General features: G+C 40.9%; 2 protein-coding genes across 2 annotated transcripts; both read right to left on the bottom strand.

The window, feature by feature from the left end:
- Positions 1–14,021: 14,021 nt before the first annotated feature.
- Positions 14,022–33,441, bottom strand: LOC310856132 (uncharacterized protein; the record flags this gene model as incomplete). Its single annotated transcript, XM_083761371.1, has 4 exons — positions 33,380–33,441; positions 29,501–29,602; positions 21,524–22,656; positions 14,022–14,132 (listed from the first exon to the last, which is right to left on the bottom strand). Exons 2-4 carry the CDS (start codon positions 29,568–29,570, stop codon positions 14,022–14,024), a joined length of 1,314 nt encoding a protein of 437 aa, XP_083617497.1. The 5' UTR covers positions 29,571–29,602; positions 33,380–33,441.
- Positions 33,442–37,064: 3,623 nt separating this feature from the next.
- Positions 37,065–71,268, bottom strand: LOC310855586 (uncharacterized protein). The gene is made up of 5 exons (XM_083760652.1): positions 71,160–71,268; positions 67,717–67,866; positions 63,108–63,472; positions 38,589–38,688; positions 37,065–37,867 (listed from the first exon to the last, which is right to left on the bottom strand). The coding sequence occupies exons 2-5, from the start codon at positions 67,847–67,849 to the stop codon at positions 37,233–37,235; spliced, it is 1,233 nt and encodes a 410-aa protein (XP_083616778.1). The 5' UTR covers positions 67,850–67,866; positions 71,160–71,268; the 3' UTR covers positions 37,065–37,232.
- Positions 71,269–72,089: the final 821 nt, after the last annotated feature.

Below are 72,089 nucleotides of genomic sequence, written 5' to 3'. Positions count from 1 at the left end.
TTTTTCAAATCCTCAAAAATGATGAAAAACGGCGTGCTATAGTATGCCCTACGGTAGGGGCTATAGCCCATGTTCAAAAATGATGAAAAAAGAGGTTAAAAAAAAAATCAAAATTTCAAAAAACGATGGGCTATAACCCATGTTTTTTGAAATTTTGAATTTTTTTCAAATCCTCAAAAATGATGAAAAACGGCGTGCTATAGTATGCCCTACGGTAGGGGCTATAGCCCATGTTCAAAAATGATGAAAAACGAGGTTACATTTTTTTTCAAAATTTCAAAAAATGATGGGCTATAACCCATGTTTTTTTTAAATTTTTAATTTTTTTCAAATCCTCAAAAATGATGAAAAACGGCATGCTATAGTATGCCCTACGGTAGGGGCTATAGCCCATGTTCAAAAATGATGAAAAACGAGGTTATTTTTTTTTTTCAAAATTTCAAAAAACGATGGGCTATAACCCATGTTTTTTGAAATTTTGAATTTTTTTCAAATCCTCAAAAATGATGAAAAACGGCGTGCTATAGTATGCCCTACGGTAGGGGCTATAGCCCATGTTCAAAAATGATGAAAAACGAGGATTCTTTTTTTTTTCAAATTTTCAAAAAACGATGGGCTATAACCCATGTTTTTTTGAAATTTTGATTTTTTTTCAAATCCTCAAAAATGATGAAAAACGGCGTGCTATAGTATGCCCTATGGTAGGGGCTATAGCCCATGTTCAAAAATGATGAAAAACGAGGTTAATTTTTTTTTCAAAATTTCAAAAAACGATGGGCTATAACCCATGTTTTTTTAAATTTTGATTTTTTTCAAATCCTCAAAAATGATGAAAAACGGCGTGCTATAGTATGCCCTACGGTAGGGGCTATAGCCCATGTTCAAAAATGATGAAAAACGAGGTTAATTTTTTTTTCAAAATTTCAAAAATGATGGGCTATAACCCATGTTTTTTGAATTTTTGAATTTTTTTCAAATCCTCAAAAATGATGAAAAACGGCGTGCTATAGTATGCCCTACGGTAGGGGCTATAGCCCATGTTCAAAAATGATGAAAAACGAGGTTAATTTCTTTTTCAAAATTTCAAAAAACGATGGACTATAACCCATGTTTTTTTTTAATTTTTCAAAATTTTTCAAATCCTCAAAAATGATGAAAAACGGCGTGCTATAGTATGCCCTACGGTAGGGGCTATAGCCCATGTTCAAAAATGATGAAAAACGAGGATTTTTTTTTTTTTCAAATTTTCAAAAAACGATGGGCTATAACCCATGTTTTTTGAAATTTTGATTTTTTTTCAAATCCTCAAAAATGATGAAAAACGGCGTGCTATAGTATGCCCTATGGTAGGGGCTATAGCCCATGTTCAAAAATGATGAAAAACGAGGTTAATTTTTTTTTCAAAATTTCAAAAAACGATGGGCTATAACCCATGTTTTTTTAAATTTTGATTTTTTTCAAATCCTCAAAAATGATGAAAAACGGCGTGCTATAGTATGCCCTACGGTAGGGGCTATAGCCCATGTTCAAAAATGATGAAAAACGAGGTTAATTTTTTTTTCAAAATTTCAAAAATGATGGGCTATAACCCATGTTTTTTGAATTTTTGAATTTTTTTCAAATCCTCAAAAATGATGAAAAACGGCGTGCTATAGTATGCCCTACGGTAGGGGCTATAGCCCATGTTCAAAAATGATGAAAAACGAGGTTAATTTCTTTTTCAAAATTTCAAAAAACGATGGACTATAACCCATGTTTTTTTTTAATTTTTCAAAATTTTTCAAATCCTCAAAAATGATGAAAAACGGCGTGCTATAGTATGCCCTACGGTAGGGGCTATAGCCCATGTTCAAAAATGATGAAAAACGAGGTATTTTTTTTTTCAAAATGTCAAAAAACAATGGGCTATAACCCATGTTTTTGAAATTTTGAATTATTTTCAAATCCTCAAAAATGATGAAAAACGGCGTGCTATAGTATGCCCTACGGTAGGTGCTATAGCCCATGTTCAAAAATGATGAAAAAAGAGGTTAAAAAAAAAATCAAAATTTCAAAAAACGATGGGCTATAACCCATGTTTTTTGAAAATTTGAATTTTTTTCAAATCCTCAAAAATGATGAAAAACGGCGTGCTATAGTATGCCCTACGGTAGGGGCTATAGCCCATGTTCAAAAATGATGAAAAACGAGGTTACATTTTTTTTCAAAATTTCAAAAAATGATGGGCTATAACCCATGTTTTTTTTAATTTTGAATTTTTTTCAAATCCTCAAAAATGATGAAAAACGGCATGCTATAGTATGCCCTACGGTAGGGGCTATAGCCCATGTTCAAAAATGATGAAAAACGAGGTTATTTTTTTTTTTCAAAATTTCAAAAAACGATGGGCTATAACCCATGTTTTTGAAATTTTGATTTTTTTTCAAATCCTCAAAAATGATGAAAAACGGCGTGCTATAGTATGCCCTAGGGTAGGGGCTATAGCCCATGTTCAAAAATGATGAAAAACGAGGTTATTTTTTTTTTCAAAATTTCAAAAAACGATGGGCTATAACCCATGTTTTTTGAAATTTTGAATTTTTTTCAAATCCTCAAAAATGATGAAAAACGGCGTGCTATAGTATGCCCTACGGTAGGGGCTATAGCCCATGTTCAAAAATGATGAAAAACGAGGTTATTTTTTTTTTTTCAAATTTTCAAAAAACGATGGGCTATAACCCATGTTTTTGAAATTTTGATTTTTTTTCAAATCCTCAAAAATGATGAAAAACGGCGTGCTATAGTATGCCCTATGGTAGGGGCTATAGCCCATGTTCAAAAATGATGAAAAACGAGGTTAATTTTTTTTTCAAAATTTCAAAAAACGATGGGCTATAACCCATGTTTTTTTAAATTTTGATTTTTTTCAAATCCTCAAAAATGATGAAAAACGGCGTGCTATAGTATGCCCTACGGTAGGGGCTATAGCCCATGTTCAAAAATGATGAAAAACGAGGTTAATTTTTTTTTCAAAATTTCAAAAATGATGGGCTATAACCCATGTTTTTTGAATTTTTTAATTTTTTTCAAATCCTCAAAAATGATGAAAAACGGCGTGCTATAGTATGCCCTACGGTAGGGGCTATAGCCCATGTTCAAAAATGATGAAAAACGAGGTTAATTTTTTTTTCAAAATTTCAAAAAACGATGGACTATAACCCATGTTTTTTTTTAATTTTTCAAAATTTTTCAAATCCTCAAAAATGATGAAAAACGGCGTGCTATAGTATGCCCTACGGTAGGGGCTATAGCCCATGTTCAAAAATGATGAAAAACGAGGTATTTTTTTTTTCAAAATGTTAAAAAACAATGGGCTATAACCCATGTTTTTGAAATTTTGAATTATTTTCAAATCCTCAAAAATGATGAAAAACGGCGTGCTATAGTATGCCCTACGGTAGGTGCTATAGCCCATGTTCAAAAATGATGAAAAACGAGGTTAATTCTTTTTTCAAAATTTCAAAAAACGATGGGCTATAACCCATGTTTTTTGAAATTTTGAATTTTTTTCAAATCCTCAAAAATGATGAAAAACGGCGTGCTATAGTATGCCCTACGGTAGGGGCTATAGCCCATGTTCAAAAATGATGAAAAACGAGGTTACATTTTTTTTCAAAATTTCAAAAAATGATGGGCTATAACCCATGTTTTTTTTCATTTTGAATTTTTTTCAAATCCTCAAAAATGATGAAAAACGGCGTGCTATAGTATGCCCTACGGTAGGGGCTATAGCCCATGTTCAAAAATGATGAAAAACGAGGTTATTTTTTTTTTTCAAAATTTCAAAAAACGATGGGCTATAACCCATGTTTTTGAAATTTTGATTTTTTTTCAAATCCTCAAAAATGATGAAAAACGGCGTGCTATAGTATGCCCTAGGGTAGGGGCTATAGCCCATGTTCAAAAATGATGAAAAACGAGGTTAATATTTTTTTCAAAATTTCAAAAAACGATGGGCTATAACCCATGTTTTTTGAAATTTCGATTTTTTTTCAAATCCTCAAAAATGATGAAAACCGGCGTGCTATAGTATGCCCTACGGTAGGGGCTATAGCCCATGTTCAAAAATGATGAAAAACGAGGTTACATTTTTTTTCAAAATTTCAAAAAACGATGGGCTATAACCCATGTTTTTTGAAATTTTGAATTTTTTTCAAATCCTCAAAAATGGTAAAAACCGGCGTGCTATAGTATGCCCTATTGTAGGGGCTATAGCCCATGTTTAATGATGAAAAACGAGGTTAATTCTTTTTTTCAAAATTTCAAAAAACGATGGGCTATAACCCATGTTTTTTGAAATTTTGAATTTTTTTCAAATCCTCAAAAATGATGAAAACCGGCGTGCTATAGTATGCCCTACGGTAGGGGCTATAGCCCATGTTCAAAAATGATGAAAAACGAGGTTAAAAAAAATTCAAATTTTCAAAAAACGATGGGCTATAACCCATGTTTTTTGAAATTTTGATTTTTTTTCAAATCCTCAAAAATGATGAAAAACGACGTGCTATAGTATGCCCTACGGTAGGGGCTATAGCCCATGTTCAAAAATGATGAAAAACGAGGTTAATTCTTTTTTCAAAATTTCAAAAAACGATGGGCTATAACCAGAGTTGGGTGTAACGAGTAACGGAAAATCTCGTTACTGTAACGACACTACTTTGGTCGGTAGCGAGTAATATAACGACACTACTCCTCCAAAATTGATAATCACACTACAGTTACTGGTCGCTTTAGTGCTGCAGTTACTCGTTACTTAATTGCGTCATGTGGCTGCTTTCAGCAGTGTTGCTTTGGACTAATGCACACAGTTGAACATGAACAGTAATGGTGCGCTGGAGTCGCGGACTAGAACATGTCAAATTTACGTCGTTTCGGTATTAAAATCTCCGCAAGTCCGCAGTAGCACTGCTCACAGTGAGCCAGTCTCCCACTGTCACAGAGAGACGGAGAAGTTGGGGTGTTGCCATGTCCGCTTATTATAAGCGATTTTGGGCTTGTTTTATAATAGCCTATAGTCAGGCTTCTTTTGGGCTTGTTTTCATAGACATGGCTGCTTGTTTCTCTTACAAAACCTGGCAACACTGCCAGCTGGGAGGGTCTTGTTTGTTGCTCTCAGAGTCACAATCACTAGTTAGTTAATGCAGAGATGAATAAACCAAATATGCCGACATGAAAAACTACATTTAATAAGCATGGAGCAGGGAACTCCACATCATAAAGAAAGGGATCCTAAAGCACTGTGAACATATAGGCTACTGATTTCTCTCAGTCTCATTATTTTTATTTGAATATATTTGATTTGATTGATTGAAGAATTGATTAGAAGTTTGCATAGAAAAAGTTTTACAAGGTCAAGAGAACCACTGCACTAGACCGTTTTGGAAAGGCCCATTTTGTTTTATTCCTCCACAACCTGGTAAAGAGCATAAAGAAAGATGTTGTGTATGTCCTCCTTATTAGGATTATAAAGATTTGTTAAGTGGTAAATTATGTGACAATGCGACATGCGATTTTATGGAGTAACGCAAAAGTAATGTAACGAGTAATGTAACTAGTTACTTTCTCCAGGGAGTAATAAAGTAATGTAAGGCATTACTTTTTTCAAAAGTAATATGTAATATGTAGTGCCTTACTTTTATGAGTAACGGACCCCAACTCTGGCTATAACCCATGTTTTTGAAATTTTGAAATTTTTTCAAATCCTCAAAAATGATGAAAACCGGCGTGCTATAGTATACCCTACGGTAGGGGCTATAGCCCATGTTCAAAAATGATGAAAAACGAGGTTACATTTTTTTTCAAAATTTCAAAAAACGATGGGCTATAACCCATGTTTTTTGAAATTTTGAATTTTTTTCAAATCCTCAAAAATGATGAAAACCGGCGTGCTATAGTATGCCCTACGGTAGGGGCTATAGCCCATGTTCAAAAATGATGAAAAACGAGGTTAAAAAAAATTCAAAATTTCAAAAAACGATGGGCTATAACCCATGTTTTTTGAAATTTTGATTTTTTTTCAAATCCTCAAAAATGATGAAAAACGACGTGCTATAGTATGCCCTACGGTAGGGGCTATAGCCCATGTTCAAAAATGATGAAAAACGAGGTTAATTCTTTTTTCAAAATTTCAAAAAACGATGGGCTATAACCAGAGTTGGGTGTAACGAGTAACGGAAAATCTCGTTACTGTAACGACACTACTTTGGTCGGTAGCGAGTAATATAACGACACTACTCCTCCAAAATTGATAATCACACTACAGTTACTGGTCGCTTTAGTGCTGCAGTTACTCGTTACTTAATTGCGTCATGTGGCTGCTTTCAGCAGTGTTGCTTTGGACTAATGCACACAGTTGAACATGAACAGTAATGGTGCGCTGGAGTCGCGGACTAGAACATGTCAAATTTACGTCGTTTCGGTATTAAAATCTCCGCAAGTCCGCAGTAGCACTGCTCACAGTGAGCCAGTCTCCCACTGTCACAGAGAGACGGAGAAGTTGGGGTGTTGCCATGTCCGCTTATTATAAGCGATTTTGGGCTTGTTTTATAATAGCCTATAGTCAGGCTTCTTTTGGGCTTGTTTTCATAGACATGGCTGCTTGTTTCTCTTACAAAACCTGGCAACACTGCCAGCTGGGAGGGTCTTGTTTGTTGCTCTCAGAGTCACAATCACTAGTTAGTTAATGCAGAGATGAATAAACCAAATATGCCGACATGAAAAACTACATTTAATAAGCATGGAGCAGGGAACTCCACATCATAAAGAAAGGGATCCTAAAGCACTGTGAACATATAGGCTACTGATTTCTCTCAGTCTCATTATTTTTATTTGAATATATTTGATTTGATTGATTGAAGAATTGATTAGAAGTTTGCATAGAAAAAGTTTTACAAGGTCAAGAGAACCACTGCACTAGACCGTTTTGGAAAGGCCCATTTTGTTTTATTCCTCCACAACCTGGTAAAGAGCATAAAGAAAGATGTTGTGTATGTCCTCCTTATTAGGATTATAAAGATTTGTTAAGTGGTAAATTATGTGACAATGCGACATGCGATTTTATGGAGTAACGCAAAAGTAATGTAACGAGTAATGTAACTAGTTACTTTCTCCAGGGAGTAATAAAGTAATGTAAGGCATTACTTTTTTCAAAAGTAATATGTAATATGTAGTGCCTTACTTTTATGAGTAACGGACCCCAACTCTGGCTATAACCCATGTTTTTGAAATTTTGAAATTTTTTCAAATCCTCAAAAATGATGAAAACCGGCGTGCTATAGTATGCCCTACGGTAGGGGCTATAGCCCATGTTCAAAAATGATGAAAAACGAGGTTAATTTTTTTTTCAAAATTTCAAAAACGATGGGCTATAACCCATGTTTTTTGAAATTTTGATTTTTTTTCAAATCCTCAAAAATGATGAAAAACGGCGTTCTATAGTATGCCCTACGGTAGGGGCTATAGCCCATGTTCAAAAATGATGAAAAACGAGGTTAATTTTTTTTTCAAAATTTCAAAAACGATGGGCTATAACCCATGTTTTTTGAAATTTTGATTTTTTTTCAAATCCTCAAAAATGATGAAAAACGGCGTTCTATAGTATGCCCTACGGTAGGGGCTATAGCCCATGTTCAAAAATGATGAAAAACGAGGTTACATTTTTTTTCAAAATTTCAAAAAACGATGGGCTATAACCCATGTTTTTGAAATTTTGAATTTTTTTCAAATCCTCAAAAATGATGAAAACCGGCGTGCTATAGTATGCCCTATTGTAGGGGCTATAGCCCATGTTTAATGATGAAAAACGAGGTTAATTCTTTTTTTCAAAATTTCAAAAAACGATGGGCTATAACCCATGTTTTTTGAAATTTTGAATTTTTTTCAAATCCTCAAAAATGATGAAAAACGGCGTGATATAGTATGCCCTACGGTAGGGGCTATAGCCCATGTTCAAAAATGATGAAAAACGAGGTTAAAAAAAAATCAAAATTTCAAAAAACGATGGGCTATAACCCATGTTTTTTGAAATTTTGAAATTTTTTCAAATCCTCAAAAATGATGAAAAACAACGTGCTATAGTATGCCCTACGGTAGGGGCTATAGCCCATGTTCAAAAATGATGAAAAACGAGGTTAACTTTTTTTTCAAATTTAAAAAAAAACGATGGGCTATAACCCATGTTTTTTTATTTTTTTATTTTTTTTCAAATCCTCAAAAATGATGAAAAACGGCGTGCTATAGTATGCCCTACGATAGGGGCTATAGCCCATGTTCAAAAATGATGAAAAACGAGGTTAAAAAAAAATCAAAATTTCAAAAAACGATGGGCTATAACCCATGTTTTTTGAAATTTTGAATTTTTTTCAAATCCTCAAAAATGATGAAAAACGGCGTGATATAGTATGCCCTACGGTAGGGGCTATAGCCCATGTTCAAAAATGATGAAAAACGAGTTTTTTAACCCATGTTTTTTGAAATTTTGAATTTTTACTTAGGTTTTACTTAGGTTCATCTTAGTTATCTAACTTAAACGCCCAATGCATTCTCTATGGCAATAGCACACACTTTGGCATGCTACTAGTCCTACATACTTACACCTAGCAACCCTATTCTAGCCTACTTAGGTTCATCTTACGGTGGACATGTTTGCCTGAAAAGGAATCGTTGAAATGTTTTAGAAATATAGCGCTTTCAAATTTACAATGGGGCTCAATGGCAGACATTACTTTCACCTAGAAACTCTATTCACACTTTTTATTATTCAGCTTACTGTGGAGACACATGCTCGAAAGTTTTACTTTGAAATGTTTTATAGTTTCTGAGTTATTTAACTTAAACGCCCAATGCATTCTCTATGTCTAAAGGGTCGGCTAAAAATGGGATAAAAAACGTCTAAAATGTAAGTTTTTTAGACGTCTATTCTTAGATTAGACGTTGATTAGCGGTTGATTAGACGTCTATAGTGGTGATAATAAAAGAGTCAGTTGAGTCAGTGTTGCGTTGGTCTTAAAAAAATAATCACGTCATCACTCATTTTTGCAGAAGAAATATACGTGAGAGAACTTTCTCAAACTAAAATAAAGACAGACGCTCTCATATGTGGTCTGGGTCTAGTGAACAGAAATCATATGTAATAAATAGACTTGGTAACCTAACTGTAGGGAGTGTGGTGTATTTTCCACACAACTATGGGGGTTATCATCTATGAAAAGGCAACACAATGAGCAGAAAATTTAAATAAACCATGTAAACACAACAAATTGAGCATAGCACTGCAGGGACTCGAACCCCGTTCTGGTAAACCAGGAGTACCACACCAGTGCCTTGGGTTGTTTTCTTGTAATTTACAGGTCCATTATTTCTCAAATCATGAAAAAACGGCATGCGGTCCGAAACCATGGACTATAGTAGACTATAGTTTTTTTTTTTTTAATCCTCAAATCATGAAAATCAAACATGTGTGAAGTAAGTGGTGCAACTCCGTGTGGGGACCCCCGGGGGGGTCCCGAGGGTTGGGGTCCCCGGAACTTCCAGACCCACAGGAACGCCCCCAGGGTCGAGAAAGGACAGTTTGGGGGTCCCTCTACTGCACTGCACTGTCACACCTGAAATCATCATATGTGACTAAATTTGACTGAGGGACTGCCATTGGATTTCTTTTTTTTATTTTTATTTTTTTCACGTCATATGAAAGCATGGAATCATAGCTTCAAATTGACAATGGTTGTTCAGTTTGACCCACCAGTTTTGGAGATATGTCTTGCAGAAAACAGAGAGTTGAGAAAACAGGCTTGAAAGGTTCACTTCTGTGGTCTAACATTACACCTAGCTAGATGTTTAAGCATTTATTTCATATCATATATGTCAATTTCAGCTCTGACACTTATTTCAGTCATTTGTGCTCAAATCATGAGCTTGTAGATCAGATTTTTTGGCTAAGAACTCATCAATCCTACAATCTTAACAGAACACCAGTGCGTTCACAATATGAAGTCACCTAGGTTCCATCCTGGAGGCCAATCTTTCCGGTGATAAAATAGCCACCAACATAATCAAAAAAGTCAATCAAAGAACAAGATTCCTTTACAGGATCTCCTCACTGGTCAACAAAAACACCTTGAAGACCTTAACAGGAGCCCTCGTACAAGGTTTCTTTGACTATGCATGCACCTCTTACCACAGCACCTCAAAGGCCCTTAAAACAAGGCTCCAGACCTCCCAAAACAAACTGTTCAGGCTCCTACTTGGCCTCACCCCCCGAAACCCACCTCACCCCTGACCACTTTGACAGGCTGGGATGGCTTAGGGTCGACGACAGAGTACAGCATCTTGCAATGGGTCTGGTCCACAAGATTCGATACACCACCAAGATACCCATGTACCCGTCTAAATACTTCCTTAATCTAAACGAAGTCCACACCCACAACACCAGAGGGAGTGCAACAAACCATGTACAACTCAGATTCGGCACAGACAAGGGACTAAATTATTTTCGCTCCTATGCCACCAAAATGTGGAACGCCCTACCAACAGTCATTAAGACATGTGAATCCCATGACTCCTTCAAAACCGCTCTCAAAAGGGCACACCTACGGACGGCTGCAATTCAAAACTGGCCCCCGTAAAATCTGAATCCCCTGAAGCTGGAGTCAAGTCCTCCATTGACTCCCCACTCATCCAATTTGCGTTTGCGATCTGCTTGTCTTAAACTACGACGTTAAACTCACCAACATTGCAGCTGTAGTCTAAGTTTGAATTATCCTCTTTCAATCTGCCGAGCTTGTTTTTCATAAAAATCCACCGTAGACATGTTATGAGCTACTTTCTGTCAAGACATCCTCTGCAGGTGATTATTGTATACATTATTTATAGTATATTATAGTGTTGCAGTTTGGAAGCACTCGTTTCTGTTAATGGGTCACGCTGCTGCCTCCTGCATTATGTGCAAATTAAAAACAGGCGGTACGCAGGGCCGTTCAGTGACTTACGACGAGTGCTTCCAAACTCCAACACTTAGAAAAAGAATCACCTGCACAGAATGTATTGACAAAGTAGCTCATAACATGTCTACGGTGGACTTTAATGAAAAACAAGCTCGGCAGATTGAAAGAGGATAATTCAAGCTTGGACTACAGCTGCAATGTTGGTGAGTTCAACGTCGTTTAAGACAAGCAGATCACAAACGCAAATTGGATGAGTGGGGAGTCAATGGAGGGTATTGCAACTCTAGATTCATCCCATTATTTAAAAAAAATCTAGAGTTGAAGATTGCAGCTAGTCTGTAGGCTACATTTGAGTTTTCCATCCAGCAGAGATAGACATTAATCTTATGTGTAAATGCTACAGTTACAACTTGTGTTACCATTATGTAGCCTACATGAGTAAAAGTAAAGGTATTGGCATCAAAAGGTACTTAAAAATGACCAAATGTACTCATTATGCAGAATGTCCCATTTTAAATGTTTAAAAAATAAATCTACAAGATCTACAAGCTCACAATGTGTTGCATCACAATGCATTGAGAGCTTGTAGAGCAGCTACTTTCAAATGGCCAAAACATGGATGTAGTGGTGGTAAATTGCAATGTAGCCTAAAGGCTATATGTTTTGTAATAATATTCCCAAATCTACAAAGTATCTAGCAATTAAAAGTTTCCAAATACTTGTAGTCAATGTAGTGGAGTATATTTCACCAAATTATACTTCAGTAAATGTAATCATTTACTGTACACCACAGTTTGAACAATGTTTTGCTTGTTAGTTTGCATCATTCTCAAAAAAATGACAAACATTGCTCATATTGTTGTCCATTTACTGCCACAACAAATCACCAACAGTCCTATAAAAGCACAAATGTTTACACGATAAAAGAGTTTGTTCTCAAACAAAACATTACCTTTCAGCAGCCCAAAGTACAAACACTCTGCTGTAACGCCGCATGTGGCTCCATTTTAAATCTAAAAGCCCCGCCTACTGCATCCGGACTGTTGAAACACGTCATTGGAAAGTCCGTCGGTCATTGGTCCTTCAGAGTGAATGGGTCACAGCTGTGTGGATTTACAAGCCGCATGCACACACACACACACACACACACACACACACACACACACAGAGGAGAGTGGTGGAACTTGGAACAGTTGGAACTTGGAACTAAGTCTTCTTCTTATCGTGTCTACATTCAAGGCAGTCAGTTACAACTTACAACACTTGGCTAGATGTGGTTCAGCCACAGCTGAACACATTGCCGTCCCTTCTCATTCATTAAACTCTGCCAAGTCCGATGCTGTGCAGTGCAGGGATGTTCCAGCAGGGGGCATCAGTGAGGAGGTGCTGCATGGTCTGCGGCTCAGTGCCGCCCACAGTCACACAATTCAATTCAATTCAAAGGGCTTTATTGGCATGAGAAAACATACGTTTACATTGCCAAAGCAGAACAATACAATCAAAACGAAAATGATGTACATTTGAAGGTCAGAATCTTCAATAGATCGATAGATGATTGGTATAGATGTACCAAGGTCACTCGGTGCAGGAATATACACAATAATTAGTCTTTAGGGTGGTTGTGTTCCATTTGATATCCTTCTCCTATCACAGCAACTCACAAATCTTGCTGCTGTGTTTTGCACATTGTTGTACTTCGCCGGTTCGCCCAGCAGATATGGGAGACAATGTCCTCGTCATCTGAAAATCCCCATTTTGCGAGAGTGGCTTTTGCTCGCCCAAGTATGCTTGTAACCTGTAACTGAATGCTGACCAATAAATGGAAAGAAGGCCTGCTTGGATCTCCTATTCATTTCAACAGCAACTTTCAAACAAAGGAATTAGGTAGATTAATCCACAGAGCCCTGTAAGAAGGAGTCAAAGACACATCATGAGACATAGTAATAGCCTACACTTTAATATGATGACGCACTGATCGACTGTATATATTTTGTTTATCCTCGTTTGCCTTTTATATATATTCTTCCTGTTGCACCTTGCTTTTCCTTCTCTTCTGTACACTACTGTACTTTTTTATACGTCTTATTCTTACTTGTATGTTCTATGTTGTAACCTTAACTGCTGTGCTGCATGCCTCTGGGCGACTGATGTCCCCTGTGGGATAATAAATCTATCTATCTAAAAACAGGCTAATCTACAAGCTTACAATGTATTACAGCCTGATATATCATGAGTTGCCCGTGTACATCTAAGTATGTGTACATGAACTTGAGATAAGCGACATTTTTCAGATTTTTATTTTTGCTTTAATCCATGTATTCATCAACCATAACCTCCACTGTATGTCCTGCTGTCTATTGGTAAAATGGTAAATGGTGCATTTATATGGTGCCTTTATCCAAGGTGCTTTACAGAGATTGTGCATTACATTCACCCATTCACACACCTTTGACAGATTAAATGTAATCAGCAGGGCGCAGCAGGGAATCGAACCCCATCCCAGTAAACCAGGAGCTCCATGCCTGTGCCAAAGTGCTTAGTTTGCGATGCAACGCAAAAACCTACCTAGGAGTAGGAGCCCTACCCTACCAGCCCTACCCTACCAGCAGCAAAGAATACAAAAACAGATCCTTACCGTGAACCATCACGTTCTTCTGCAGATGACAGGCGGTGTCCACAAGTTAGATGAAATGAGGTGAAATGACGGTGAAATGACGGAACCGGACGAAATCGTGGCAGTCGACGCAAAAGACGCAACGCAAACGAGCGCAACAGCAGGCAGCCCAACGCGACGCGACGCAACCGCAGGAAGCCGGAACGCAAACGAGAGCAACACCATCAGTAACCTGCAGAACCACACCATCAGTACCCTGCAGAACCACACCAGCGACAGCAAAGGACAATAAACAAGAGTTCTACTCACTGCGCAGCAAGCAGCTCTTCACAGCAGCAGCAGCAGCTAGTGTACAGTTCCTACCTCAATGTCTTGTGCAGGGAGGCATCGGACTGGAACACTTCACATGGGCTCCAGGGTGGGGGTCCTCAGGAGACTAAATTGGTGGGGCTGCGGGGCCCACGGAGATGGCTCGTCTCAGGGTCCAGGGCTTGGTGCTGCATGCCTACACCACTGGTCTCGGGACTCTTCTTCATATTCTGGAATTACATAAAGAGAAAAGATAAGTGTCATTAGTGTTATGTAGGCCTACGTCACATTAGAAAACACATGTGGCTGTATAGCCTTGTCAGCCCCCACAACGCACATTTTACAACTTAACATCCCTCCCCAAAGCTTACTTTAATATATAAATCCCCCCCCCCCCCCCCTTCCAACTTTTGAAATACGTTTTCCCTTCAGCTTTGAATTAAGTTTAAGCCCAACATTGTATTGTGCGTTTGTGACAATACCAATTTTAGGTTACAGGTCTGTAACTCTAAGTGTAACATGTTTAATCAAATGGACCCTTACAGCTCTCAGTGTACAAATGGAACCAAATGGACCCTTGGAGCTCTCAGTGTACAAATTGAACCAAATGGACCCTTGGAGCTCTCAGTGTACAAATGAAACCAAATGGACCCTTACAGCTCTCAGAGTGTCTCAAGAGTTAAGAGGAAATCTTGAAATGCAAGTGTTTGAAAGCCATTGTGAAAAAGACACTATATGAGCCATATTGGAACAGTTACCTTAACTCTTGTTATAAAACATAACTCCTCAGTGGCATTCATTCACAGATCAAGTTCCCCAAACAGAAACATTTCAAACAAAGCTAAAGGTTTAAGTTTAACATGTAGTTACCTTCTTGCTACAGACAGACGGTGTGTAACTTCTTGCTACAGACAGACGGTGTGTAACTTCTTGCTACAGACAGACGGTGTGGAACTTCTTCCTACAGACAGACCAAACACACCAGGAAGAATACATCAGAATGCTGCTTCCACACAGCTTTATATAGTTGAGGCCATCACAGGAGCCAATCAGCAGCCTGGCTCCTCCTAAACGTTAATTAGGCCAATCACACGCAGTCACCACACTTTTTTTTCAATTCAAAGGAGCTTTATTGGCATTGAGAAAACATACGTTTACATTGCCAAGGCAAAAAGCACAATACAATACAATACATTTGAATTGAAAGTCAGAATATTCAATAAATCAGTGTCAGTCAGACAGTCAGTCAGTCAGACAGACAGACAGACAGACAGACAGACAGACAGACAGACAGACAGAGACACACACACACACACACACACACACACACACACACACACACACACACACACACACACACACACACACACACACACACACACACACACACACACACACACTTTGCCAAACATCACACACTCTCCTATCCTCCTGGTGGAGACCTGTGCCCAGAATGGCACTTTTTCTAGTTAATTTCTGCATCTCTTAGGGCCCATTTAACCATATAATGCATTTTGGATGGCAAAAATGGCAGATCTGCAAGTTCAGTGTCTTGAATGAGATGTGCTGTGAGTTTGCATATCTGCTATTTTCCAGCATAGGACCGTTGCACAGTGAAGTATGAACAAGCTGCATATCCCATAGGGATATACAGTAGGCTACTCCAGGTGGGCAACTGGCGGCCCGGGGGCCACATGCGGCCCCCACCTTCACTTAATTTGGGCCCTCAGGTTAATGTCAGAATACTGATATATTGGTTTCAGCTGTTTACAATTCCACAACATGCAAACATAAGTAAGTAGCCTTGCCGAGCCATGAGGCCCATAGGGGCAGGAGCCTATCTCCTGTTTCTGTAGCGTGAGGCAGCTTGATGTACAAGTACACCCCCTGGACATGACGCTAGTATGTCGCAGGGACTTACCCCCAATCCAACCCTTGATGCTGAGTGTCAAGCAGGGAGGCACTGGGTCCCATTTTTAGAGTCTTTGGTATGACCCGGCCGGGGATCGAACCCCGACCTCCCAGTCTCAGGGCGGACACTCTAACCACAAGGCCACTGAGCTGGTCATGCAAACATGACCCGCTTTAATTACTTCAGTCTAAATTAGTAGCTCAATGCTCAACACACGTATAATTAAAGGCATTTGAAATTACAAAAGTGTAAATTTTCAGGATTCCAATTCGAATATAGCAAAAAATTGCCGATCTACAAGCTCAAAACGCGTCACAGCGCAACCCATTTTGAGCTTGTAGATTGGCTATTCTTGCTACGACAGTAATATATGGCCCTAGGGAGTGAGTGTGGAAATATAGTGGCTCCTCTCCATCGTCAAAGTTGCCCAGCCCTGCTCCAGATACTCTCCATTGTCGTATTCGTACTACAAGCTCACAATGGTTGAATCGATTCGTGATTCTAATATTTGTTAATAAATCGGCGGCGGCCCAACTGTGCTAATTATTATTAGTTAAATGTCATCAAAAATAAGACGGCTTGTAACTGCCATTTTTTCCTATTTCCAGTCTCCTTTGGCTGTTATTACCTCACAGGTTTGGGAGTGATCCTATCCTACGCAGTACACACAGAAAATGGCAACAGATGGATGTCCAGTCTTTGATCCAGTAATGTGTTATTTATTTATCAGAAGTCAGAAATCATGAACATACCAGTGATGTGAGTGATCCAGTGATGTTATTAGTAGATTATAGGTTATAGGTTAGTCTCTGTGCTGCTGATACTGTGATGCAGTGGCGTGCACAGACATTTAGAGGTGCAGGTGCTCAAGTGGAAAAAAAGGGCACCTTGTGCAGCACATTTTGGGGCGGGAACCCATTTTGGTGCTTTAGCTATTGAAAAATAGCAGATCTACAAGCTCGTAGCGCGCCACCGAGTGGCGCGCTACGAGCTTGTAGGTCTGCTATTTTTTCTTTAATCGAAGAACCACTGACATAGAAACAAAGCTTTAGATTGTGGGGGGCCTAAATAATATAGTAGAAGTGTTTTTTTATCAAGATTTGATCAATGTCACCGCATGGTCCACACACTACAAATTAAGAAAGAAAATGTTTTTTTTTCTCCTTTTTTTAAGAGCACATTGCCAAAAGGGCAGGGGGTGCTCTAGCACCCCCTAGTGTCTATCTGTGCACGCCACTGCTGTGCTGCTGATACTGGTGAGAACGGTTTGCTCCCTGGTTCCCTGTGTCTAGTTCCTTCTCAGTGCCCCTGTGTCACCTTATAAAAGCTGTGTCTCTCAAGCCCGCCACCAGGTGGTCAAAAATAATACTGGTAATAATAATAATAATACAAATAATGCCTCTCTTCTAATGGCTCCTACACCTTGTCGGCTTCATAAAACATTTCAGAATAAAATAAACATGACATAATGTAAAAAGAAACTTAAAAAATAAAGAATGAAAGAAAAAACAGAAACATTTATTTAACATTTAAAATAATCAAATTTTAGTTTAGGATTAAGATCATCAAACAATAAAGAATGAATGATTTATGCAAACAATAGGCCTTTGCTAATATAACCGTGACATTACATATCACTGTATATACAGTAGCCTACATGCAGCAGCATATTTTTTGCAAAAATACAAAATGAAAATGTGAAGATTTGACCCAAAGAAAAATGTTGGATGGGAAATAAAAAATACACCATTTATAAATGTAGCTGTTTACATAAATATCTAATAATATTACATAGATATCTGTTGAAATGTAGGCCTATTGTTAGAAGAGTTGAAAAGATAAATAAATAATAGGATATAGGCCTAAATTTTAACTATAGGCGATACTATAGGCAGCACGGCCCAACACCAGATCTTAATCCATTTAAGTTGGAAGTAGGGAGCCTGCATGCAAAATCGGTCGTGAAAGTAAAGACTCGAGTGGGGTTTGAACCAGTGTTGTTTTCCTCGACTAAAACTAAGACGAAAAATGTTCGACTACCTTTCCCACTGATGAAAACTAAATGGAAACTAAATTAAAACTAAGCTATGGTGACTAAAACTAAGACTAAATATACCGACAATTTCGTCAACAAATAAAAACTAGACTAAAATGTTAGGAAGGGACTAGTGGACAACATATCCAGTATAAGTCATTTTACACTTGGTTGCATGCTGAAAATAGCCGATCTACAAGCTCACAACGCGTCGCGCTGCGACGCGTTGTGAGCTTGTAGATCGGCTATTTTCAGCAAGTGTAAAATAAGTCATTATGACGGCAACAAGGCCCGCAAAAATACATTTTAGTCGACTAAAACACCTGTAGATTTAGCCTGTAGACAAATTATCCTTTCATTGTCATTGGCATGTAAAGACCTGCTGAAATGAAAAATACGTTTGTCACACTTTTAGACCACATCCGGTGCACCTGGTAATCATATGGGCATACCTAACAATGGATGCCAAAAAAATGGGAACATTTTCATTTTTGTGTATTTTTTTATATAAAGAAATCCATAAAATCACATCAATAAATGCCAATACAAATGAAGCTCACCTGTTTTGATTCCCATTGCCGTGTTTCGGCTTCCAAACACAGGTGGTTTTTGATTGATCTTCTCCCTTCTGGCTCCAAAACTGTGGAATGCACTTCCCATTGCAGCATCACTCCCAATCTTCCGCCGTAGTCTGAAAACCCACCTTTTCAGACTCCATCATGGCCCATAGCACTTACCCTACCCCCTTAGATAGCATTTCTGTTGGATTAGATAGCATTTGACACAGACTTATAGCATGTCATGTAGACAGCACTATAATTGTATTGTATATAGTCATAGCACGCCATAGTACTTATGTATAGCATAGTAGTAAATATGTATAGTTTATATGTATAGTTTTTATAGTGTATGTATAGTTTCATTATATAGATATTCCACTGTTACTTTCTTAGCTTACGCATGTTTCATGATAAATGCTTTTATGTGATGTATTCCCATGCTTTTGTTCTTGCTTAAATGTAAATCGCTCTGGATTAAGAGCGTCTGCTAAATGCCTAAATTGTAAAATTGTAAATTGATTACAGAAGCACTCAGTTTTTAATCTCATTCACGATCACATCCAGACGGTGTATTTACTTGTTTTAAACGTAATCATCACGCTAAAATATGTATATAGGTTGTGTATAGGTTAGAGCAGGGGTGGGCAACTGGCGGCCCGGGGGCTAAACGCGGCCCCCACAATCACTTAATGCGGCCCGTATATTATTTATTTCAGCCGTTATTTCAGCCATTTATTTCACCTGCTTTAATTACTTCAGTCTATAGATTAGTAGCCCAGATTAGTAGCTCATAAAGTCAACATAACTGTAACTAAATGCATTTGAAATTATATGAAAAAAGGTTACTTTTCAGGATTTTAATTCAAATATAGCAAAAAATGTGCTGATCTACAAGCTCTACAAACGTGCCGCAGTGCGACGTGTTTTTAGCTTGTAGATCAGCTATTTTTGCTACGACGGTATGCAATGTGGCCCCTCTGGTGTGTGTAAATATAGTGGCCCTCTCCATGGTCAAAGTTGCCCACCCCTGGGTTAGAGTCAAAGAGGAGGGGCTAGCACCCCTCAATAATAATAATTAGAGTCGGGTTCTGCCTGACGTTCCTTCCTAAAGGGGAGTTTTTCGTTACCATTGTCGCAATATTGCTTGCTCTGGGTGGATCTTTGTTGGTTGTAAAGTGTCTTGAGACAACTTGTTGTGATTTGACACTATAATAAAATTTAATTGAATTGAATTAATAATATACTCCAGTGTGTAGGCTATAATAATAGAGAATAGACACTCCCGTTCAGATCAGAATGATTTATTAATTATACATCTGTACTCACATGACATGTTCCTCAATGTCTCTCATAAATGCCATCTGGGACAAGGAATGGGAGATACAGGCGAAGAAACAGAATAGAGTAGATGTGTTTATGGGCACGACAGATCAAGATGTGCGATCTTGTGTTATTGACAATCAAATGCACTATAAAAAAAACGATTGCCGGACATCAACGGCAATGGCGTGGAGCGCAGCATTTATTAATTGGCGTAGATCTACGCGAATGGCATGATAACTTAAGCATCTATTGTGTAGATCTCCCATTTTTGGTGAACTTTTATTTTATTTTTACATTAAAAAAAAAATGAGTGTGAACTGTGTCCTCGCACAGTAACGGATCAAATAAAATGTAGCGAAAGGCAATTCAACCAAATTCTAAAACCTGATCTGTCTTGATTCTGTGATTCTGTTTGTGTCACACCCAGGGGGGCAGTCAGCCAGATATTTCATGAAGCCTCATTTGAAATCGGTAGTTCATATAATGGCCTGTTGTGGCGCTGGACCGGACCCAAAAAGCCCCATAGCTCCATAGAGGCCCATGTATTTTGGCCCAACTTCACCTAGACTGTATTACCTTAATAAACATGGTCATGAATACTTTCTTCTTCCAGTCACTAGTTTAAAGTCTCATTTCTAATGTCATAATATTCTTTTTGGAAAATTATGGTCCCATTAATTAAAAAAATGACCATAAAGAAAAAAAAACATTGCGTATGTTCTGAGGGGCGTGGCTACCATTACAGTCTATGATCGGGATTCCCCTCCCACTCGAGTCAAAATAAAAACCAACGGAGAAGAAGGGGGGAAGTCCCGCCTCGTTGTCTGGGCAGCCAATGACCAGCTGGTATACAAAACGGAGCCAGCCAATGGCCAGCTGGTACCAAAGATGGCGACTTACATCAGGAATTAGCATATTATTACAGGCTTCATTTTACGTTCATGTTAGACCCGGGGAACGCTTTGTCCATATTTTTTACAGTCTATGGTCACACCAGTCACTGTCCACCTCCCTACCAACATACAGGTGTTTAATTTTGATCCTCCCAGTGAGATAATTTATAGTGGAACGTTTGTTTCCCTTGGTGTGAATACACCTGATTTATTGAAACTCTTTGTCACAATGTTTACAGTGGAAAGGTTTTTCCAGTGTGGACATACTGGTGTCTGTGAATGTTACCATAACTCACTGTACATATATGGCCCTGTTTGTCATCTTCTTTGCCTTTATTTTTTTTATGCTTTTCAAAATAGTAACAAAAGAAGTTTAGGGATAAGGGGTAAAGCACCAGCGGAGATAGGTCCCCATAGTGTTTTAGATTTTGCGATATTGAATTTTGTGTTATGTTTATTAATTATAACCAAAAAGCATTGCATGGATGCACCTGGGACGTATCCTCAGTGATGTATCCTGAGGTCAACGGGGTTTCGGGTCTCTCTGTTTATACCCCTCTCCCAGCCGGGAGTGATCAAGTCCCGACTTACGTCCCAGTAGCTAGTAGCTACCCTCAATCAGTCCCACTATGGAAAAACCAGGGGCACACAATCCGTTGGAACTACTCCAGAACTACTCTGCCAGGGCTGGGAGGTACACTTCTGGCACATGGAGGGACTAGGCTCTGTGGGTTGTCTCCTGTCCGGGCCCCTCCTACGTCTCAATTGAATACATAGGACCCAAATGGAAACAAGAACGCATTGTTATCCTTTTAGACCAAGTGTTTGACTGTATTCAATCATTCAAAGTGAAACTCTTGTCACAATGTTTACAGTGGAAAGGTTTGTGTGTCTTTACATTACCTAACACTCTCAAGCTTTTCCCACAATGTGTACAGTGGTAAAGCTTCTCTCCAGCGTGGACACCTTGGTGTTTTGACAGTTTACCTGAGTGTTTGAAACTCTTGTCACAATATTTGCACTGGAACGGTCTTTCTCCAGTGTGGACACGCTGGTGTGTTTTCAGAGAACTTGACAAGGAAAAACATTTGTCACACAGTGTACAACGGAAAGGTTGTTCTCCAGTGTGGGTATGCTGGTGTCTTTTCATTCCAAATGAGTATTTGAAAGTCTTGTCACAATGTTTACAGTGGAAGGGTCTTTCTCCAGTGTGGACACGCTGGTGATTTCTCAGATAGTATTCCATAGTAAAACACTTGTTACATAGTGTACAACTGAAAGGTTTTTCATCAGTATGGGTAAGCTGGTGTGATTTCAGATAAGTTGACGTAGTAAAACACTTGTTACACAGCTTACAACTGAAAGGTTTTTCTCCGGTGTGGACACGCTGGTGTGTCTTCAGTCCAAATGAGTATTTGAAACTCTTGTCACAATGTTTACAGTGGAACGTTTTTGTTACAGTGTGGACACGCTGGTGTGATTTCAGAGAAGTTGACGATGCAAAACATTTGTTACATGTTGTACAACTGAAAGGTTTTTCTCCAGTGTGGGTACGCTGGTGGGTCGTCAGATTATATGCGTCTTTGAAACTCTTGTCACACTGTTTACAGATGTGTTTTTTTCCTGTGACATTGAGCACGTCTATGCACGCTTCTCCTGGCTGAGTTAAAGTCTTGCTAAACTGTTGATGACGCTGAGATCTCGGTTCCTCTGCGTCTCCCTGTCTCTTCCTGCTTATAGAGCTGGTGTTTGAAGCCGACTGACCTCCACTGGTCTCATCCCAATCAAAACTGTCTTCAGTGTCAGATTCAACTTCAACTTCAGAGCAGTGTGAAGAGAAGTCTTCATCCCCATCTTCAATTTTCACTGCTAGTAATGCCAGCATTGATCCAGCAGGCTCCTCTGGTCTTTGGAGTAGCTCCTCCTCTTCCTCTTTAATGTGTGGAGGCTCTGGTTCCTCCTGGAGCAGACTGGGGCTGCTCTCCTGTTTAGGGGAAACCTCCTCTTTACACACAGCCATGTGCAGGACGTCTAGGAGCAGAAACATAGAACATGATAGTCAACACTGGATTAACCCATTCTGACCTGAGATCAGATTCATACGAGGTTTTCCACTGGACACACACTGGTCTGATGAACCCATTCTGACCTGAGATCAGATTCTAAAAATGTCAGTCGTTCTTCGATTTTTTTCAAAAATAGCAGACCTACAAGCTCGTATCGCGCCACTCGGTGGCGCGATATGAGCTTGTAGATCTGCTATTTTTCAATAGCTAAAGCATAACATGATGCCAACACCAAAATGGGTTCACGTTCAGAATGGGTTAAGAATGGGACATCGTTATCATGATGAAAACACTCACACATAATCACATCGCATAGAGATTAAAATGAAATTGTAAAGATCGTCCTCCAATTTAGGCATTTAGCAGACAATTTACAATTTACAATTTAGGCATTTAGCAGACGCTCTTAATCCAGAGCGACTTACATTTAGGCAAGAACAAAAGCATGGGAATACATCACATAAAAGCATTTATCATGAAACATGCGTAAGCTAAGAAGGTAACAGTGGAATATCTATATGATGAAACTATACATACACTATACATAATAAACTATACATATTCACTACTATGCTATACATATGTACTATGGCGTGCTATGACTATATACAATACAATTATAGTGCTGTCTACATAACATGCTATAAGTCTAAGTCAAATGCTATCTAAGCCAACAGAAATTCTATCTAAGGGGTTAGGGTAAGTGCTATGGGCCATGATGGAGTCTGAAAAGGTGGGTTTTCAGGCTACGGCGGAAGATTGGGAGTGATGCTGCAGTTCTGACTGCAATGGGAAGTGCATTCCACAGTTTTGGAGCCAGAAGGTCCTCCGTCACGCAAGAGGAAGAATTGGCTTTTGTCGAGGTGCAAATTCACTTCAGTACCACTTTAACCTAACCTGACTCCGCCAGCTGGTGGCAGCAGAGAGTTCCTCCCCCTGCTCCCAGCTGGTCTCTCTCAGGCAGAGACGACGCGCTCAGAACATAGACTGTAAAAAATATGGACAAAGCGTTCCCCGGGTCTAACATGGACGTAAAATGAAGCCTGTTATTCCTGCACTGTAAGTCGCCATCTTTCTAGATCCGTTTGGGCCCAGCTGGCCATTGGCTGGCTCCGTTTGGGCCCAGCTGGCCATTGGCTGCCCAGACAACGAGGCGGGACTTCCCCCCTTCTTCTCCGTTGGTTTTTATTTTGACTCGAGTGGGTGGGGACTCCCGATCATAGACTGTACCATAGCCACGCCCCCCAGAACATACGCGACTTTATGGTCATTTATTTTATAAATGGGATCATCATTTTCCAAAAAGAATATTATGACATTAGAAATGAGACTTTAAACTAGTGACTGGAAGCAGAAAGTATTCATGACCATGTTTATTAAGGTAATACAGTCTAGGTGAAGTTGGGCCCAAATACATGGACTTCTATGGGGCTATGGGTTTTTTTGGGTCCAGTGACAGCGCCACAACAGGCCATTATATGAACTTTCAGGAGTTTCAGGCTTCACAAAATATCTGTCTGACTGCCCCCCTGGTTAAATATCTGTCTGACTGCCCCCCTGGCTCAGAACAAATGCTGATCGGAGCGATATTCGGCCGTATGCGGCCGCTAGAGGCGGGATCAACGCGAGACTGGTGACGTATTGTAGCCGTGCCACAGCACAAATGTAAAACACAACCTAACAGGACTACAACTCTAATGTAAACACAACCTAACAGGACTACAACTCTAATGTAAACACAACCTAACAGGACTACAACTCTAATGTAAACACAACCTAACAGGACTACAACTCTAATGTAAACACAACCTACCAGGACTACAACTCTAATGTAAACACAACCTAACAGGACTACAACTCTAATGTAAACACAACCTAACAGGACTACAACTCTAATGTAAACACAACCTACCAGGACTACAACTCTAATGTAAACACAACCTAACAGGACTACAACTCTAATGTAAACACAACCTAACAGGACTACAACTCTAATGTAAACACAACCTAACAGGACTACAACTCTAATGTAAACACAACCTACCAGGACTACAACTCTAATGTAAACACAACCTACCAGGACTACAACTCTAATGTAAACACAACCTAACAGGACTACAACTCTAATGTAAACACAACCTAACAGGACTACAACTCTAATGTAAACACAACCTAACAGGACTACAACTCTAATGTAAACACAACCTACCAGGACTACAACTCTAATGTAAACACAACCTAACAGGACTACAACTCTAATGTAAACACAACCTAACAGGACTACAACTCTAATGTAAACACAACCTACCAGGACTACAACTCTAATGTAAACACAACCTAACAGGACTACAACTCTAATGTAAACACAACCTACCAGGACTACAACTCTAATGTAAACACAACCTAACAGGACTACAACTCTAATGTAAACACAACCTAACAGGACTACAACTCTAATGTAAACACAACCTAACAGGACTACAACTCTAATGTAAACACAACCTAACAGGACTACAACTCTAATGTAAACACAACCTAACAGGACTACAACTCTAATGTAAACACAACCTAACAGGACTACAACTCTAATGTAAACACAACCTAACAGGACTACAACTCTAATGTAAACACAACCTAACAGGACTACAACTCTAATGTAAACACAACCTAACAGGACTACAACTCTAATGTAAACACAACCTAACAGGACCACAACTCTAATGTAAACACAACCTAACAGGACTACAACTCTAATGTAAACACAACCTAACAGGACTACAACTCTAATGTAAACACAACCTAACAGGACTACAACTCTAATGTAAACACAACCTAACAGGACTACAACTCTAATGTAAACACAACCTAACAGGACTACAACTCTAATGTAAACACAACCTAACAGGACTACAACTCTAATGTAAACACAACCTAACAGGACTACAACTCTAATGTAAACACAACCTAACAGGACTACAACTCTAATGTAAACACAACCTAACAGGACTACAACTCTAATGTAAACACAACCTAACAGGACTACAACTCTAATGTAAACACAACCTAACAGGACTACAACTCTAATGTAAACACAACCTACCAGGACTACAACTCTAATGTAAACACAACCTAACAGGACTACAACTCTAATGTAAACACAACCTAACAGGACTACAACTCTAATGTAAACACAACCTAACAGGACTACAACTCTGATGTAAACACAACCTAACAGGACTACAACTCTAATGTAAACACAACCTACCAGGACTACAACTCTAATGTAAACACAACCTAACAGGACCACAACTCTAATGTAAACACAACCTAACAGGACTACAACTCTAATGTAAACACAACCTAACAGGACTACAACTCTAATGTAAACACAACCTAACAGGACTACAACTCTAATGTAAACACAACCTAACAGGACTACAACTCTAATGTAAACACAACCTAACAGGACTACAACTCTAATGTAAACACAACCTAACAGGACTACAACTCTAATGTAAACACAACCTACCAGGACTACAACTCTAATGTAAACACAACCTAACAGGACTACAACTCTAATGTAAACACAACCTAACAGGACTACAACTCTAATGTAAACACAACCTAACAGGACTACAACTCTGATGTAAACACAACCTAACAGGACTACAACTCTAATGTAAACACAACCTACCAGGACTACAACTCTAATGTAAACACAACCTAACAGGACCACAACTCTAATGTAAACACAACCTAACAGGACTACAACTCTAATGTAAACACAACCTAACAGGACTACAACTCTAATGTAAACACAACCTAACAGGACTACAACTCTAATGTAAACACAACCTAACAGGACTACAACTCTAATGTAAACACAACCTAACAGGACTACAACTCTAATGTAAACACAACCTAACAGGACTACAACTCTAATGTAAACACAACCTAACAGGACTACAACTCTAATGTAAACACAACCTAACAGGACTACAACTCTAATGTAAACACAACCTAACAGGACTACAACTCTAATGTAAACACAACCTACCAGGACTACAACTCTAATGTAAACACAACCTAACAGGACTACAACTCTAATGTAAACACAACCTAACAGGACTACAACTCTAATGTAAACACAACCTAACAGGACTACAACTCTGATGTAAACACAACCTAACAGGACTACAACTCTAATGTAAACACAACCTACCAGGACTACAACTCTAATGTAAACACAACCTAACAGGACCACAACTCTAATGTAAACACAACCTAACAGGACTACAACTCTAATGTAAACACAACCTAACAGGACTACAACTCTAATGTAAACACAACCTAACAGGACTACAACTCTAATGTAAACACAACCTAACAGGACTACAACTCTAATGTAAACACAACCTAACAGGACTACAACTCTAATGTAAACACAACCTAACAGGACTACAACTCTAATGTAAACACAACCTACCAGGACTACAACTCTAATGTAAACACAACCTAACAGGACTACAACTCTAATGTAAACACAACCTAACAGGACTACAACTCTAATGTAAACACAACCTAACAGGACTACAACTCTGATGTAAACACAACCTAACAGGACTACAACTCTAATGTAAACACAACCTACCAGGACTACAACTCTAATGTAAACACAACCTAACAGGACCACAACTCTAATGTAAACACAACCTAACAGGACTACAACTCTAATGTAAACACAACCTAACAGGACTACAACTCTAATGTAAACACAACCTAACAGGACTACAACTCTAATGTAAACACAACCTAACAGGACTACAACTCTAATGTAAACACAACCTACCAGGACCACAACTCTAATGTAAACACAACCTAACAGGACTACAACTCTAATGTAAACACAACCTAACAGGACTACAACTCTAATGTAAACACAACCTAACAGGACCACAACTCGAAGTATCAGATTTTTGTCCAGCTGCTTCCGGGTTCATCATTTCTGTTTGAAAGACCAGATCCAGGCAGGAGGAGGGAACTTGTGAACTCAATGCTGCCGTATTCTCGCGGAGTCAGGTTAACTTTAATCCATTCTGACCTGAGATCAGATTCATACGAGGTTTCCACTGGACACACACTGGTCTGATGAACCCATTCTGACCTGAGATCAGATTCTAAAAATGTCAGTCATTCTTCGATTTTTCAAAAATAGCAGACCTACAAGCTCGTATCGCGCCACTCGGTGGCGCGATATGAGCTTGTAGATCTGCTATTTTTAAATAGCTAAAGCACGACATGATGCTAACACCAAAATGGGTACCCGCTCAGAATGGGTTAACCCTCCATAGTTGATAAAACGGACGTGTATTAAGTACATTTGGTACGCTCTTATTTCACTGTACACAAATCAATTTGCGTAGTGAACTTGTAGATCTGCAACACACCACGTTGTGAGCCATTTTTGGCGGGCATTACCCCCAGAATAGAGCACCGAAGTCTGACATCACTTTCAGTAGAGGGCGCCAATACACAGGTTCATGTATTCTTTTTAATTTGCAGAGAAATCTCCATAGGGCGATTTTAGGTCGCTTCATATAAGAACTGCGTTTGAAAAATAAACCGAACTTTCTGTCAGGGGAGTGGCTGTGCGTCGTTAATGATGTCTATTCATATTTGATACAGCCTGTTTCTGGAGAAAATGGAATTAATGTGGCCGCAAAAAGCTTTGAAACAACATATGAAGGCAATGTCGCTGCTAATATACGTCACGCCCAGCTGTCAACACATTGCGTTCCTGAGATTCCTCGCTGACGTAAGCTCAGCTGGTGGTGACTCGACTCGTACTAACCACGACACATTAAATATCAATAAAATAATTAAAATTAAAATAAACGTAATTAACATTCAGTTTCTGTTGTGCGACGGGCAGATGCAGCCACCCGCCTACCAGGAAATGTAGTCTCTGGGTTGTTAGACTCGTTTATAACGCTTATGTTGTTACTCTTTGGGTATATTTGTACATTTCCACCTTCATTCGATGCTTCATATCCATATGAGTGAAAAGGCCGGGGTGATCGGTTTATTTTTCAAACACAGTTCTTTTATGAGGCGATCTAAAATCCCCCTATGGAGATTACAATGCAAATAAAAAGTACACAAACCCGTGGCTTAAAGCCAGTCGCAAATTAATTTTGCCACAATAACCGTGACATGCAATTTTCATATCTTCCCATCCCTACACTGGCTCCTTAGAATGTAAATGCATTTTTTCTAACTTCCGTGTTCCATGCACAAACTGAGCTTCTACCTACTAAGATGTTCCATGTAGCATGCAGGCTACAGACTGAGCTTTTGCCAACTAAGTTTGCGCCATTACAGTCGCTAAGTACAGGTTATTACAGGAGGTTCTGGAAAACTAAGTTCTGAAGAAAAACAACAGGCGCCTACTAGTGATAGTTATGGTACCACACCACTGTGCACTTTATCCCATTCTGAACGGGAACCCGTTTTGGTGTTAGCATCATGTTATGCTTTAGCTATTGAAAAATAGCAGATCTACAAGCTCATAGCGCGCCACCGAGTGGCGCGCTACGAGCTTGTAGGTCTGCTATTTTTGAAAAATCGAAGAACGACTGACATTTTTTAGAATCTGATCTCAGGTCAGAATGGGTTTTAATCAGACCAGTGTGTGTGTCCAGTGGAAACCTCGTATGAATCTGATCTCAGGTCAGAATGGGGTAAGATGTTGGACTTGTTGGAGAGAGAGAGAGAGAGAGAGAGAGAGAGAGAAAGCACATGAAACGTACCGAGGTCTGGGTGGTCTTCAGGTTCCTCCTGTTTAATAGAAATGTCCCTGGAAGAGTCTGGAGAGTTCATCTCCACCTGCAGTCTGGACTCCACACACTGCTCTGAAATGAAAACCATGCAAGTGAATGACTTTGAGACAAAGGACTAGGCTACACGTGTTGCACGCACACACACACACACACAGTCACACACACACACACACACACACACACACACACACACACACCCTCCTTAAGGTGCATTCATACTCCAGTTTGAGGTGGGCAACTTGGACAAGGACATGCCGCCGGAGCCCCGTTTTCTTTGTCATTAGGGACACCCCCCCAAGACATAGCAACAATCAATCAAATGAGTCAAATATATCGATGTGTCACAATTGAGAGAGACGCTCGTGGTGTTGCCACTGATGTAAAGATCGACGAGCCATTCCTCGGATTTCGTGAAGGCATCGATTCACACGCAGAAGCGCTAGCCAAATGACATCACCGCATCCATTGAAAGCAACGGATTACAGCTGTCACAGAGCAGAGGGCAGGGGTACGACGGTGCGGCTAACATGAGCGGCGTCTACTCTGGGGTCCAAGCAAGGATAGCTGCAAAGGAGCCAACAGCCGTGTGCTGTATGTACACTGTGCTTCTCACAACTTAAATCTGGCCCTTAACCCATTCTGAACGGGCACCCATTTTGGTGTCGGCATCATGTTATGCTTTAGCTATTTAAAAATTGCAGATCTACAAGCTCATATCGCGCCACCGAGTGGCGCGATACGAGCTTGTAGGTCTGCTATTTTTTGAAAAAATCGAAGAACGACTGACATTTTTAGAATCTGATCTCAGGTCAGAATGGGTTAATCAGACCAGTGTGTGTCCAGTGGAAACCTCGTATGAATCTGATCTCAGGTCAGAATGGGTTAACCCATTCTGAACGGGCACCCATTTTGGTGTCGGCATCATGTCATGCTTTAGCTATTGAAAAATAGCAGATCTACAAGCTCATATCGCGCCACCGAGTGGCGCGATACGAGCTTGTAGGTCTGCTATTTTTTGAAAAAATCGAAGAACGACTGACATTTTTAGAATCTGATCTCAGGTCAGAATGGGTTAATCAGACCAGTGTGTGTCCAGTGGAAACCTCGTATGAATCTGATCTCAGGTCAGAATGGGTTAATGATTCAGTTAGGATTCAAGAGATATCAAAGTTTGATGACATTGTTGAGCGTGTGTATGTGTTCTTTGGGCACAGTATAAAGAGATGGGCAATGCTCTCAAAGACAACAAAAACGGATAATGATCTTAACAATAACATCACACGGAAAAGAATATTCCCCACTAGATGGCCATCACGTCATGACGCAGTGACCTCGCTGAGATATCGCTACAGTGATATTATCAAAGCTTTGACTAAACTGTCACTGACACGCGCAAAGAGAGACGAGCGAGACGAGGCTATTCCACTGGAAGGCTCAATTGAGAAATTCAACTTCATCTGCACTGTTGTTCTCCGAAACAAGATTTTGGAGAATCACACAGCAAAGAATCTCGACGATGGGCTGAAGACGGCAGTTTAAAGAAGAATTCCATACTAGAAGGCTTTCTTACCTTCCTTTGTAGTTGTTACGTCCCCACCAAAGAGGCCCAGGTTTTTTTTTGTGCAAAAAAACTCAAATTTCCCCTACCATAAGCCCTCAATGAATTGCATTGAATTGAATGGGAATTGAATGGGGCTATGGGGTGTTGTGCTTATTAATTCGCTTATTTCCATCGAAATAAGTAGTAAAGTGTGCCGCTTGGGATATTGTTTACATTATGAAGAGAGGATATATACAACAAATAATAATTTTGAGCGATGGAAATAGGCGAATTAGCACAACACCCCATAGCCCCATTCAATTCCCATTCAATTCAATGCAATTCATTTAGGGCTTATGCTATAGGGGAAATAGCTAATGAGGAGCTTTTGCACAAAATAACACCTGGACCTCTTTGGTGGGGACGTAACAACTACAAAGAAAGGTAAGAAAGCCTTTTAGTATGGAATTCTCCTTTAAGAGTGGGGCTTGAAGAACAAAATAATATAGTGTGTGCACGATGATGCTATAGTAATATCACACTAGCCAACACACTGGCGGCCTGGGATTCAAGCCCGTGCTTAGTTTGCACACATATAGAGCGCCGCAGTCCCCCTACCAGGGCCCAGGAAATGATTCTCCGTTCACTTTCCTCATAGACATTTCAAAAAATATTTATTTAAAGACGTTTACGCCGCAGACAAAGACAACTCTTTGTCGTGACAAATCATGACAACAAACAGACCAAATAATTAGAAAGAAGAAAGAAACGGCAGGTTACAACACTCTTTTTGGTTGTTTTTCTTCTTTGTAATTATTTGTTTGGTCCAAAATATTGTGTTTGTTGTCGTGAGTTGTCACGACTCGAGTTGTCTTAAATCTTTAAATAAATACTTATAGAGCACCGAAGTCCTGACGTAACTCGCTCATCCCGACCATTCCCCTGGTTCGCGGAAGTAATTTCTCTATGGAGAATAACATGGGTTGATCTTAATATCGTCTACTATAAGCGTTGTGGTCCAAAAATAAACAAGCTGTCTCTGCGTTATTGTCAGGGAGGTGTCTCTGTATCGTTTGCAACAGTCAGTCACTCATATATGACACAGTCTGCTTCTAGCGAAAATGTAACTAATTCAGCAGCAGTAACATTAGCGTTTTCTCTCAGTCAGTTGATTCTTCATATCCATATGAGTGAAGCGGCCGGGGTGACATGTTTATTTTTCAAACACAGTTGATATATGAGGCGATCTAAAATCGCCTCAATGGGGATTTCAATGCAACTAAACAAATACATGAACCTGGGGACTGACGCCCTCTACTGAAAGTGACGTCAGACTTCGGTGCTCTATAATAAATACATTGGAAATCATTTCCTGGGCCTGGCGTCGTCATGAAAGGGGGCGGGACTGCGACTGCTCTATTGCAGCTGGCAATAAACGATGGGTTCAAACTCAATGACATACAGTACATACGGAACGTGCATTACCCGTCAGTCCGTCTCTCCGCTAGTCACCCCCCCCCCACGCCTCCATATATGGTCACGCCTCGTGACATCATGAAGACCCTTTTTTTTAGAGGCGTTGATTAGGGGTTGATTAGACGTCTATACATAGACGGTCTATATATAGACGTTTAAACAACGGCTAATCAACGTCTAATCTAAGAATAGACGTCTAAACAGACTTTCATTTTTAGACGTTTTTTATCCCATTTCTAGACGCACGTCTAATAGCCGGCTATTGCTCAGTGGGAATGTCAGAACAGGTTCTGACCGGGTTTGAGGTCAGATGTAAAGTTGCTGGCCAATATTGATGACATCAGGGATCTCCATATATGAGCTCAACTGTGACAGCAGGTCGCATTTACTATGACATTTACTATGATCTCCATCCCTGATGATGTCACATGATGTCACGAGACCTGGGGACCATATATAGGCTTTCCTATATGGGGGCTTTCCCATAGTATGTGGACTTTGAGTGACTGACTGACGATTTCATAGTAAATGCGGCCTGAAGTCGCAATAAATTATACCAATAATATGAAGAATAGGCCTATATATTTGTCCACATTCGTAAGCCAAGGTCATGCTGTACAAAATGGAATTTATAAATCTGGCATTTTAACAAACACACACACACACACACACACACACACACACACACACACACACTTTGCAACGCTAGATTAAAAAAAATAGATCTAGATCCCACTATAAAAGAATTCTAGTGCAAATTGTACACACTGTGTCACAGACAGTCACACACACGACTCTACTGTCGGTTCTACTCTTACAGATAGGCTACTCACCGTCTTCTCAACACGTCCGAGCAGAGGCGAATACTTCTTATCACTGCCAGGGATACAACATCAGAGTGAAGCTCTGGCGTCTCAAAGCTCCATCTGGGTTGTCCTCTTTGTTTCTTCAGGTTGAAAACGGCAGACTGTCCCTCAACACTGTCTGTCTGCTCACTAGTATGGACGGACGAGCTTTAGCATTAGCACACAAAACAAACAGACATCGTGTGTTAAATCCTCCCGTGTGCATACAACTTGCCACAGACTGTGGAGCAAAGACAACCTCAGTCACAAGTTAAGTTACACACAAAGGTTTGTGCTGAAAACTGATATTATGACTAGTTTCATGTGCGTTCACTGAACTTCACTCTGCTCTGTTGCTGCCCTGCTGCGCCTGGCCAGTGTCAACAATGGAGCCAGGATAACCGCAGTGTTTCTTTGGCAAATCTGAGCTAGCATATATAAGACTTCCGGTGGACTATCTCTTCCCCGTTGTGTAACTTGTGTTGCAGCAATAAGGCTCCCGGTTTGTGAGCTAGCACCAATAAGGTTTCCGGTTGCCTTCACAATATGATAATAGTAGTTCATGTTTTCTTTCCTTTTTTTCTTCTTTTAGTTTTTTACATTTATTTTAAATATACCTTTATGATTCATGTATTTTAAATGGCTTATTATACTAGAGTAGGCTATACTTAAGCGTCCTTTGTTACAGATTTTAATTTTAGGCCTATAAGTGCTGACACGAATTAGAGGATATCTCCCCGAGTAAGTGTTCCAACAGATCTGAATCATCCCTCCCTTTTTAAAGCAATAGATGAATATGGTCCTCATAAAAGGATTGTGTGAATAATGATCGTTCCACAAAAGGAACATTTATTAATCTGATCCTGCAGCCTTCACATTAGAAGTGATTGTATGTGTATCTTTAATTCATTCAATATTTAAATGATATTAATATATTCAATATTTAAATGAGATCAACTTGGTAGATCACTATATAGATATTTTTTATAGTACTCTATATCAGCAATTGCATTACAGTTTAATTTAGCATAGAGAACATTTATTACATTTTGTGGATTAGTTTAGATTTACTCTAGGATGACTTCTTGCCTGTGCAGGACAGCAACTCGTCTCGCTTGTCATTCAACTCAAATGTCTTTTATACATTTTCATTTAAAAAAGCATATATATTTAAAAAGAAAATCAAATGAAACGTTATCTGCAGAAAACACAAAATAAACAGCAAGTAGCCTACTGTAGACTGTATCTATACTCAGATTATCACCAGCTGCTAAAAATCCCCATGTGATTGCCATACAAAAAAGGAACATCAGTGCACCAGAAACAAACATGGTGAAATAGTAAAAAAAGGACATCACATGACATGACCATAACATTTAAAACATTCAAGCTAAGACATGTTTTTCTTTCTCCAGAGAATAAATGGCATTTCACTGTTCATCTTGTTTAAAGTAAACTCTCTGTATAAAGTAAACTATGTGCAACATCTTATAAAGTGATAACGTATGAATGGATAGTTTATTTCGATCTTTCAGAGAGACATTACACAAAACAGTCAAAAAGGCATCGGCAGAAGCTTATTAGTGCCTATCCTTATCCCAATGTATTCCAAAATACTAATGAGGATATGCATAACAATCAACATATAAACAAAACAAACAAATGACATTTACAAAAGAAAAAAAAGAAAAATAAACAAACAAAAACAATAAAAACAAAACAAAACAGACAACGAGAAACAAGGAGAAAAAAGACAAAAAGCTAAAATGTACTACTTCAATCCAACACTACATTGCATAACATAACTCAACTCCCCACTCATTCCAGGTCATATTTATCCAATAATTCCTGTTTGAGCCTCTTTTTAAATTGCTTTTTGCTTTATTTATTTTGCTTTTTGTATGTCTCAAATTGTAGGTGGTGTTGCCTTAAACTTTGTCCTCCCGTTTCCACCTGAAGGTCTCATTCTCACTTTTAAGACACCGTTTACAATACTCTATTCACCTTTGAACTTGTATTATGCATTATTTCACGCAACAATAACCTTTTTATTTATTCTCTTTGCAGTTTTTTTTAACCACTTGAACCCTGACATCCCTATTCTGGGGAAATATTTGCCAGAGTACAAGCTCATAGACAAGTCTGAATTTCACTGAACAGTAAATGTTCTGTGCGTGTGCTTGTAAATTAATTGTGTGTCTTGAACTCAAGAGTGCGGTTCCTCCCACATTTTAATAGTTCAACTAGCCAATCTACATTGAGCTTGTATTCTTTTTTTTTTTTTTTTTTTTTTAATAGTAAAAATTGGCAAATAAGTTCAGGGGTAAGGGGTGGTGCAAGATATAGCCCCAAGTGTTTGACTGTACTCATAGAGTTATATATCTATAGAGAAGACACCCGAGTTCTCCTCCCATCCACTTGCATTAAGTTGCTCAAAAGTGCATGAGGCGGATTCACTCCTTCTTCCTGGTAGGAACAGAGTGCATTCTGGGATTGATTGGTTACAAACACATGAACGCGCTGCCGTTGACTATCATTGTGCCGTTTGTGCGCGTTCACGTATGAAACATTCGTTCACGTGTCATGGCCCCAATCACATGAACGTGCACAATGATAGTCAACGGAGCAGCGCTGGCTCGAGCTGCACTACCAAATCCGGCCACTATGTCCATTTCGCCTCAAGATTTCCTCTGGGTGCCTTCTCTATTCATATATATACTCTAAGACTGTACTCTGCTGTTTGCTACTGATACTTGATACTTTGATACTCTGCCTGCCACCAAAGTCCAATGTAAGACCCCTTAGGTCCTCAGACAAACATCTACTGAAGATACCGGGGTCTAACCTAAGAACAAAGGGCGACCGGGCTTTCGCGGTGGTTGCTCTGGTTACTCTTTGGAACGCCCTGCCCCTCATGCTAAAGAATGCTGAGTCAGTAGACTCTTTTAAGAGACAGTTAAAGACACATTTATTCCGTATTTATTTTCCCATGTAGTTCTTACCCGATTTATTTTTTACATACCTATGCTTTTGTGATTCTGCCTCTAGTTTATCATTCCACATGCCTATGTTTTCAGTTTTTGCCTTGTTTATTCTTCGTTAAATTCTTTATTGTCTTTTTACTTTATTGTGCTATGTTTTCCTGTTTGTTTTAACTTGTTGATTGCTTGTTCTGTGTTCTGTTCAGCACCTTGTGACTTTGTCTTGAAAGGTGCTTTACAAATAAAATGTACTTACGTCCCGACTAGTAAACCCTAGTCTAGTGGATATAACCCATTCTGACTGGGCACCCATTTTGGTGTCAGCATCATGCTATGCTTTAGCTATTGAAAAATAGCAGATCTACAAGCTCATATCGCGCCACCGAGTGGCGCGATACGAGCTTGTAGGTCTGCTATTTTTGAATAAAATCGAATAACGACTGACATTTTTAGAATCTGATCTCAGGTCAGAATGGGTTCATCAGACCAGTGTGTGTCCGGCGGAAACCTCGTGTGAATCTGATCTCAGGTCAGAATGGGATAAACAAACCCTTCAGCCAGAGGGGGCCAAAGGGAGAACACCTCAGCATCATAATATAGGGAAGGATAGAGGGGAAAAAAGGCCCAAAAAATACATTTATATACATTTACAATTTTGGCTGAAAACTTGTCTACATCACCTTTATGTAGTCTATGTGGGGTTTCCAGGTGAGTTCATTGTAAATCAATCTTTTCACATTGTTAACATCGTGACAAGCGTTTTCTCCAGTGCGAAACATGCTGGCGTCCCTTCAGCTGAGGTGACATTTACAGTGGAAAGGTTTTTCTCCAGTGACTCGCTGAAACTCTGATCACACCGTTTACAGTGGAAAAGGATTTTCTCCAGTGTGGGAACGCCGGTGATACTTCAGAGAAGTTAACTGACAGAAACTCTTGTCACAAAGTTTACACTGGAAAGGTTTTTCTCCAGTGTGGATACGCTGGTGTATCTTCAGCTCCTTTTTCTGTTTGAAACGTTTGTCACAATATGTACAGTGGAAAGGTCTTTCTTCAGCGTGGTAACGCTGATGTACGCTCAGATAACCTGATGTACTAAAACTTTTGTCACATTGTTTACACTGGTAAGGCTTTTCTCCTGTGTGGGTACGCTGGTGTGTGTTCAGTTGGATTAACATGCGGAAACTCTTGCCACAATGTTCACACTGGAAAGGTTTTTCTTGTTTTTCTCCAGTGTGGATACTCTGGTGTTTCTTCAGACGATGTGCCCGGGTGAATCCCTTGTTGCAATGTTTACAGTGGAAAGGTTTTTCACCAGTGTGGATATGCTGGTGTCTCTTCAGGTCAGTAGAAGTATGGTAACTCTTGTCACAATGTTTACAGTGGAAAGGTTTTTCTCCAGTGTGGACACGCTGGTGTCGCCTCAGTCTAGATGCAGTAATGTAATCCTTTTCACATTGTGTACAGATGTGGGTCTCTGAAGACCGGGACCTCACACCTAAGAGAGAGTGAATAGGCAGGTTAAAAATGGTGTGTACAGGTACAACTTGAAAAGCTTGAAAAGTCATCATCAAACTTGTGTATCCTTGTTTGGGAGCACAAAGGCTTCCCTGTTAATACTCTTTGATGAAGGTGAAATATGAACATTTTAACTTGTTCTCCTAATTTAGTAACCGTGCCAAATCTCAGTTACTCCCACAAATGTATAGTTCCTGTTTAGGTTTGGGTCCTGAACCTCGGGCCCAAGCAGGTACCAAGCCAAGCAAGCAAGCTTGGGTACCGGGTACTCCCTATCGGTTCCTACAGATGTGCACAGTCAAGCACTATTTATTTAACAGTAACGGCAAAATAGGGAAAACCCCTGTTGTAAGGAGATGCATATATGGTAATAGAGTAGCGCAGCGTGTCTCTGTCACACGCCGTTAGTAGCCTAAGAAACCTTTGCTCCGAGAGCAAAGGTCTGCACCCACCCCCCGACACACACACACACACACACACACGGCTCAACTGTTGAATAGGGAGAGGATGTTACTCCATTACCTGTCTAAAAAAAAAAAAGTAAAGATTTTTGTGAGAATTTCTTTTTGACCATGTCTAATTTTAGTTATTTTATACCATTTTGTAACCAAAATGCTAGGGAACCGTTAGGAACCCTAATCGGTACCGGACTCACAGAAATCCTAATAATACCCATCCCTGTCCCTTTAACACTGACTGACCTCCACTGGACTCCACTGGACGATAATCACTGTCTTCAGTGTCAGATTCACTGGATTCCTCCTGATAATCACTGTCTTCAGTGTCAGATTCACTGGATTCCTCCCGATGATCACTGTCTTCAGTGTCAGATCCAAGTTCAACTTCAACGTGCGAAGAGATCTCTTCATCCTTATCTTCAGTTTTCACTGCTAGTAATGTCAACATTGACCCAGCAGGCTCCTCTGGTCTTTGAAGTAGCTCCTCCTGTTCCTGCTTAATCTCTGGAGGCTCTGGTTCCTCCTGGAGGAGACTGGGGTTCCTCTCCTCCTCTTGGAGGTCTAGGAGCAGAAAAACAACATGATAGTCATCAACGCTGGATTCTGTTTTCTGTCCGTTTTCTGCATGTACAAAATGAGCTATTATGAAGTAGACGTTATCAAAGGTGGTTCTGGAAACTTAAAGGCGCAGTGAAATTAAAAAGACGTTTTTCACACTTTTAGACCATATCCGTGGTCATCATATGGGCATACCTAACAATGGATGCCAATTTTTTTTGAAAATTCTCATTTCTGTGTGTTTTTATATCAACAATTGCATTATTTATTTATTAAAACGAAAACGTGCTGCGTGATGACGTGTAGAGATACACATCGATAAAAGCCAATAACAATGAAGCTCACCCGTTTAATTCCCCATATTTGCGCATCCGTCCATCACAGCTGCTACTGATTACAGAATACTCCGTTTTTATTTCCATTCCAGATAACATCCAGACAGAGTATTACTCGGTTTCAACTTAATCATCACGCTAAAATATGTATCTGAAAACATTATAGGGTAGAAAATAAGCCACGTAACAGTAAACTGGTACAGCTGGCCGACCATCTGATTTATAAACAAACACATACCACGCTGTTGCGCATAGCATAGCTAACGTCCCTAGCTACTGTCCCATCGCCTGAAGGGATGCGACGCTCTGATTGGTTCAGAAACTTCAGACCGGTGTTTCATGTTGAAACACCATTTTCATGTTGTGCACCATTTCCGTTTCACTACACCTTTAAGAAAAATACATATTTTCCAAAATAATTTGAATTTATCCATTTAGTATTTAAGACTTTCAGCCCCCCCCCCCCCCCCCCCCCCCCCCCCTCATTACCGCAGTTTTGGCTACTCACCAAAAGGCGGGTTGTGTCATTAGAAAGCTTACTTTCCTTAGTGGACGCACGCTGAGCCCCCCGGCCACCACACGTATAAGCGGTACTTTTTGCCCAGAATGGGATTTCTTTTCAACGGAAGAAAAATATTCTCTATGAGGCAATTCTCTGGGCAATATCGGTAGAAGGCGCAGTGGAGTAACAAAGTATTTGTTTTCCTCAACGGAGCGAAATAACTCATGGAATGCAATAGTTTGCCCATAATAAGGTAAGAAAACAACCCAAACCTCTAAAAAAAAAGGTGGTCTAACCCTAGAACAATACACAATTATATTTTTGTAATTTTTGCTGATGTCTGAGGCAGGTGGGTTTTTCAGTACCTTCATTCATGCATGACATTTTCTACAGGCACCAATTCACCAAAATCAATTACAAGTGAATTAAGACCCATTGGATTGGCAGCTAAAATTGGATACACCAACGGTTAAGTTCAAGCAACACCTCTGTGGCAAGTATCAATACAATTCTGTATAATACATAGTCTCCGTCAGGCCAGAAGGCCGAACGCTATGTTGTCACCACTGTCCGTCCATTTGTTTATCTGTTTGTTTGTGCTACATGTTGCCGTGGCTAACAGGCCTTCATGAGGCAGAGCTCCCATTCTAACAGGCCTTCATGAGGCAGAGCTCCCATTCTAACAGGCCTTCATGAGGCAGAGCTCCCATGCGTGTATTGCATATTTTTGCCAAATGACTGAATATAACGCTACACAGCCCAACCATGAGGCAGTTACACAGCAGCATTCCGAAGCCCGCTATTCTGACGCACCCCCATTACGACTGGCTGCATTACTAACCGTGTCCCTAACTGAACGTGGAAGCTACGTAGTCGGAATGCCACTCTGTCTTCCCATGAGGGGATCCATCGGCCCCAGACAGTAAAAGCCCACACACCCTCCCATGAGGGGATCCATCCAGTAAAAGCCCACACACCCTCCCATGAGGGGATCCATCGGCCACAGTAAATTAAAGCCCACACACCAAAGTCAGAGTTGTGGAGGTGCTGGGGTGTTCGTCTGGGTCTCTTCCCCCGTCCTGCTGCTGCTGGGCGCCCTGGAGAAACGGGTCTGGGTCTCTTCCCCCGTCCTGCTGCTGCTGGGCGCCCTGGAGAAACGGGTCTGGCTGCTTCTAGGGAACTCATCTTCACCTGCCGGCTGGACTCCATAGACCAGTCTGGAGTCTCTGGAATGAAGAAACAGAATAAGTACGTTGACATTTAAGTGTACAACGCATGTTGTGTTCCCTCCCTGCATTGTGCCATAGACTGCCGTTGTACAAACACAGGCAGTAGTGGGCACTATACTACTGACCAGGCAGGGACGCACAGAAAATACAGCTGTGATTTGAAAGCAGCACTGGAATGGGTCAAAGAAGCGGAGAGAGCTGCATACACAGCATTTAACATTAAACCCATTCTGACCTGAGATCAGATTCATACGAGGTTTCCGCCGGACACACACTGGTCTGATGAACCCATTCTGACCTGAGATCAGATTAAAAAAATGTCAGTCATTCTTCGATTTTTCCAAAAATAGCAGACCTACAAGCTCGTAGCGCGCCACTCGGTGGCGCGCTATGAGCTTGTAGATCTGCTATTTTTAAATAGCTAAAGCATAACGTGATGCTGACACCAAAATGGGTGCCCGGTCAGAATGGGTTAAATGTCAAATGTAAACCGTATGAGAGGGTCATGCTAAATAGCACTGAAACCGTTTTACTCCAATTGGGCAATCGTGTCAATATGAAAACTGAGTCGTTTGCCGAAAATCCATCTGCCTTGAACTCACGTGGAATGCATGTGTCACTTTGACCAGTATAAGCTCCGCCCTCAGACTTTCCGCCATTTGGAGCGGTTTGAAAAACGCTAAAACCTGATTTTCTGCCGGGATTTGAGCAATTTATCTAGTGTGCACCGATATCTGAAATCCCAGTTGAAGAGAATTTTGTAAAAACATTAAAATAAAATATATATATTATACACACACACATATTTTGCAACACATAACTTTTGAAAAGGCATAACTCACTCGTGGGTTTGTCTGTCTGTATGGAGTACGAACAGCTGCAATACCGCTGGGTGGCCTGAAGTGGCACTGTTTAGAAGCCTAAAGGGGCTTATTGCTTGCAGCTATATTTCTTAATGTAATTCTCTATTATAAGATGTTCCCCATTTAAGGTAAGTAAAATAATGTCTAAATCTATCATTTATACATTATTTATTAAAAAATAAATACGACTATTACAAATAATTATAAATATAGTGGCAAGCAGCGATAAGATGGCAGGCAGGCAGTCATATACAATGATTGACTGATTGATTTATGCATTAACAGTTTGCAGAATTACAGTACATTTCAAGTACAACTCAATACAAAAACTGTTAACTGTGAGTGGACGACGCCATAAAGCATTACACTTGTTTACAACAGGGCCCACCATTTTGAATTCATCAAAACATTTAGAGACGCACGGATATACACAACTATATAGTCAAAACAGGAAATCATCATAGGAGGTAAAAAGGGAAAAGAAACATACAGTATACAGCGAGGGGGATTCAGATTTTACAGGGGCCAGTTTCTAATTGAAGCGGAAATAGCCGAAATACAGACATTGCCCAGTCATTGGAGCAGTTAGGGCCGATTCATACTCCTATTTTAGAGCCCAATAAAAGTTTCTTCGGCGCTGTAGAGCCTACAATGTGACGTCATTTGAGGTTCGGGGGGGTACCATCCTAAAGTCGGCTCTTCGGTGCTACTGAAAGTTTCTGACGGGCCACTACAGCACCGACACAGCGGTAAAATAGGAGTATGAAACGGCCCTTAGCCCATTCTGACCTGAGATCAGATTCATACGAGGTTTCCACTGGACACACACTGGTCTGATTAACCCATTCTGACCTGCGATCAGATTCTAAAAAAAGTCAGTCGTTCTTCGATTTTTCAAAAATAGCAGACCTACAAGCTCGTATCGCGCCACTCGGTGGCGCGATATGAGCTTGTAGATCTGCTATTTTTCAATAGCTAAAGCACGACATGATGCCAACACCAAAATGGGTTCCCGCGCAGAATGGGTTAGGCACCGCTCAAAATTAAATATGCAATACCCACAATAAGCCAAAAAAACATAGAACACTGAAGTTTAAAGAAAGAAGACCATACAGTTAACAAATGAGCATTTTAAATAGCTAACTCTTGTAGAGAGAAGACTTCCGCACACCTGGCCGGCAGGCAATTTGGAGCAGGTGTGATGATGACAGAGAGTATACAATGTGGAAGAAGGGACATCCGCACACTGCCACTTGCTAGTTCAGAGCAATTTAATTGAGCAACGTTTTGGTCAGTTGCGACCTTCCTCAGGCTTAATTCAAGAATGGGCTGACATTGTCACTAAATACATTTCAGGAAGTGTAAACAACCAATCAAAATGCATGTAATTTATCCAAACAGATAACAGCTGTGAAGAACCTTGTCACGTGACTTGAAGGTGCAGTGTTTCTGTGAACATTCCTCATATATATATATATATCATTGAAAATAACAGTTTACAATAATACAGGGGAAAAAAAGAATTATACATAAATGTCATGCCATACAACATACAAGGAAGACATCCAGTAAAATAAGCAAATAAATGTCAAATGTAAGATCCTACTCTGTCCGAAAGAGTGGAAAAGAATAAGAAAAAGAATAAAAACATTGCACCTAAAGTGCCTATTGTACCGGCTGGACAAGAAGTTCAGATCAACATTTTCTATAGCATAACATTCAATAGTAGTTCATCATTAAGCCCGTCAGATTCAGTATTATCAAACATTGCAACAGGAAAAACAATTAGGGCCATTTAGAGTGTGTCTATGAGGATATCTTGCATTATAGTGGCAAAACAATCAAATGGGGACACATGCAATAGCCATGCCACACATCCTACTGCATTCAAATAAATAAAATATATTTTTACCCGAGTTTGAGCAAATGCTAGAAACTCTAACTCTAGATTCATCCCATTATAAAAACAATCTAGAGTTGCAAATTGCGGACAGACAAACTGCCTTTCAGCTTGACTACAGCATGTAGTCATAACAGAACCATCTAAACACTACAACATGCAGAGGAGAAGTCATAACAGAACCATCTAAAGTTTAGATGGTTCTGTTATGACTTCTCCTCTGCATGTTGTAGTGTTTAGATTCTAAACACTACAGCATGCAGGCATAACAGAACCATCTAAACACTACAACATGCAGAGGAGAGGTCATAACAGAACCATCTAAACACTACAACATGCAGAGGAGAAGTCATAACAGAACCATCTAAATACTACAACATGCAGTCATAACAGAACCATCTAAACACTACAGCATGCAGAGGAGAAGTCATAACAGAACCATCTAAACACTACAGCATGCAGAGGAGAAGTCATAACAGAACCATCTAAATACTACAACATGCAGTCATAACAGAACCATCTAAATACTACAACATGCAGAGGAGAAGTCATAACAGAACCATCTAAATACTACAACATGCAGAGGAGAAGTCATAACAGAACCATCTAAACACTACAGCATGCAGAGGAGAAGTCATAACAGAACCATCTAAACACTACAGCATGCAGAGGAGAAGTCATAACAGAACCATCTAAATACTACAACATGCAGTCATAACAGCACCATCTAAATACTACAACATGCAGAGGAGAAGTCATAACAGAACCATCCAAACACTACAACATGCAGTCATAACAGAACCATCTAAACACTACAACATGCAGTCATAACAGAACCATCTAAATACTACAGCATGCAGTCATAACAGAACCATCTAAACACTACAGCATGCAGTCATAACAGAACCATCTAAACACTACAACATGCAGTCATAACAGAACCATCTAAACACTACAACATGCAGTCATAACAGAACCATCTAAACACTACAACATGCAGTCATAACAGAACCATCTAAACACTACAACATGCAGTCATAACAGAACCATCGGCTAAACAGAGCAGTATTTTGCAAGTTCTTCAAGGCTTTGCTCTTTGTCATGCCAGTTATTGTTAGGCTACTCGTGGTGCCAAACTGCCAATCAACATCGACAGCCGAGGTTTGTTATGATTCCAAGTAGCCTACTATTTGTCTTAGAATGTTTATCTTGGAAATTTGGAATGCCTGGTCCATGTACAAATCAAAGACACAGCTCCAGAATCAGGACCTTATTGTAACACACACACACACACACACACACACACACACACACACACACACACACACACACACACACACACACACACACACACACAGCCCCAAAGCCGGCGGCGAAAAAATAAATAAATAGGACCAAAATCTCACCCACGTTGTTACGTTGTCACCCACGTCTCTTTAGGCTTCAGGTTGAGAACGGCAGACTGTCCCGGCCTCAACACGTCCAACTGGGTTAAGAAACGTCTCTTCACTAGTAATGGACACTGGACGAACTTTAGCATTAGCTAGCCCACAAAGCAAACCAACTTCGTGTGTAGATTCCTCCAGTGTTCACAACGTGCCAGCCTCTATAGTGTCAGTCTTTACACAGACTGTGGAGCAAAGACAACCTCAGACACAATAAGTTACACACAATGGTTTGTGCTGAAAACTGATATTCAGACTTTCTCTCAGTTTCATGTCCGTTCACTCTCTGCTCTGTTGCTGCTTGGTGTGTGTGTGTGTGTGATCAGTGTCAACTGTAAAGGCAGCTAGGATGAGGGAGCTAGGATAAGACTTCCGGTGGCCGGGCTCTTCAGAATAAGAGTGCACGATAAAACAAACAAAAACGATTCATTTGCACATTAAAACAATAAATGAAGTATTTAAACGAAAATATGTGACAGGTTATGTTTCTGTGTATTTCTATTAACATGTAGGCCTATAACAGTTTATAACATTAACAAATGATCGAAGTGGATAAATGCTGTTCACTGGAGTGCATATAGACCGATTCCGTACCGCGGTTTCATGGTCGCAGCCTACGTATTTCCTGTAGGCGGACTCGACGTAGCTGCGGGGGTAAAACCCTCACCAGGCGCATCTCTTCCGCGAGCGTGAACGGCAGAGTGACTGATGTTAGTTTGCCTCAAACTTTACTCCTTTACCTGCTTTTTTACTAACACTAACATTACAAAGATGCCCAGAACATCGAGATGAACCTGTGTAGTTTATGGCTGCTCCAACAGTAGTGGCAACATAACAAATAAAATAAAACGGAATGTCTAATATCCACCGCGATGGCTGAGACCAGAGCCATTGAGTAATGGTTGAGACAAAGCTGTGAAGAATCCTGCAAGATACATAATTTCAGTCTTACCCAATACCCAATCTTTCTGTTTTATGAACACAATTAAGGCTGCTGTATTTTATACCTCATACTAAGCATTTAAAGTATGAGGTATAAAGTACAGCAGCCTTGTGTTAATAAAACAGAAATATTTGGTATTGGGTAAGACTGGCGTTATGTATCTTTCACTGCTTTGTCTCAACCATTACTCAATGGCTCTGGTCTCCGCCATCGCGGTGGATATTAGACATTCCGTTTTTATTTTATTTTTATGTTGCCACTACTGTTGGAGCAGCCATAAACTACAAAGGTTCATCTCAATGTTCTGGGCATCTTTGTAATGTTAGTGTTAGTAAAAAATCAGGTAAAGGAGTAAAGTTTGAGGCAAACTAACATCAGTCACTCTGCCGTTCACTGTAGTGGAACAGGTGCGCCTGGTGAGGGTTTTGCTCCCGCAGCTATGTCGAGTCCGCCTACAGGAAATACGTTGGCTGCGACCATGAAACCGGTACGGAATCGGTCTATAGGCCCTATAGCCCTTACAAATAGGACACTGGACAAGGTTCAAGGTTTCTTCATTTTGTCTCCCAAGAGAGAAGTTTGTCTTGGACAAAAACGTCTCTTCGTGTCAGCACGCGTTCAGGGAGACCTCCTCTACAACGCCCCACTCTCCGCTAAGCGGGAGAGGTGTAAAATTACGAGTGGCGGGCCTTCTACTGGGATCAGGTCCAAAAAATGCCGTTTCCAGACCAGAGTGAACGCTGGACAAAAAACGTCTCTTCGTGCCAGCTGGTCTGACACGTGTTCGGTGTGTAATACCAGAGCCATAGAGTAAGACAGAGTTACGACAACTCCGTTCTTTCATGGGGCCAGGCTCTTCTACATAGACTTCAATTGGTTTGTCTTTTTAAAAGGGACAACCGGAAGTTTACGGAATGCAATAAGATAAAGAATTAAAAATAGCCTATCTTTATAGTAAATGTTGACACTGGGATGTCCATTCACTGCAGTCAGTGCATTGTAACACTGTCATCTGATTGTCTTCTTAAATCTTGCCCATCAACACACACACACACACACACACGCGCGCGCGCGCGCGCGCACACACACACACACACACACACACAATTTTAACAAATGGCATGTTTTACAACCTTTTGTCTAGCCTATAGGGGTAGGCTACAATGATGTGACAAAGACAGCAAATGAGTGCACAGAAAACAAAAAGATTTATTAACAAACAAGAGTGTTTACGAGATGGGTTTGGAATGAAGCGCCATATATTTTCGTCAGTGCCTTACGTCTCATCCCTAAACTTCTTGTTGCCTTTTTTACTATTTTGAAAATAATTAAAAAATTGCTCCACTAGGCAGTCTACCTCGTCCTCGACACGTTATGAGCTCGTAGATCAGCAATTTGATATTAAAAAAAGAAAAGGCAAATAAGTGTAGGGGTAATTAAATAAGTGTAGGGGTAATTAGGCACTGATGAAAATAGGGCCCAAAATGTACAGAACTAACTAAACGTGTGAGATCTATAACTAAACAGTCAGTTCCCACAGAATCACAGTCTCTTTTGAAAGTCTCTCTTTAAGGTATTTTTGAAAGTCACTCTTTGCAGGTTGGTGGAGGATGGAGGAATTGACTCCCCACTGCAGTGGTTTTCAACCCTTTTCACATCAAAATATTTTGTTGGATTTTTTTTCCCCCACAATTCCATGCTGTATTATTGATGTGGTACCATCGATCAAACGATCAAAACAATTCTTCTGCATGCTCTAATTGTGTAGACTTATGTTGCGACCTGCATCTCTCGTCCGTTAGTTAGTCATCTAAGGCATATTTGTTGGTCACGCCTCGTGACATCACGGCCCCATATATGGTCACGCCTTGTGACATCACGCCTTGTGACACGTCACGGCACCATACAGTATGGCCATCTCCATATATGAAGATCACGACACTGACCTCATCTAACCCTGGATAACCGTACATGGAGAAGACTGGATCACACCTAGATCTGCATACTGTATGGAGCCGGCCAGCAACTCTACATCTGACCTCAAACCTCACACCCTTAGATCTCCATATATGGAGCTGACCTTTTCTCTGGACAGCAGAGAACAGATGAACATATATACGCGTTATAATCAGGCAGGTGAGACATCACATCACCTGTCATTCATTGGGTAGAAAACTATCGATAACTTAAAGGACCACTTCACCACTTTTCAACCTATCCTCATATACTAATAATCATGATAAAATGGCACGATTTCTTCCTACTCAGTCTGTCTCATAGGAGGGCTTTGGGCAGTTTAGAAACCGTCTTCCAGTGACATCATCATTAGGCAGATTATTTTTTAAACAAGATTCTTTTACAAAAATGTTTAGATTTTCATTATCGTGAGAACGATGGCTTCCATTTTTGCATTGCAACTTTTTAGGACTAGAAAGCCTGCAGTTTTTATTAGCTTGTATTCCCCATCGATGATGTCACTGGAAGACGGTTTCTGAACTGCCAGACATGGCGCTGTTGGCGGTCAATGAGTTATTAAGTGTGCACCACGACATTGCCCAAAGCAGTGGTGGGCAACTTTGAAGATAGAAGGCCAATATTTCCACACTCACTCCAGAGGGCCACATTGGATATCAGGCAGAAACATCTTATCTCTGTATTTTAATAATTTGAATGCCCTACTTCGTCATTCTATCTATGTCACACAAAGGTAGCAATAATAGCCGATCTACAAGCTCAAAACATATCACACTGTGAAGCGGTTTGAGCTCGTAGATCTGCTATTTTCTTCTTTTGTTTGGTTTTTAATTGGAATCCTGAAAAGTTAAACATTTATTTAATCAAATGCATTTAGTTACACAAAAAAGATAATACTAGTCACTAATTATATAGACTGAAGTAATTAAAGTGAATCATGTTGGCATGTTTGTAATTGTAACTGCTGAAATCAATACTGTGGGCCACATTGTGTGAAGGTGGGGGCCGCACGTAAGTTGCCCATGTATAGCCCACAGTATCTTAGAATGTTGTTTGAGAAGAAGCTTTTTACTCAAAATCTCCAACTGTCAGGTCTTCTGTTCTCTATGAGTTCTCTGGTGTCTTTTGAGTTCACTGCTGACGCTGAACCGTTTCCCACACTGGTCACAGTGGTAGGGCTTCTGTCCTGTGTGAATTCTCTGGTGTTCTTTGAGATGACTGTTCCTGCTGAACCATTTCCCACACTGGTCACAGTGGTAGGGCTTCTGTCCTGTGTGAATTCTCTGGTGTTCTTTGAGTTGATCGTTCCTGCTGAACCATTTCCCACACTGGTCACAGTTGTAGGGCTTCTCTCCTCTATGAATTCTCTGGTGTGTTTTGAGATTACTGTCGTAGCCAAAGCTTTTCCCACACTGGTCACAGGTGTAGGGCTTCTGTCCCGTATGAACTTTCTGGTGTCTTCTGCGACTACTTTTATTTCTGAACCTTTTCCCACACAGGTCACATTGGTAAGGCTTCTCTCCTGTATGAGTTCTCTGGTGATCTTTGAGAGTACTGATATGTCTGAAACTTGTCCCACATTGGTAACAGGTGTAGTGTTTATCTCCTGTATGAATTAGCTGGTGTTTTTTGAGACCACTGATCCGGCTGAAGCTTGACCCACATTGGTCACATTGGTAAGGCTTCTCTCCTGTATGAGTTCTCTGGTGATCTTTGAGAGTACTGATATGTCTGAAACTTGTCCCACATTGGTAACAGGTGTAGTGTTTATCTCCTGTATGAATTAGCTGGTGTTTTTTGAGATCACCAATCCGGCTGAACCTAGTCCCACATTGGTCACAGGTGTAAGGTTTCTCTCCTGTATGAATTATCTGGTGACTTTTGAGACCACTGATCTGGCTGAAGCTTGACCCACATTGGTCACAGGTGTAGGGTTTCTCTCCTGTATGAATTATCTGGTGCCTTTTGAGATCACCAATCCGGCTGAACCTAGTCCCACATTGGTCACAGTGGTAGGGCTTCAGTCCTGTATGAATCCTCTTGTGAGTTTCTAGAGTACTGTTTTTGCTGAACCTAGTCCCACACTGATCACAGGCGTAGCGCTTCTCTGCTGTATCAATTCTCTGGTGATGTTTGAGATGTCTCTTTCTGCTGTAGATATGTTTGAGTTGGGCTTGAAAGATATCTGGGATGGAGAATGAGGAGAGAGATAAAAATAAACATGAATAAAATGTTTTATTACCAAGTGATAATGTTTAGGCTGATTCCTGGCCTGCCTGATGACTGATAGGTCTCACAGCCAGTTGTGATTCAAATGCATGAAATTAGGATGTTATCCACAAGTTTCCCAAGGAGCATACTGGGGGGAAGTCATTTGGGCATCACTCCCTGTTGGCACTCATTCAGTTAATTTGAGGGATCAAATCAGTGAACAATATAAACCTGATAGAAATCAGAAAGGGTCATATTGATCTGCCTACTTACCCCACAACATCTGCCTCCAGTTAGTTGCTTTATTGACACAATAAACGGCCCCACCCCTCTCCCATTTGTTTATATTGTGTTTAGGATCAAAGATGGCCACAGCACCAGGAGGGGGTGGGGCCAGGGTGAGCGGGTGGGGTCGACATATGCTGGGCTGCGTTCACACATTCAAGACACCTGTCTTGTGTTTGTCTTGTCTGTGTTTAATGGCCGCTCCAATGCATTTCCAATGGAAGCCCATATGGTTTGACCAAACATTTTGTTTGATGGGGGGGGGGGGGGGGGGGGGGGCAGAACACATCCATCAAAGCTGTGTTCAGACACAAGTCAGGTGTCAGACACAAGGCAGGTGTCAGACACAAGGCAAGTGTCTTGATTGCAGCTCAGTAAGGGAATATGTCGACCCCGCCCGCTCACCTTTGCCCCACCCCCCCTGGTGCTGCGGCCATCTTGGATCCTAAACACAATATAAACAAATGGGAGAGGGGTGGGGGCGAGAAAGGCCCTTAATGTAGACAACATTGTGTCCAAACGATAATCAAAAACCCATGAATAAAAATTAAAAAAGGTACAATGTCAATACATTAAAATATACAATACACAACGCAAAATCCCTTTACTCATAAAACAGATGTTTTATATTGCTCCAAAAAAGCGACAGGCAGGCATGTAGCATACGCAAAGTTCCTCTGTTAGTGCCCACAAAGAGTGAGCTCAAATCAGTAAACTATGGACATATTTCACTCTGATGTCTTTCGTGAGGTGTGGGGACACACAGGTATGTGGCGAGCCGCCCCACGTCCGAAACGGTCGAGAAATGACAGTTACTGTGTGAGGGTCCCCAGGGGGTCCCTCTACTGTATACTGTACTGTCACTGTACTGTACTGTCAAACCCGAAATCAAACGCTATTTCCGTGCTCGGACAGACCCAGCCAGCCAGACACAGAGAAACAAAGCTCCTTAATGAATTGATTGCACCACTTTTTGTTTTGGTCTCAGATAGACTGCATCCAGACAGTCGCTTCTACAAGATGCAAGATGCAGCTTGAGCTTACAGCATGTGTCAAAACTGTGGAATGCACTTCCCATTGCAGTCAGAACTGCAGCATCACTCCCAATCTTCCGCCATAGTCTGAAAACCCACCTTTTTAGACTCCATCATGGCCCATAGCACTTACCCTACCCCCTTAGATAGCATTTCTGTAGACTTAGATAGCATCTGATACAGACTTATAGCATGTTATGTAGACGGCACTATAATTGCATTGTATATAGTCATAGCACGCCATAGTACATATGTATAGCATATAGTATTTAAAAGATCAAATTACCTACCTAGGTTCCATCCTGGAGGCCAATCTTTCCGGTGATAAAATGGCCACCAACGTAATCAAAAAAGTCAATCAAAGAACAAGATTCCTTTACAGGATCTCCTCACTGGTCAGCAAAAACACCTTGAAGACCTTAACAGGAGCCCTCGTACAAGGTTTCTTTGACTATGCATCCACCTCTTGGTACCACAGCACCTCAAAGGCCCTTAAAACAAGGCTCCAGACCTCCCAAAACAAACTGGTCAGGCTCCTACTTGGCCTCACCCCCCGAACCCACCTCACCCCTGCCCACTTTGACAGGCTGGGATGGCTTAGGGTCGACGACAGAGTACAGCATCTTGCAATGGGTCTGGTCCACAAGATTCGATACACCACCAAGATACCCATGTACCTGTCTAAATACTTCCTTAATGTAAACGAAGTCCACACCCACAACACCAGAGGGAGTGCAACAAACCATGTACAACCCAGATTCGGCACAAACAAGGGACTAAATTATTTTCGCTCCTATGCCACCAAAATGTGGAACGCCCTACCAACAGTCATTAAGACATGTGAATCCCTTGACTCCTTCAAAACCGCTCTCAAAGGGCACCTACGGATGGCTGCAATTCAAAACTGGCCTCTGTAAAATCTGAATCTGAAAATTGTGTCACTCCCGGGGTTTTAAACAGCTGGTGGATGGAAAAGAAGCTCGCATGAGGGCTGCAACTCTCAGCGGCGCCAGAGCGCCTCCAGTGTTTTGCCGACGCGTCAAGTTGCAGCCCATTTCCATCCACCAGCAGTTTAATAACCCGGAAGTGACGCTTTCTAATGACACCTTTGTATTGGTGAGTAGGTGAAACGTTATCTTCCGTATTGTTCAATAAAAAGCAAAGTTTAATCCGTTTTCGGCCATGTGCTTTCCACTATGCGCCCCTATAGGTTGGTGCATGCGGATACATTATAACTCTGATAAAATGGCCACCGATCGGATTAAAACGCTTTTAATTGAACAATGTGGAAGATAGAGGTACTTCCGCTCTGGGGCAATTAAGCTGGAATGGCTTAGGGTTGACGAGACCTTGCAATGGGACTGGTCCACAAGATTCGCTACACCACCAATATACCTGTCTAAATACTGTCAACAAAGTCCACACACACAACACCAGAGGGAGTTCAACAAACCATGTGCAACCCAGATTCGGCACAAACAAGGGACTAAATTTATTTCGCTCCTATGCTACCAAAATGTGGAACGCCCTACCAACAGTCATTAAGACATGCAAATCCCATGACTCCTTCAAAACTGCTCTCTGGGCACCTACGGACGGCTGCAATTCGAAACTGGCACAAATCCCCCACCCACCCCTGTTCCCCCTCACTGTAGGCCTATGTTTATTTTCCCTTTTTACCTCCTATGATGATTTCATTTTGACTATATAGTTGTGTATATTCGTAGGCTACTTCTCTAAATGTTTTGATGAATTGAAAATGGTGGGCCCTATTGTAAACAAGTGTAATGCTTTATGGTGTCGTCCACTCAGTTAACAGTTTTTGTATTGAGTTGAAGGCTACTTGAAAAGTACTATATAATTCTGCAAACTGTTAATCAATCAATCAATCAAAAAAAAACATGGCTAAATCGTCAACTTTCCAGATGTCCTTCTTATGGACTTTTCTTGGTCACTAACAGAAAAATGCACTAACAGAGGAACTTTGCATATACATGCTTACATGCCTGCCTGTCGCTTTTTTAGCAATATAAAACATCTGTTGTATGAGTAAAGGGATTTTGCGTTGTGTAGGCCTATTGTATATTTTAATGTATTGTACCTTTTGTTTTTATTCATGGATTAATGTCGTCAATATTTTTTATCATCCAGCAAATCGCTCTCTGTCTCTCTCCCCCTCTCTCAGACAGACAGTGCTTCTACAGTTGATTTAGTTCTCCAAAGATATACAGTGACATAAAAACATGCACGCACCTATTCGGTGTAGTTTGATCACAGGCTGCTTCAGCATGGCTCCATTGGCTCGCTGGTAGATCTGTTCCTCCACTAGTCGGTGTAATTTGATCACAGGCTCCTTCAGCATGGCTCGCTGGTAGATCTCTGCCTCTGGCTGTTGCTCCTTTGATGTAGCGGCAGAAAAGCTGTCGGCCTCGGACGACGATATCTCCCCAAATAATCCATTAACTTCGGTCCACTCTGATGGTCTACACTTAAGGCCCGCTTTTACCGTTTGGGATGTGACTTTACTTGCTGACATTTTGGGGTCTTGATGAGGTAAATGGTTTGACTCAGTCCTCTGCTCCGCTTCCTGGCTAAACTCAACACAAAACTGACTGGACAGAACAACAGTGCTTACATATAGGCTATGGGGCACGTTCGGAAATACCGCAGTGGGCTATAGGGGGGCTATTTCCGAACGCCCCATAACCAGTACCCCGGGAGAGGACTAGTCTCCACCCACTCTACTCTATTCACTCCACCCACTCACTCTCAGCTTCACTGGCAGCGTCTAGTGAGCAGATCTAATGAACAGATTTAAGACTTCCGGTGGACGATCTCTTCAGAATAAAAGTACCCTCTAGTCTAGAGTAAACTAAAGTGATTAACTTGCACATTAAAACAATACATTAAGTATTTAAATAATTTATGGTTGTGTATTTTATTAACATTTAAAACACTTATCCAAATGGATACATTCTGTTCAGTGGATTACATTTGCCTTAGGCTACAAAAGTACAAATGTACTTTTTGGCCAGAAAGCGATTCATTTTCACAAAGGAAGGACATTTTTCGTGATTTTTCACAAGGAAAAATCTTCTCTATGAAGGTTTCTCTTGGCAAAGTTGGCAATATCGGTAAGGGCGAGGCGAGTAGGTTGGTTCACGTTTCAGGCGAGCCAGGAAAGAGAACATCGCATAGCCTCAACGCAACGGCAGTAAAGTGCATGATACTATGGACAAGAGCTATCTAGGGGCCACGGTGGCACAGTCGCTAATGCTGTCATCTCGCTCTAGAAGGTTCTGGGTTCGATTCCTGCTGGGGACGCAGCCGCTGTGGGCGTGTTCTCTCCTCAGCGTCAGTGCCCATACCCGAGGCGGGGTTGGCGAACGGGCCTTTCTGTGTGGAGTTTGCATGTTCCTTAAGCAGCTTGGACTCCTCATGCATAGAAGCATGAGGTTACAGGTCAGTCTGCTGCCCTCCCCAGGTTGGCAGAGGAAGTGTAGCGCCCAGGATTACATTTGTTAATTGATACTGGGTAAAAAGAAATGGGTTGCAAAATGGTGGGATAAAAATTTAAGAAAAAAAAGAATCGTATATCAAAACAAGCTTTATTTGCTGCTCATTTACAATAGTGACCGTAATAATGTTCTTTATTTTATGAGGATATACATTTTTACTGGGTCATTCTCATTCCTACTATTCGGTGCCAACTATTTTTACACTTTGCAGGATTATTCTTTTCAGAAAGAGGGTATGTTCAGCCGGCAGAAAAAAAAACATGTCTAGCTTATGCTCCATGCTCAATTCTATAAGGGTCAATTTGATCATCAACTCTCCATCATTTAGCCGGGGACAACCTGGAACAGGCCAGGGCCGGACGTGGGCTGCACGTGCCGTTATATTAACTTTGCGCAATGAATTTCACCCAGACTGGATTTGCTGCACGGCCACACACACACACACACACACACACACACACACACACACACACACACACACACACACACAGGGTGAATGACAAGTTTCCGTTCGGAGATCGGAGAGCACAAACAGTCACAAATACTGCAGGAGAAATACCATCTACTAAAGGAGTTTGTTTTAATTAGCACGAGGGGCTGCCGACAGACCGGGCTTCTGCAGTACTATAATGGACCGGGCTGAACTCCACAGGCCCAGGCCGGGCACATGCAGGCTCTAACAGGGCGGACAGAATGCAAAACATACTCTCTCCCCATGCTTTCGGCCTGCCCGGTGTAGACCAGAAAATCATAATTCATTAAAAATTCATAAAACATACATGTAATTTCCCCTCGGTTAACTGCTATACAAGTACATGAAACAGTGCCTCATTGGGAAAGTAAAAAAAAAACACACACACACACACTCATGGGCGAGGGGGGGGGGGCACTGCACCCCCTGGTAAAAATAAATAAATAAATAAAAATAAACTTAACTTCTGGCTTCTGACTAGTTTGTAATCATCTCTCTTATCATGATATGATGACTCGCTGTACGGCTGTAGTGCATGTGTGTATGTGTGTGAGCTGCTGTACTACCTAAAGAACTAATTTTTAGGGGTTAGGGCATTGTAAAAACGCTAAAATAATAAAATAAAGGTAAAAAAAAAAATGCGCACGCGTGCGCGCGGGTGTCGTTCGCCAAGCAGTCACACCCCCAGGCGTCAAGTTCAAGCTCCGCCTAATTAATTAGTAATTAGTAATTACACCAACATAACACTATAGTTCACAGAAGCAGTATTTGTATCCATGAAAATGTTGCTGGTCTATCAACTCCCTAATACCATACAGCTGTTAGTTTGATCCACCCAGTGAGGTAATTTAAAGTTACGTAATTGATTTATTTATGTAGGCCTACTTACTTACTTACTTTTCCCCCATTGGTTTTCAGAGAACTTTTTTTTCTTCTATTTTTTTATCCCACGATTTTGTAACCCATTTTTCACACCTGTGTCAATCATCTAATGTGATCCTGGGCTCTACACACCCTCCGCCAACCTAGGGAGAGCGACGGACTTAACTCATGCTTCCTTCATGCTTGAGTGTCCAAGTTGCTCCTTTACACCTGACAGGGGGGAGTTTCCCTGGTTGGACGTAGCGTGTGGAAGGAACACGTTATTCCAACCAGTTCCTTTCCCCTCCATCAGGCGCCCCGGCTGGCCAGGGGGAGGCAGTTTAGAGACCAGGATTACTGCATGTTTTTGTGAGGGTACCTACCCTAGGGGACACGGGGAGAACATGCAAACTCCACACAGAAAAGGCCCTTTCGCCAACCCCGCCTTCGGGTATGGGCACTGATGACGCGGAGGAGGAAACACGCCGCCAGAACCCACAGCGCCCCGAGCGGGAAACGAACCCAGGACCTTCTAGCACTACCAACTGTGCCACCGTGCCCCGATGGTTTTCAGAGAACTTAACTGACTGAAAGACTTTTAGTTTATTTGTCTCGGTCATGACATAACAGCAGTTTTACATACAAACAAAAGGTTAACATGAAACAATTGACCGAAAAGGAAAAGGGCTGAAGCCGAAGCTTATTGTGCCCACCTTTTTTTCATATTTAAGTAAATGATTTCATAGAAGGAAACAAAAGCAAAATAAACAAAACAAGTTTCAACAATGCTGCATTTCTTATACAAAAGCAAAATAAAGAATACACATTCAACATAGCTGCTTCTGATTTCTTACTAAATCAAAAGAAACGAAACGGTGTGAAGAATTCGACAGAAAAATCCCTTAGGATACATAGATTTAGTTATCTACCATTTATTTTCCCTTATGACCATATCATAATAATAATAATGATAATATAAATCACATTTTATTTATTTGTATATAATATGTAAATACATATGTATTCATATACATGTTTACATATATATGAAGTGGTTGCCTCATATACATAAATATACTGCTTGTATTTTGATTTTAGCCACGTATGCTCACATGCACACATACTGTATGGTTACTATTACTATACAATTACCATATAATTAGTGTGATTCCATATAGCCATCAATTACCTTTACTTTATATGTTCTCTTGAATTTTATGATCGAGATGCTTCATTTTAGTTCAGTGTCCAGATTAATCCATAGGTTCACCCCAAAGGCAGAAAGACATCTCTCTTTGATGTTGGTCCGTGAAATGTTAGTCTTTAAAAAAAAAATCAATTCCCCTGAGTTTATAGGTGCTTTCCTTAGGCTTAAATAGCTCCTGTATGCTGATTGGAAGCGACTTATTACATACCATATTATAGCTGTGTTGAGAGGGTGACTAAATCTTCATAATATGTCAATGTGCGGTTTTTAATGCATAGTGAATGTTTGACCATTCTTATTGCTTTATTTTGTAGGATAGCGATAGGGTGTAATATAGTTTTATATGCGTTTCCCCAGACTTCGACACAGTATAACTGATATGGTAGTATTAGAGAATTGTATAGTTTCTGGAGTGATTTTATATATTTTTTTAAAACGTCATTTTAAAGTCTACTCAGGCTTATGTGAACCCCCCCGGGCAGTTCTTAAGTTGCTTGATTCAGTGATTAGATATTTGATATTAATTTTAGCTGTGCCGCTCCCTTCCTATACCAATCCATTATAACTTAAAACTGCATTTTAACCATGATAGATTCATCAAAAACGTTTTTTTCTGTTGACCGATATTGTCCTTCTAATACGTGAGGGGCCGTGGTTTTTCATTGACTGTTTTTTTATTTATTTTTAATAATTATTTTGGAAACAAACCTCCTCCAGCTCCAGCTCCAGCTCCAGCTCCAGCTGTATTACCTTAATAAACATGGTCATGAATACTTTCTTCTTCCAGTCACTAGTTTAAAGTCTCATTTCTAATGTCATAATATTAGTTTTGGAAAATTATGGTCCCATTTATTTAAAAAATTACCATAAAGTTGCGCATGTTGTGAGGGGCGTGGCTACCGTTACAGTCTATGATCGGGAGTCCCCACCCACTCGAGTCAAAATAAAAACCAACGGAGAAGAAGGGGGGAAGTCCCGCCTCGTTGTCTGGGCCAGCCAATGGCCAGCTGGGCTAAAACGGATCTAGAAAGATGGCGACTTACAATACAAGGACTGACAGGCTTCATTTTATGTTCATGTTAGACCCGGAGAACCCTTTGTCCATATTTTTTTACAGTCTATGTATGGTGTGCACGCACGCACACACACAGTAGAAAACTTTTTTTTTTAAATCACACCTGTGTGAACTGAGTGGTGCAACAAGTTTCCAGTGTTTGTACACATAATTCAAATAACTCGGCTAAAAACACTTTTTATTTGTTTTTTTTTCATCTTTGTAATTATTTGTTTGGTCCAAAATATTGTGTTTATTGTCATGATTTGTCACAACTCGAGTTGGCTTTGTCGGCGGCGTAACCGTCTTTAAATAAATACCTTTTGAAATGTCTATGGGGAACAGACGTTCTGTGACTTCTAGGATCCTCCGAGTTCTTAGGGGTGCTGACTGCTGGTGTTTTCACACCACCCAACCATGCGCTATACATAGCGATTATCATAATTTCAATAGGCTTACATATTAAATCATAAACATATTATTTCACATGAACAATGTTGATGAAACCAAGATATGGGGATAATAATATTATACATTGCAATGAAATGGCATCGCGTTTTCATTATAACACTGCTGGGTTGAACACACCGTCACAGCCTCGCGCTGCAATTGGCTAAAAAGTTTAAATCCCCCCTGACGTCAAAGCATTAAATGGGCCGGCCCCTTCATATATTTGTGACCTATACTGCCACCAAAGTCCAATGTAAGACCCCTTAGGTCCTCAGACAAACATCTACTGAAGATACCGGGGTCTAACCTAAGAACAAAGGGCTACCGGGCTTTCGCAGTGGATGGGCTTCCCACTCTTTGGAACGCCCTGCCCCTCATGCTAAAGAATGCTGAGTCAGTAGACTCTTTTAAGAGACAGTTAAAGACACATTTATTCCGTATTTATTTTCCCATGTAGTTCTTACCCGATTTATTTTTTACATACCTATGTTTTTGTGATTCTGCCTCTAGTTTATCATTCTACATGCCTATGTTTTCAGTTTTTGCCTTGTTTATTCTTCGTTAAATTCTTTATTGTCTTTTTACTTTATTGTGCTATGTTTTCCTGTTTGTTTTAACTTGTTGATTGCTGTTCTGTGTTCTGTTCAGCACCTTGTGACTTTGTCTTGAAAGGTGCTTTACAAATAAAATGTACTTACTTACTTACGTCCCGACTAGTAAACTCTAGTCTAGTGGATATAAACAAAGCCTTCAGCCAGAGGGGTCCAAAGGGAGAGTGTGTTGTTGCAGGAGAACACCTCAGCATCATAATATAGGGAAGGATAGAGGGAAAAAGGCCCAAAAAATACATTTATATACATTTACAATTTTGGCTGAAAACTTGTCTACATCACCTTTATGTAGTCTATGTGGGGTTTCCAGGTGAGTTTATTGTAAATCAATCTTTTCACATTGTTAACATCGTGACAAGCGTTTTCCCCAGTGCGAACATGCTGGCGTCCCTTCAGCTGAGGTGACATTTACAGTGGAAAGGTTTTTGTCCAGTGACTCGCTGAAACTCTAATAATCACACCGTTTACAGTGGAAAAGGATTTTCTCCAGTGTGGGAACGCCGGTGATACTTCAGAGAAGTTAACTGACAGAAACTCTTGTCACAAAGTTTACACTGGAAAGGTTTTTCTCCAGTGTGGATACGCTGGTGTATCTTCAGCTCTTTTTTCTGTTTGAAACGTTTGTCACAATATGTACAGTGGAAAGGTCTTTCTTCAGCGTGGTAACGCTGATGTACGCTCAGATAACTTGATGTACTAAAACTTTTGTCACATTGTTTACACTGGTAAGGTTTTTCTCCTGTGTGGATATGCTGGTGTAAATTCAGTTGGATTAACGTAGGGAAACTCTTGCCACAATGTTCACACTGGAAAGGTTTTTCTTGTTTTTCTCCAGTGTGGATACTCTGGTGTTTCTTCAGACGATGTGCCCGGGTGAATCCCTTGTTGCAATGTTTACATTGGAAAGGTTTTTCACCAGTGTGGATATGCTGGTGTCTCTTCAGGTCAGTAGAAGTATGGTAACTCTTGTCACAATGTTTACAGTGGAAAGGTTTTTCTCCTGTGTGGATACGCTGGTGTCTGTCCAGGTCAGCTGAATAATAGAAACTCTTGTCACAATCTTTACAGAGGAATGGTTTTCCTCCTTTGATACACTTGTGTCTCTTCACGTGTGTTGACTGATTGAAACACTTGCCACAATCTTTACATTCAAAAGGTTTTTCTCCTGTGTGGATAAGCTGGTGTGACTTCAAGTGAGCTGAGCCAAAGAAACGCTTGTCACAATATTTACAGTGGAAAGATTTTTCTCCAGTGTGGATAAGTTGGTGTGCCTTCAGAGAACCTGCAGAGCTGAAACTCTTGTCACAATCTTTACATTGGAAAGATCTTTCTCCAGTGTGGATATGCAGGTGTCTCTTCAGAGAAGTTAACTGACAGAAACTCTTGTCACAAAGTTTACACTGGAAAGGTTTTCCTCCAGTGTGGATACGCTGGTGTATCTTCAGCTCCTTTTTCTGTTTGAAACGTTTGTCACAATATGTACAGTGGAAAGGTCTTTCTTCAGCGTGGTAACGCTGATGTACGCTCAGATAACTTGATGTACTAAAACTTTTGTCACATTGTTTACACTGGTAAGGTTTTTCTCATGTGTGGCTACGCTGGTGTAAGTTCAGTTGGATTAACGTGCGGAAACTCTTGCCACAATGTTCACACTGGAAAGGTTTTTCTTGTTTTTCTCCAGTGTGGATACTCTGGTGTTTCTTCAGACGATGTGCCCGGGTGAATCCCTTGTTGCAATGTTTACATTGGAAAGGTTTTTCACCAGTGTGGATATGCTGGTGTCTCTTCAGGTCAGTAGAAGTATGGTAACTCTTGTCACAATGTTTACAGTGGAAACGTTTTTCTCCTGTGTGGATACGCTGGTGTCTGTCCAGGTCAGCTGAATAATAGAAACTCTTGTCACAATCTTTACAGAGGAATGGTTTTCCTCCTTTGATACACTGGTGTCTCTTCACGTGTGTTGACTGATTGAAACGCTTGCCACAATCTTTACATTCGAAAGGTTTTTCTCCTGTGTGGATAAGCTGGTGTGACTTCAAGTGAACTGAGCCAAAGAAACGCTTGTCACAATATTTACAGTGGAAAGATCTTTCTCCAGTGTGGATAAGTTGGTGTGCCTTCAGAGAACCTGCAAACCTGAAACTCTTGTCACAATCTTTACATTGGAGAGATTTTTCTCCAGTGTGGATATGTTGGTGTGCCTTCAGTTGGTGTGCATATCTGAAACTCTTGTCACAATCTTTACATTGGACAGGTTTTTCTCCTGTGTGGATACGCAGGTGTCTCTTCAGATTGCCTGTATCACTGAATCTCTTATTACAATGTTTACATTGGAAAGGTTTTTCTCCTGTGTGGATACGCAGGTGTCTCGTCAGAGAAGTTAACTGACAGAAACTCTTGTCACAATGTTTACACTGGAAAGGTTTTTCTCCAGTGTGGATACGCTGGTGTCGCCTCAGTCTAGATGCAGTAATGTAATCCTTTTCACATTGTGTACAGATGTGGGTCTCTGAAGACCGGGACCTCACACCTAAGAGAGAGTGAATAGGCAGGTTAAAAATGGTGTGTACAGGTACAACTTGAAAAGCTTGAAAAGTCATCATCAAACTTGTGTATCCTTGTTTGGGAGCACAAAGGCTTCCCTGTTAATACTTTTTGATGAAGGTGAAATATGAACATTTTAACTTGTTCTCCTAATTTAGTAACGGTGCCAAATCTCTCCCACAAATGTATAGTTCCTGTTTAGGTTTGGGTCCTGAACCTCGGGCCCAAAGCAGGTACCAAACCAAGCAAGCAAGCTTGGGTACCGGGTACTCCCTATCGGTTCCTACAGATGTGCACAGTCAAGCACTATTTATTTAACAGTAACGGCAAAATAGGGAAAACCCCTGTTATAAGGAGATGCATATATGGTAATAGAGTATAGCGCAGCGTGTCTCTGTCACACGCCGTTAGTAGCCTAAGAAACGACAGCACTGCTGCTCCGAGAGCAAAGGTCTGCACCCACCCCCCCCCCGACACACACACACACACACACACACACACACACACACACACACACACACACACACACGGCTCAACTGTTGAATAGGGAGAGGATGTTACTCCATTACCTGTCTAAAAAAAAAAAAAAAAGTAAAGATTTTTGTGAGAAAAAAAAAATTGACCGGCTCTAATTTAAGTTATTTTATACCATTTTGTAACCGAAATAGGGAACCGTTAGGAACCGTAATCGGTACCGGACTCACAGAAATCCTAATTATACCCATCCCTGTCCCTTTAACACTGACTGACCTCCACTGGACTCCACTGGACGATAATCACTGTCTTCAGTGTCAGATTCACTGGATTCCTCTCGATAATCACTGTCTTCAGTGTCAGATTCACTGGATTCCTCTCGATAATCACTGTCTTCAGTGTCAGATCCAAGTTCAACTTCAACGTGCGAAGAAATCTCTTCATCCTTATCTTCACTTTTCACTGCTAGTAATGTCAACATTGACCCAGCAGGCTCCTCTGGTCTTTGAAGTAGCTCCTCCTGTTCCTGCTTAATCTCTGGAGGCTCTGGTTCCTCCTGGAGCAGACTGGGGTTCCTCTCCTCCTGTTCCTCTTTAATGTGTGGAGGCTCTGGTTCCTCCTGGAGCAGACTGGGGCTGCTCTCCTCCTCTTGGCGGTCTATAGGAGCAGAAAAACAACATGATAGTCATCAACGCTGGATTCTGTTTTCTGTCCGTTTTCTGCATGTACAAAATGAGCTATTATGAAGTAGACGTTATCAAAGGAGGTTCTGGAAACTTAAAGGCGCAGTGAAATGAAAAAGACGTTTTTCACACTTTTAGACCATATCCGTGGTCATCATATGGGCATACCTAACAATGGATGCCAAAAAAAATGTGAACATTCTCATTTCTGTGTGTTTTTATATCAAAGGTCCATAAAAACGATTGCATTATTTATTTATTAAAACGAAAACGTGCTGCGTGATGACGTGTAGAGATACACATCGATAAAAGCCAATAACAATGAAGCTCACCCGTTTAATTCCCCATATTTGTGCATCCGTCCATCACAGCTGCTACTGATTACAGAATAATCCGTTTTTATTTCCATTCAAGATAACATCCAGACAGTGTATTACTCGGTTTCAACTTAATCATCACGCTAAAATATGTATCTGAAAACATTATAGGGTAGAAAATAAGCCACATAACAGTAAACTGGTACAGCTGGCCGACCATCTGATTTATAAACAAACACATACCACGCTGTTGCGCATAGCATTAGCCACCGTCCCCCCCCCGTCCCCCCCCCTCATTACCGCAGTTTTGGCTACTCACCAAAAGGCGGGTTGTGTCATTAGAAAGCTTACTTTCCTTAGTGGACGCACTCTGAGCCCCCCCACCACACGTATAAGCGGTACTTTTTGCCCAGAATGGGATTTCTTTTCAACGGAAGAAAAATATTCTCTATGAGGCAATTCTCTGGGGAATATCGGTAGAATGCGCAGTGGAGTAACAAAGTATTTGTTTTCCTCAACGGAGCGAAATAACTCATGGAATGCAATAGTTTGCCCATAATAAGGTAAGAAAACAACCCAAACCTCTAAAAAAGTGGTCTAACCCTAGAACAATACACAGTTATATTTTTGTAATTTTCATATAAGTGTTGCTGATGTCTGAGGCAGGTGGGTTTTTCAGTACCTTCATTCATGCATGACATTTTCTACAGGCACCAATTCACCAAAATCAACTACAAGTGAATTAAGACCCATTGGATTGGCAGCTAAAATTGGATACACCAACGGTTAAGTTCAAGCAACACCACTGTGCAAGTATCAATACAATTGTGTATAATAAAAACGCCGGGACAACGCTCCACACGTCCCAAACTCTTCTCCCTTCTGGCTCCAAAACTGTGGAATGCACTTCCCATTGCAGTCAGAACTGCAGCATCACTCCCAATCTTCCGCCGTAGTCTGAAAACCCACCTTTTCAGACTCCATCATGGCCCATAGAACTTACCCTACCCCCTTAGATAGCATTTCTGTAGACTTAGATAGCATTTGATACAGACTTATAGCATGTTATGTTATGTAGACAGCACTATAATTGTATTGTATATAGTCATAGCACGCCATAGTACATATGTATAGCATAGTAGTAAATATGTATAGTTTATATGTATAGTTTCATTATATAGATATTCCACTGTTACTCTCTTAGCTTACGCATGTTTCATGATAAATACTTTTATGTGATGTATTCCCATGCTTTTGTTCTTGCTTAAATGTAAGTCGCTCTGGATTAAGAGCGTCTGCTAAATGCCTAAATTGTAAATTGTAATACATAGTCTCCGGCAGGCCAGAAGGCCGAACGCTATGTTGTCACCACTGTCCGTCCATTTGTTTATCTGTTTGTTTGTGCTACATGTTGCCGTGGCTAACAAGCCTTCATGAGGCAGAGCTCCCATGCGTGTATTGCATATTTTTGCCAACTGACTGAAAATAACGCTACACAGCCCAACTAGGCCTGTCAAAAAAAAATCGATTCGAGTTAGAATCGCGATTCTAATGCCGTCCGATTCAGAATCGATTCTCATTTTCCAAGAATCGATTTATTTCCCTTTCTCGGCCGCCGTAGTAAGCAAAGCACCGCTTCCGCAATAGCAGCGTCCGCTGTGTTGTTGTTCGCTCGTGTTGCTTAAAAATGGGAGTGCAGTACTTTCATCCGACGGAGCATTGGTCCGAACGACAACCTACCTCCTCCCTCACCCTAACCCTAACCTCCCCCGGGGCAGACACCTAAACCTAACCGCAACCCTCTCCCGACCCGCAGCGCACCTCACCGCAGCGCACCTCGAGCACTGTACCGCAGCGCACCTGCTCTGTCGGATGATAGTATGCCTCCCAAAAATGGAAAAGAAATACAACCGCCTCCGCGGTCATTGAAAGCAAGAGTTTGGAAATACTTTGGGTTTTACCGTGAATCCGGCGCGGGCGTGGGCAATAAGAAAGGGCTTGACAATTGATATACCAAAACAACCCTTGCTTAGCACCTCGCTAAAAGCGTGTGCGAATGACCGACCTGGCTGGATATATTAGTCAGTGGCTAGCTCAGGTCCATAACTCTAAATGCAACGCATTAGACTAGAGCTATGGACCAGAGCTAGTCAGTGGCCTCACTGGCCTGCATAACGAGCAACGTAAAAAAAGCAAAGATCTCCCCACCATCTCCTTCCACCACGCCGAGGTGTAGCCTTATGTCCAATGTTCTGTCTGAACTGAAGCAGTCAAAGCCAAGGAGAATGTTACATTACTAATTCACCATCGAGTAGCCTCTGCACTAAATGTCACACTCACATGATAGAACAGCAAAATAAAAACGAATAGTCTGTCTGTCCATCCATTTACAAAATGAATTGACTATCTATCTATCTATCTATCTGCATACCAAACTAATAGTCTATCAGTATAAAAACAAATTGATTATATAAAAAAAATATGATCTTACTCTTGGATTTAACCTTTGTGTGTTTAAAATAAATCATTCAGTTGATAAAACCTTTACAATTATACAAGCTTTTTACTAAATGTACTCTGCTTTCATGCCAGAAGACTGGAGTAGATCATGCTAAAATTCTATTTAATTGTTTTTAATAAAAAAAAAAAAACTGCTTTAGAATCGAAAAAAAATCTTTTTTGAATCGAGAATCGGAAAAATTGAAAAGATCGTTTTTGAATCGAATCGTCACCCCAAGAATCGGAATCGAATCGAATCGTGGGACACCTAAAGATTCGCAGCCCTAAGCCCAACCATGAGGAAGTTACACACCGGCATTCCGAAGCCTGCTATTCTGACGCACCCCCATTCCGACTCGCTGCATTACTAACCGTGTCCCATAAGCCAAATTCCAATACCCAAAATCTCGACCACTCACTCACTCACACTCGGTCACTCCAGCATGGCCGTGTTACGGTGAAATCGGTGACCTGCTGAAATATGTGACAATCGTGTTGACATCACATAATGTCAGTGTCCGAATGTAAATGTTGTGGTTTGTTTATTAGCAGAGTTCAACCTAGCGGTTTTCAGGCCACGCATTTAAAGACCTCCATGTAAGTTATGTGAAGTCCACAAGAGGGTCGCATATTGCGGCATGTCACCAATTTCACCGTAACTCCACCATGCTGGAGTGAGCAAGTGTGAGTGAGCGAGTTGCCGAGATTTGGGGTATTGGAATTTGGCTTAACTGAATGTGGAAGCTACGTAGTCGGAATGGCAGAGTGTCAGGAATGCCACTCTGTCTTCCCATGAGGGGATCCATCGGCCCCAGTAAAAGCCCACACACCCTCCCATGAGGGGATCCATCCAGTAAAAGCCCACACACCCTCCCATGAGGGGATCCAGACAGTAAAAGCCCACACACCCTCCCATGAGGGGATCCATCGGCCACAGTAAATTAAAGCCCACACACCCTCCCATGAGGGGATCCATCGGCCACAGTAAATTAAAGCCCACACACCCTCCCATGAGGGGATCCATCGGCCACAGTAAATTAAAGCCCACACACCCTCCCATGAGGGGATCCAGACAGTAAAAGCCCACACACCCTCCCATGAGGGGATCCATCGGCCACAGTAAATTAAAGCCCACACACCCTCCCATGAGGGGATCCATCGGCCACAGTAAATTAAAGCCCACACACCCTCCCATGAGGGGATCCAGACAGTAAAAGCCCACACACCCTCCCATGAGGGGATCCAGACAGTAAAAGCCCACACACCCTCCCATGAGGGGATCCAGACAGTAAAAGCCCACACACCCTCCCATGAGGGGATCCATCGGCCCCAGACAGTAAAAGCCCACACACCCTCCCATGAGGGGATCCATCGGCCACAGTAAATTAAAGCCCACACACACCCAGGTCAAAGTTGTGGAGGTGCTGGGGTGTTCGTCTGGGTCTCTTCCCCCGTCCTGCTGCTGCTGGGCGCCCTGGAGAAACGGCTCTGGCTGCTTCTAGGGAACTCATCTCCACCTGCCGGCTGGACTCCATAGACCAGTCTGGAGTCTCTGGAATGAAGAATACAGAATAAGTACGTTGACATTTAACCCATTCTGACCTGAGATCAGATTCATACGAAGGTTTCCACCGGACACACACTGGTCTGATGAACCCATTCTGACCTGAGATCAGATTCTAAAAATGTCAGTCGCTCTTCGATTTTTCAAAAATAGCAGACCTACAAAGCTCGTATCGCGCCACTCGGTGGCGCGATATGAGCTTGTAGATCTGCTATTTTTAAATAGCTAAAGCATAACGTGATGCCGACACCAAAATGGGTGCCCGTTCAGAATGGGTTAAAGGTTTTATGACATTCATTTTCATTTATTTTTCTTTTTTCTTTTAGGTTTTATGACCTCAATTACACCCGAAAAACCTGAACTTTGAACATTCAGTGGATTTTCTGTGGTCTGAAGTTTTCTTTGGGGTATTTTTGGGCCTTTTGAGCTACAATGAAAACAGGCAACACAGTGAAAACAGTGACATCTGCTAGCAAATCCCATTGACATATATGGGATTTGCAGTAAGTGATGTCACTTACTGCCGGCAAATCAGAGCAGCTGTTTGAGCCAGAAAACCCCAGATCACAGAAAATCTACTGAATGTTAAAAGTTCATGTTTTTTGGGTGCAATTGAGATTAGAAAACCTAAAAAAACAAGAACAATTCCAAAACCTTTTTTTTAATGTCACAATCCCTTTAAAGGAGAATTCCATGCTAGAATGCTTTATTATCTTTCTTACCTTTCTTTGTAGTTGTTACGTCCCCACCAAGCGATGGAAATAAGCTAATTAGCACAACACCCCATAGCCCCATTCAATTCCCATTCAATTCAATGCAATTCTTTTAGGGCTTATGGTAGGGAAAATAGCCAATAAGGAGCTTTTGCACAAAATAACACCTGGACCTCTTTGGTGGGGACGTAACAACTACAAATAACACCTGGACCTCTTTGGTGGGGACGTAACAACTACAAATAACACCTGGACCTCTTTGGTGGGGACGTAACAACTACAAAGAAAGGTAAGAAAGCCTTTTAGTATGGAATTCTCCTTTAAGTGTACAACGCATGTTGTGTTCCCTCCCTGCATTGTGCCATAGACTGCCGTTGTACAAACACAGGCAGTAGTGGGCACTATACTACTGACCAGGCAGGGAGGCACAGAAATACAGCTGTGATTTGAAAGCAGCACTGGAATGGGTCAAAGAAGCGGAGAGAGCTGCATACACAGCATTTAACATTTAAAGGAGAATTCCATACTAAAAGGCTTTCTTACCTTTCTTTGTAGTCGTTACGTCCCCACCAAAGAGGTCCAGGTGTTATTTTGTGCAAAAGCTCCTTATTGGCTATTTCCCCTACCATAAGCCCTAAATTAATTGCATTGAATTGAATGGGAATTGAATGGGGCTATGGGGTGTTGTGCTAATTCACTTATTTCCATCGCTCAAAATTATAATTTCTTTGTATATATCCTCTCTTCATAATGTAAATAATATCCCAAGCGGCACACTTTACTACTTATTTAGATGGAAATAAGCGAACTAGCATAACACCCCATAGCCCCATTCAATTCCCATTCAATGCAATGCAATTCATTGAGGGCTTATGGTAGGGAAAATAGCCAATAAGGAGTTTTTGCACAAAAAAACACCTGGACCTCTTTGGTGGGGACGTAACAACTACAAAGAAAGGCAAGAAAGCATTCTAGCATGGAATTCTCCTTTAAATGTCAAATGTAACCTGTGTGAGAGGGTCATGCTAAATAGCACTGAAAGCGTTTTACTCCAATTGGGCAAAGGGGGGTGATATACGGTAGCAATCGTGTCAATATAAAAACTGAGTCGTTTGCCGAAAATCCATCTGCCTTGACTCACGTGGAATACATGTGTCACTTTGACCAGTAAGCTCCGCCCTCAGATTTTACGCCATTTGGAGCGGTTTGAAAAACGCTAAAACCTGATTTTCTGCCGGGATTTGAGCAATTCATCTAGTGTGCACCGATATCTGAAATACCAGTTGAAGAGAAGTTTGTAAAAAAAAAAAAAAAAAAAAAAAAATGTCAATAAATGTCCGAAAGAGTGGAAAAGAATAAAAACATTGCACCTAAAGTGCCTATTGTACCGGCTGGACAAGAAGTTCACATCAACATTTTCTATAGCATAACATTCAATAGTAGTTCATCATTAAGCCCGGCAGATTCAGTATCATCAAAAATTGCAACAGGAAAAACAATTAGGGCCATTTAGAGTGTGTCTATGAGGATATCTTGCATTATAGTGGCAAAACAATCAAATGGGGACACATGCAATAGCCATGCCTCACATCCCACTGCATTCAAACAAATAAAATATATTTTTTGAGCAAATGCACTACATTACCCAGCAGCTCTAGCTTGCATCACGCTTGCACTTGCAGTGTGAAGTACCAGGATGTGTAGTGTGTTCATACAACGTTTTATAAAACACACTCTTGTTGGTTATTTGCTGTACTAGGCTCTTGTCAGCCCTGTAGCTCCTCACACTTGGGATTGCTGTAGTGTTTAGATGGTTCTGTTATGACTGCATGCTGTAGTGTTTAGATGGTTCTGTTATGACTGCATGCTGTAGTGTTTAGATTCTAAACACTACAACATGTAGTCATAACAGAACCATCTAAACACTACAGCATGCAGTCATAACAGAACCATCTAAACACTACAGCATGCAGTCATAACAGAACCATCTAAACACTACAACATGTAGTCATAACAGAACCATCTAAACACTACAGCATGCAGTCATAACAGAACCATCTAAACACTACAGCATGCAGTCATAACAGAACCATCTAAACACTACAACATGCAGTCATAACAGAACCATCTAAACACTACAACATGCAGTCATAACAGAACCATCTAAACACTACAACATGCAGTCATAACAGAACCATCTAAACACTACAACATGCAGTCATAACAGAACCATCGGCTAAACAGAGCAGTATTTTGCAAGTTCTCCAAGGCTTTGCTCTTTGCCATGCCAGTTATTGTTAGGCCACTCGTGCGAATCAACATCGACAGCCGAGGTTTGTTATGATTCCAAGTAGCCTACTGCTTGTCTTAGAATGTTTATCTTGGACATTTGGAATGCCTGGTCCATGTACAAATCAAAGACACAGCTCCAGAATCAGGACCTTATTGTAACTGACACACACACACACACACACACACACACACACACACACACACACACACACACACACACACACACACACAGCCCCAAAGTCGGCGGCGAAAAAATAAATAAGACCAAAATCTCACCCACGTTGTTACGTTGTCACCCACGTCTCTTTAGGCTTCAGGTTGAGAACGGCAGACTGTCCCGGCCTCAACACGTCCAACTGGGTTAAGAAACGTCTCTTCACTAGTAATGGACACTGGACGAACTTTAGCATTAGCATTAGCTAGCCCACAAAACAAACAAACTTCGTGTGTAAATGCCTCCAGTGTTCACAACGTGCCAGCCTCTAGAGTGTCTCTCTTTACACAGACTGTGGAGCAAAGACAACCTCAGACACAATAAGTTACACACAATGGTTTGTGCTGAAAACTGATATTGTAGCGCCGGCCGCAGCTAGAAGAATATGCAGGCTTTAGACTCTCTTTATAAGGATAGATGACAAGGAGTTTATCATTGGAACGCCACCGGTCGCTCCGTTTATTATTATTCCACACCACAGCTCATCACAGCCAACTCTGGCGCATCACAACACTGCGTCATCAAAGCACGCCAGCCTTCAGGCAAAAGCAAACGATCCTTGAGCCTACAATATTATGACTTTCTCTCAGTTTCATGTCCGTTCACTCTCTGCTCTGTTGCTGCTTGGTGTGTGTGTGTGTGTGTGTGTGTGTGTGACTGTAAAGGCAGCTAGGATGAGTTCACTCAAGTTTGTTCTTTTGATTTCCGGCAGGCTGTGCAATCAGTCTGGTGCAATGCTGCCCTCCACAGTTCGGGAATATACTCGTTTGGTTTAACGTAGCTCTGCTCTGTTGATGCTTATAGCCTCAGTCCCAGGCTTAATTACTTTGGTGGTTGCTACTAGGGCTAGGCCTGTCACGGCTGATTCGGTCTGGTTTATTAACCAGGCTAAGGCCTGTCATGTTGCAGATAAGAATTTCGATTTTTGCTATCAGCAATAAGGTTTCTTGTTGCCTTCACAATAAGATAATTGTAGTTCATGTGTTCTTTCT

This window comes from Protomyctophum parallelum (genome assembly GCF_964188405.1).
Source record: "Protomyctophum parallelum genome assembly, chromosome: 3".
In the NCBI taxonomy this organism is placed as follows: domain Eukaryota; kingdom Metazoa; phylum Chordata; class Actinopteri; order Myctophiformes; family Myctophidae; genus Protomyctophum; species Protomyctophum parallelum.
Note: the sequence above shows the minus strand (reverse complement) of the source record. Positions and strands in the feature narration are given on the sequence as shown.

Coding starts and splice junctions, on each gene's coding strand:
- LOC310855586 (XM_083760652.1), bottom strand. CDS start 67,849: ATGGAGTCCAGCCGGCAGGTGGAGATGAGTTCCCTAGAAGCAGCCAGA. Junction 63,473..67,716: donor CCTCCACAACTTTGACCTGG/GTGTGTGTGGGC, acceptor CTGCTCCTATAG/ACCGCCAAGAGGAGGAGAGC. Junction 37,868..38,588: donor TCCAGTGGAGTCCAGTGGAG/GTCAGTCAGTGT, acceptor ACTCTCTCTTAG/GTGTGAGGTCCCGGTCTTCA.